The sequence below is a fragment of the Calliphora vicina genome, chromosome 3 (genome assembly GCF_958450345.1).
Source record: "Calliphora vicina chromosome 3, idCalVici1.1, whole genome shotgun sequence".
In the NCBI taxonomy this organism is placed as follows: domain Eukaryota; kingdom Metazoa; phylum Arthropoda; class Insecta; order Diptera; family Calliphoridae; genus Calliphora; species Calliphora vicina.
In genome coordinates, this window is record NC_088782.1 from 25,888,304 (window position 1) to 25,960,392 (window position 72,089).

Below are 72,089 nucleotides of genomic sequence, written 5' to 3' on the forward strand. Positions count from 1 at the left end.
TCAATATCCAGGATCTGGATTACTAAATCATTAATATAGACAATATGGATATCTAATGATAGATATTTCAAAGACCTGTGCAACGACGTATAAAAAACCATAGTAAGTTAGACCTACAATGGGTCAAAATCGGAAAAAATATTTTTTAACCCGAATTTTTTTTCACTAAATATTAAAAAAAATTTAAAAACTAAAAAATTTTTTTTTTTTTAAATTAAAAAAAAAAAATTTTAAAAAACAATTTCGAAAAAACAACTGGAAAAATTAAATTTTGTTTACCTAAAAATATTTTGGTGAAGGGTATATAAAATTCGGCACAGCCGAATATAGATCTTTTACTTGTTGCAATTAATTTTGTAAATGATTTGATTTAACAAAAATTTAATCATTCAAAGTTTGAATAAATTCTGTTATTATATTAATTAACTTTAAAATTAATTCAGTTTAAACAAAGGCTTTGAAATGAATCTAAAAAATTAAATATTAGGAATGGATTCTTTAATTACGGATTAAGATTTTAGTGAATTAAGCTTAAATTTTATTAATTTATTCGAAACTCTGATGTTTAATAATTATACCACTAAGTTTTTATATGAAATTTGGCTATATATTCCTAATTTACAGTATCATTATATATTTCGGGAATAGCCGGGTACCCGGGAATTTAGAAAAAAATTTCCCGATTCCCGAGAATCAAAAATGGTCGGGAAATTAAAAACCCTAGTCATAGCACTCATATAAAGAATACAAAAAATATTCATTATAAATGACAAATTGTGGACAGCATGTTTTCAATTCGATAATGCTTGATATCTCATAAACTATGCAAATTATCTAGAAATCGGGTTTGGCATATAAAATTTATAAAATCCACTCCTAACTCAACATAACATGTCAATAGCTGACTATATGTTAAAGAAAGAAAATGTCTAACATTTTTGTAATGACTATGGGTGCGTATGATTATTATTTTTTATTAAATTTCTATTTTGTCATAACTCATACGCCCGGATGTTTAATATTGTATAATTAAAACAACTGCTATTACATCATTATTTTGCACATTAAAACCAAATTCTAACCACAATTCTTTGTAAATGATTTAGAACATAAATGTGGCCAAGTTTTTGTGATGCAGATGTCATAATATTTTAATTGCTGAGGTTTTGGTTATGCGGGAATTTTTGGAGAAAAAACGTCATATACATACATACATTCATACTTAGTAAATATTTTATAAATGTTACATTTTCATCAAAAAAATTATTCTTATTTTATCTAATATTTGCACTTCAAACGAACAATATAAAAGAATTTTTAATTTAATGCTGTTCCTTTTTGTCAGGAAATATAATTACAACTGGTATTTGCGCAGTGATTTTGTGCTTCAATTACGCTACAAAGAGTTCTAAAATGTTAAGAATATTCTCGTTTATTTATTTTTTTTGTTTTAACAAATATTGATATAGCAACCCTTATATATGTATGTAGTATATAGTATAATGACGTAATAAATCTTAATTTGTCTGTTTTGTATTGATGTACTTCCTCTCTATGTTTTTCCCCCTTTTTCTTATCGCTTTTTGTGTTATTAATTTGAATTTCATTATAAATAATTGTATTCTGTATAACGTTTTTTATTTACACATTTTTTTCTACACAATTTCTGTGCTTGCAGAGTTCACTTAAAAAATACCACCAGTTTTTGCCGAACAGCAGTTAAATAAAATAAGAAGAGAAAAAATTAAACACCCACACCAAATTCACTTTAATATTTACGAATTGTGTGGCATACACACTCATACAGCTTGCTTACTTTTGACAATTCTGTATCAAAAGTATTGCCATCACTACCACCAACAACATCGTCATCACCATCATTTGCAACACCACCACCAACCAGCATTAGCATCAGCACCGTCGCCAAACTAGACGCCAACACCATCAGTTGCCACGACTACCAGCACTAGCCCCACAACATCCACTCTACCACACAAAGATTCACAACCCCCAATAGACTCCAGTGAACAAGGACAGTAGAGATATAAGAGAATAGAGAACAGCACAACATAGAAACAAAATGAAACATTACCGCCACCATAATCAACTTGCAACATCAGTATGTACATTTATAGTGGTGGCATTGGCCTCATTGTCAATGTTGCCACATTTAGCATACGGCACAACAGAAGTACAAGAGACACCATTAGCTCTGCCAGTTGGTGAACAAACACAGCCGACAACATCGTCACAGGGTGAAATCTGGGAAGAAGATGATCATGAGATTTTAATACGCAATGAACGTGGCACAAAGAATGATGGTAAGTAAAGCTCAAGTAACTAACGTTAGTACTACACTACTGTTTAGTGTTGTTGTTGTTGCACGAAGTAGCATCAACGTCAAGTTAAGTAAACGACTGAATAAATAATATCTGTAGGAGTCTGTATCTATTTGCAGCATCACCATATCAAATGTTCATTCCTAGTAAGTAGTCTTCTTATATTCCAAAAGACAGCAACAGTCAATGTCTGTGTAGGTTTTGCATTCTGTTTTTTTTTCGTGTGTATTTAAGTAGTAACTACAAAGTCTATTTGAGGATAAATGGAAATTTATATAAGTCTTGGCAAAACGTATAAAGTTTTTCTTTTCTTTTTGTTGCACAATAAAAGAATTGAATAAATATTTTATAAAGACATCAACTTAGAAATGTCAAATGGAATATAATACTTTTAACATTTTTGTTTTTTTTTTTTGTTTTTTGCACAAAAGAATATTTTATAATTGGAGAAAATAGTTAAATTTAAGTGCATTTTAATTATAAAATTTTAAGAAAAGTTGTACAATTTCATGACAGTTTGATGTATTCATTTAACACAACCATAGTATTACTCGAAGTATAATGTACAAAACATAAATTCAAATGATTTGATATTCGAATCGAAGGGCTTGTTATCGGGGAAATGCAATAAGCCACAAAATCAGAATACTTAAAAATAGAAAAACAAATTTTTACAGAAAATGTTATTTACTTTGCATATTATCAAAGAGTTCTTAACCAAAATATCTAGAGGCACTTACGAAAGCATTTATACTTCGGAAGACCATATTTTAAAGATCGTGAGCAGAGAGGCGACTCATCATCTAGAATCTCCAAACCGCTAGGGCCAGCCAATGGCAGAGAAAATGCAAAACAGTCTCCTTTCAACTTCTACATCATATGATATATTCAAAACTTTTCGAACAAGCAGTGACCAACGCTACTGAATACTCTTGAGCTCACAGACTGTTCGTTAGAAAAATCAATTAATGACAATTATATTCAGGATATACCACTCTTGCCCTCCTACATGTATAATATAATGCAATCGATATTGTGCAATCGATTTGTTTTTGGCATGAGGAAACAAAATTGCACTACGAAATATCAAAAAATCATATTCGAGGTGCCCAAATTTCAGAAAAAGTAGAAATAATTTACTTTTATTTTTAATAAAAAAAACCAGTTGATTTATTTTTTTTTTATTACATACCAAAACAAAACTTAAAAATAAAACTTGAGAAAAAGACATTATTTTTTGATATGTCGTAGTGGAAATTTTTTCCCTCATGCCAAAAGCTATCGAAAAATCGATGGCACAATATCGAAAAATTTTTGTCCATACAAATCGGTCCACCCTAATGTATAACATTGCGTTTGTGTGGAGTTGTATAGGTTATTTATCAGTGTACCAACGACAAGAATGATTACTTGGTTCATCATAATGACTTAGTATATATTAGATTGCAAGTTTTTAATGTGTCAGCATCTCATTAAGAGATACTCGGCATTAAAGGATGAAATAGGATGTAGTATAAACAATCCTGGTAGATATCAGCTCTATTTGGTTATCAGTTCAAATCAAAATATTAACCTCTTATAGGCGATATAACCTTAACCAATTCACGGTCGTCTTGATAGTAGAAAGCTCAAACTGTAACACACTCCGTTGGTCCTTAAGTCAGAAAGATACACCCTTCTTTGTTGTACATGCAACATTCCACAAACTACCAAATCATTGAGCCATCAGTGTAGACTTCTAATGGAATCTCATGGGGGATTGTCTCATTCCACTTTGCCCATTCGCAATCGAAGAGAGATATTTTAGTGAAGCAATAAATATTGTACCGATATCCACCTCCTCCCACCCATAGCAATGAGTTGAATGGCAGAGTTCAGATCAATTTCATTTTCCATGATATCAGCAGACAACCAGTCAATTGTGGCAAAAATTGATTGTATGACTTAAATATGCGCAATTTTTTGAACAAATTTAGTATGGATATGGATTTCTAGCCAAAGGAACTGCTTATTTTTTGATGCCAAGAACGAATCAAACCAATTGTGGATACTCTGTTATGAAGTGAAGCGTATCCCAGAGAGTGCGTTCTGCAACGATCAAAACAAATAGTAGTCGGAAGGGGCAAGTCTGGACTATAAAACGGGTGCGGTAAAACTTCCCATTCTAAATAGTTTTTAACAGGCCTAGCTTTGTCGTGATTCGTCAAATGCTCACATCAAACGAATCAGTTGCATTCGGTACAGGTTCTATGTGATAGTCTAGCGAGATTTCCGCAGACAATAATATTACCTTAACGCCATGGATATTTGGCTTTTGTGTCGATTCGGTTGATTGACCGGCCTGAACGTTGAAGGTAATGGGATGGCTTTTGATCACCCATATCCATGTCACTTAGCAAACGTTTTAATTGATGTTCCGCAGACTCAGCAAATGAATTAATGATACGATTTTTAAGTGCTTCGTATTTACCAGATGGGGAAATGATTATGTCTTTTACCAAAAATACGGCAACTTGTTTCAACTTGGAAGAACCAAACTTCTGGTTCATCTTTCCAAAAAGCTGGAAGCTGTGGTGTTTTTGCAGAAGACATTTCCGGAACATTTATAGGCTCTGCCGGCGGTGGAAATGGATTCGATTGTGGCACCTCTTGTGCCGTGCTTCTTGATGGAATATCTTCAAAAACAGGCATGTTGATTGTAGCAATTATTTTTATATTTGTTTTGCGGGGTCACTAATTATAAATGATGACACATTTATATTTATAAAAATTAAAATAATTTATTTAACAATGACACAAATGTAAATACTAGTTTGAAAATTTTAAATCGAATGAAAATTTATAAAATTGTTTTTACAACATTAAAAATGAAATATTGATTGAAAATGTTTTTAAAATACGTAGTATAAATTAGTAGAGTACCTACAAGTTATCGAAATGGATCCATTTCTCATCGCAAGTAATGATTCGGTGCAAAAATTTTCAGACATACAAAGTCTTTCAAGGTTTCTCAGTTTAGTGCTTTAGTGCTGCTTGCAAACGTTTTGAAATTGATGATTTTGCGAGGTGTAGTTGAGTTTGACAACAATATTCATGGAATAATGCCTCCAATTCTTGGTCTTCAAAGTTTTTGGCTGGCCTTGGCGATATTTGTCTTTCGTGTCCAAATCACAACTTCTGGACCACACAGACCATCTTTTGCGCATTGAAACTATAACCTTTGGGGTTTCAGCGGCACTTTTTTTAAAATTAAAGAAGTAAGCCAAAACTTCCCACATATGACGCACACAATTCGACAATTTCGACGAAAAAAAGCTTTGTTTACACTATAATATTCAATAACTAAGTGAAGATAAATGACATATATGTCTGTTCCCTTAAAAATGACATAAGTTATTAAAAGCAAAAACAACATTCAAAAGATACACCATCTATAGCAAATCCCACATTTTTAAGTCATACACCCAATAAAATAAATATGCAATAAATTAACAATAAACTAACAGGACGTATGATCTTATTAGTTAAGACTTGTCGCAAATGATTTAATTTTTATTAAGCTTTCTTTACGTTTTATAACACAATTTGTTGAAGTTAATATTACCGTTAACGTAACAATATCGTCATCACGAAAACAAAACGTTTTTAAACAGTTCCCTACCTTTAATATAATCAACAAAATCATAGACGTATGGTTATTACAAAAATAAATAACTCATACGCAACATATGTAAATATATATTTGTTCAGTAAGCGAAAAAGTGAAGAACATATGCTGCGAATGCGTGATAATAATTTTCATGATAACAAGTATACGTGTACTAATTTGTTTTAATAATTTTTGTATAGGGATTTTAATGATGGATTTCAATTGAACAATGAAAATATACCCCAGAAACTAATTTTAAGTTCTCTATTTAAAATAAGAGAATTCGAATTAAAGAATTCCGATTACTATTTTTATGCCCACCATCAAAAAAGATGTGGGGTACATGGATTTTTTCATTCCGTTTGTACAACATCGAAATATTCATCGCAGACCCACAAAACTATATATATATTCTAGGTCCTTATGATCTAGCCATTTCACAAATAATCTCCGTTGATTAGGTTTGTTTGGTATTAAAAATGGGCAATATCGGTCAATGAAAATGTCCCCCGGAATATTGTTTGAGCAGTTATAAATACGAGGATAGGTCCGCGACTTTTTGAATTTTCCAGTTTTTAACTGAAATGGAAACACTGCTCCTGTCACTATTTCTTGTTTCCAAATCTGAAGAAATGACTCGGCGGATAGAGATTTGACACCAACGTTGAAATCATCTCACAAATTATACCTATTTTGATGACCTCGACAAATCTTATTTTTTGGAAGGGATAAAAAGTACATAGAGCTCAATATAAACCTATATTTCATTCAAACAGTCGCGATGCTTTTGACCAATGTTGATTATGCGCGTAATTCTGATTGTGCACACTTTAGTCCTAAGTATTCTGAAAAGTATAGCGAAAATCAGGCAACATTTGTACTTAGCCCCTCAGAAACAAACATATTGAAGGTGGGTGTACAATATTCGGATATAACACTCTTGCTTGTTTTAATATCTATTTTAATATTAAATAATTATGTGGATGTAATAATTCCTTTTAAAATTTCCTATATTTTATGGACTTTTTAAAACAATATATAGTTAAATCCTACCTGGTTTTCTTTTTCATTTATGTACAAGTCTTTTGCATCAGAAACACAGAGCTGAAAAAAAAAACATAAAAAAACAAAAAGATTTATTTACTTTATTTATCTTCTTTCCATCTTCTAATTTATATTACACAAATAAAATCCCTGGCTAATCCTTCAACGAAATAAAAATCTAACTTTATCATTTTCTTGGACACTTTAAAAACACATCTATATAAAATTTGCCATTAAATGTGTTGCTTCTTAATAAATACAGACAAACATAGACATACATACATATATACAACACCATACCAACCAACCAACCAAGCACAGCCGCCGGACATGCCACTAAGCAACATACAATATAATGAATCACATATTCAAAGAGAAGATTTAAAAGAACAGAATAAAAATAAAGCTTAACTATAAAACTGCCACAATAAAAATAAAGCTAAAATAGTGACAGAAATGAAAAAAATCACAGACAACAATAAAATAAACAACAGCAGCAGCAGCAACAAAAAATGTCTAAAGCGGAAATAGGAAATGGCCAACACATAAAAATCTCTTAGCGTGCACAAAGTAGAAATAAGAGATAAATTGTATACAATAAACCTTAAAATCTAAAATTTATAGCTGCTGCAAGGCAATAAATTGAGAAATATAGTAGTTTAAACGAAAATCTAAACAATTTAAATGTAATTTAATACACAATATTTATTAACTTTAGTTTTGAAGATTATTTTGGGGGAGAAAATAAATGTGTATGTGGTTGCTTAAATTTCTATTAAGTGTGATTAAATTAAAATATTTATATTTGGTTTATTTTATATTTACAGGACTCTCATGTCGTTATGGCAAAAATCCATGGACTGAATGTGATACCAAAACTAATACTCGCTCAAGAACGTTGACCCTTAAGAAGGGTGATCCAGCCTGTGATCAAACACGAACCATTCAAAAGAAATGCAAGAAAGGTAAGTTTTTCTATGATGATATTTTGGTAGTTTTTTCGAATTCAAAATATAAAACTGCCATTGCCTAGATAAAAAAAAATATTTGTTTAGTTTTTGCATAATTCTACTTTAAGAAACAAATGAAACGGAAAATGGGAAATTCTCTGCGAATTGCTAAGTTTTCGCTATTTAATTTGCCACGTCAAAAATATAAGGTAGACATATTATCTATCATTGGATAGAGGATGTTGTCTATTTTTAAAAAAAAAATATACAGAATACTTCTCAAAACAAGTTTTAGAATCACATCTATTAATCAAAACATTTTCAGGATGTGCCTGGTATAATATCTAGCTCAGCCAAATTTAGCTTTTTACACATTATTTCTTTACATTTTATTTTCATATCCGTTTCTCTTTTGTAGGGAACACCAACTTGTCACATCCATTAAATTTTTCATTATTTATTATTTATTTTAACTATGCAGCAGTATACATTTAATTATGTTTTCTGTGCAGTTTATTATTTTTATAATTTTCCCCCATTTCTCATGCTGCATGCAGCTCTTGTGCAAAAGTCATAATTATGTAAAATGGCATTCAAGAAGATTGTTATAGGTCGTTTCCGGCATATTTTTCTGTTGCATTCATTGAGTGCAGCAGCAGTCTCATTTAGTTAGTTTTTCATTTTTATTTTAAATTATAATGTTTGTGCTTCTCGCATGTCAGGGTGGAGTGTTTTATTTTTTTTTTATAATTTTCTTGTTTTAATGGCATGCATTAATTTTGTATATGAGGACCAACAATAATAATAAATATTGCAGTTTAAAAATTCAGTACTTTTAACCCGCATTCTGTCATTTGTTTTCATATAAAATCATTAAAGAGAATTTTAAATAAAAAATTCTTTAAATTTTTATCAAAATTACTTTAAAAACTTAAGTCAGGTGGACAATAATTCCCTTTTGGAATTTTATTTATTTTCGTAATTCTTTCCTGAATTTGTGTTCTGTTGACGTGTTAAATTGCATTGCACCAAACTAAATAAAATTAAAACGTTTTTAAAATAAAATTAAAAGTATGGGAAATAATTAAGGTAGCGGAAATATATTTTTAGTATTTTAAAAGGAATAATACACGGTGCATTTAATGCGGCAATAAATACAACATATGTAATCAGTACGTGTAGTTGGGTTGCGTTAACAAACCATTGTTGACAAGTCTTCTTTATTGTTATAAAAAAAAACTAATAGGCTGTCCCAAAAACCAATGGAAAACACATATTTCAAACATATTTAGTGTAAGTTTAAATAAATTTTTTATTTAGAATAATGTAAAAATAAAAAACTGATTAAAAATAATTAAATTCAGCAACTTTTGGTCTCAGAAATCTTCTTGGCGAATTTCCTTCTATTTCTCTCGATTTTGGTTCGACAAATGTTTCATTCAAAATGTTTTAGTTTATTCTTTTTTAGCTATTTCATATTTGTTCGAAAATTTTTCTATTCGATTTTTGTTCGAAATGTTTTCTATAGAAAACTTTGTTCGAAATGTTTTCTATAGAAAACTTTGTTCGAAATGTTTTCTATAGAAAACTTTGTTCGAAATGTTTTCTATAGAAAACTTTGTTCGAAATGTTTTCTATAGAAAACTTTGTTCGAAATGTTTTCTATAGAAAACTTTGTTCGAAATGTTTTCTATAGAAAACTTTGTTCGAAATGTTTTCTATAGAAAACTTTGTTCGAAATCTTTTCTATAGAAAACTTTGTTCGAAATGTTTTCTATAGAAAACTTTGTTCGAAATGTTTTTATAGAAAACTTTGTTCGAAATGTTTTCTATAGAAAACTTTGTTCGAAATGTTTTCTATAGAAAACTTTGTTCGAAATGTTTTCTATAGAAAACTTTGTTCGAAATCTTTTCTATAGAAAACTTTGTTCGAAATGTTTTCTATAGAAAACTTTGTTCGAAATGTTTTCTATAGAAAACTTTGTTCGAAATCTTTTCTATAGAAAACTTTGTTCGAAATCTTTTCTATAGAAAACTTTGTTCGAAATCTTTTCTATAGAAAACTTTGTTCGAAATCTTTTCTATAGAAAACTTTGTTCGAAATCTTTTCTATAGAAAACTTTGTTCGAAATCTTTTCTATAGAAAACTTTGTTCGAAATCTTTTCTATAGAAAACTTTGTTCGAAATCTTTTCTATAGAAAACTTTGTTCGAAATCTTTTCTATAGAAAACTTTGTTCGAAATCTTTTCTATAGAAAACTTTGTTCGAAATCTTTTCTATAGAAAACTTTGTTCGAAATCTTTTCTATAGAAAACTTTGTTCGAAATCTTTTCTATAGAAAACTTTGTTCGAAATCTTTTCTATAGAAAACTTTGTTCGAAATCTTTTCTATAGAAAACTTTGTTCGAAATCTTTTTTATAGAAAACTTTGTTCAAAATCTTTTTTATAGAAAACTTTGTTCGAAATCTTTTTTTATAGAAAACTTTGTTCGAAATCATTTCTATAGAAAACTTTGCTCGAAATGTTTTTTATAGAAAACTTTCTTGAAATTGTGTTCTATAGAAAACTTTCTTCAAAATATTTACTATAGAAAACTTTGTTCGAGATCTATTGAAAATTTGTTTTCGAAATGTTTTTTCTATATAAACCTTTCTTAAAAGCTCGTCGAATCAAAAATCCATTTAGTGAATTTCGAAATCAAAAATTTAATGTAATGATTTTTTGGATTGAGAGATTGTCGAAATTGCCGATTTTGCCCATAAGTTATCTGACACCCTTGGCTAAGCTATCTATAAACACTTTCAGTTCTAACCCCGTAAAATTAGCTGGGGCGAATTTCGAGAGTGTACCTGTTTATCAGCTGATAGGGAATGTAGAGCAAAAAGGAATCTAGCAAACTTGAACAGCTTTGAATATGATGAGGTCTTTAATAGTTTACAGAAGGATAAATAAAAATAAATAAAACAAAGCGGAAAATTATTGAAAAAATTTAGCACTATAAATTACAAATATCGAATATATCTTGCTGCTTTCATTCTTTACTAAGCGTATGGAATTTAAAGTTATTGACGTTAAAGAAAAGCGAGAACAGGACACCGATCCGGTGATATTATAGTGATCATTAAACAATATTATAGAATACTGACATTCTATGGAAGTGGTATTGAATTAATACTGATGATATATGTTAAACTGAAAGGAGTCACCAGTTTATTCAGGTTAAATGTGTAGACATTTGTATAATGCTGGCATTTTTCTCTGGTTGCACTAAACTGAGTTTTTACAAACTAAAATTGTAGGGCTTTCCCTAATACTTATTCGAACTCCATATAAATTGCAGTTTGCAAAGAATTGTGTTTACAAAAACTGCATGTACATATGTATGACTAAAAACGTTTTAAAACGTGCTTTGATTTTAAAACATTCAAAAGTGTGTTCGAGCACTTTGTAAGGTTTTCATGAGTTCAAAAATAAAATATATTTCGTTGGAAATTATTAAATAAATAAATGTGACAAATTTAATTCTTTGGTATACATTTATATAAAATGTTAGTACATGAAATTCTAAAAGAATATGTTAAAAAATTGCACTACAAATTTTATTTTATTTATTTAAAATCTAACAAAAGCTGTCTAAATTTTAACAAAAATTAAATTGCAAAAAAAAAATAATTTCAAATCATATTTCACCACAGCATATTGTAGAAAGACCACAACTATTTAGTCAAATAAATATAAAAATACTTAAATACATATGGATTTGTATGTGCGATAACAAAATACTTTGTTTCAAAATGCATAAAATTCCACAACAAATAGATGACGGAATACCGCAAACACAATGTGGTTACACTGCGTGGAATTTAATTAAGGATGTTATTTCTTTTCGTTTGAAGTGTTAGATTCTCAAATGTGTTTGCTTGTGAAACTTTGTTCAAAATATTTTCTATAGAAAACTTTGTTCAAAATGTTTTCTGTAGAAAACTTTGTTCAAAATGTTTTTTATAGAAAACTTTGTTCAAAATATTTTCTATAGAAAACTTTGTTCAAAATGTTTTCTATAGAAAACTTTGTTCAAAATGTTTTCTAAAGAAAACTTTGTTCAAAATGTTTTCTATAGAAAACTTTGTTCAAAATGTTTTCTAAAGAAAACTTTGTTCAAAATGTTTTCTAAAGAAAACTTTGTTCAAAATGTTTTCTATAGAAAACTTTGTTCAAAATGTTTTCTATAGAAAACTTTGTTCGAAATGTTTTCTATAGAAAACTTTGTTCAAAATGTTTTCTATAGAAAACTTTGTTCAAAATGTTTTCTATAGAAAACTTTGTTCAAAATGTTTTCTATAGAAAACTTTGTTAAAAGTGTTTTCTATAGACAACTTTGTTCAAAATGTTTTCTATAGAAAACTTTGTTCAAAATGTTTTCTAAAGAAAACTTTGTTCAAAATATTTTCTATAGAAAACTTTGTTCAAAATGTTTTCTAAAGAAAACTTTGTTCAAAATGTTTTCTAAAGAAAACTTTGTTCAAAATGTTTTCTAAAGAAAACTTTGTTCAAAATGTTTTCTATAGAAAACTTTGTTCAAAATGTTTTCTATAGAAAACTTTGTTCAAAATGTTTTCTATAGAAAACTCTGTTCAAAATGTTTTCTATAGAAAACTTTGTTCAAAATGTTTTCTATAGAAAACTTTGTTCAAAATGTTTTCTATAGAAAACTTTGTTCAAAATGTTTTCTATAGAAAACTTTGTTCAAAATGTTTTCTATAGAAAACTTTGTTCAAAATGTTTTCTATAGAAAACTTTGTTCAAAATGTTTTCTATAGAAAACTTTGTTCAAAATGTTTTCTATAGAAAACTTTGTTCAAAATGTTTTCTATAGAAAACTTTGTTCAAAATGTTTTCTATAGAAAACTTTGTTCAAAATGTTTTCTATAGAAAACTTTGTTCAAAATGTTTTCTATAGAAAACTTTGTTCAAAATGTTTTCTATAGAAAACTTTGTTCAAAATGTTTTCTATAGAAAACTTTGTTCAAAATGTTTTCTATAGAAAACTTTGTTCAAAATGTTTTCTATAGAAAACTTTGTTCAAAATGTTTTCTATAGAAAACTTTGTTCAAAATGTTTTCTATAGAAAACTTTGTTCAAAATGTTTTCTATAGAAAACTTTGTTCAAAATGTTTTCTATAGAAAACTTTGTTCAAAATGTTTTCTATAGAAAACTTTGTTCAAAATGTTTTCTATAGAAAACTTTTTTCAAAATGTTTTCTATAGAAAACTTTGTTCAAAATGTTTTCTATAGAAAACTTTGTTCAAAATGTTTTCTATAGAAAACTTTGTTCAAAATGTTTTCTATAGAAAACTTTTTTCAAAATGTTTTCTATAGAAAACTTTGTTCAAAATGTTTTCTATAGAAAACTTTGTTCAAAATGTTTTCTATAGAAAACTTTGTTCAAAATGTTTTCTATAGAAAACTTTGTTCAAAATGTTTTCTATAGAAAACTTTGTTCAAAATGTTTTCTATAGAAAACTTTGTTCAAAATGTTTTCTATAGAAAACTTTGTTCAAAATGTTTTCTATAGAAAACTTTGTTCAAAATGTTTTCTATAGAAAACAATCTTGAATCTAATTATGGACAAAAATTTCAAGTTAGACTCATCATTGAATATTTATACGCTAAAATTTTCATTTTGCATTATTCAAATTTCGCACAAATACAAATGAAAACAGATTTATATAGATACATATTCATTAGGGTTTCCCGTTTGTATGCAGCAATTTTTTGGGAAGCTGAAACAAAGGAACATTTTAAAGTTTTTCTGATTTTTTTTATACTTTTCACAAAGAAAACATATGGAATTTTGAAATGAAAAATGCATTTTTGCCGTCACAAATTTTAGAATAATTTCAAAGATATTTCATGTTTTTTAATTTTTTACATAGAATTTTTTAATGTAATTCTGTTGAAACCTATCGTCTCCCAGATCTGATGTTAGCTACACGTTTCTTTTTATCCAACCCACCACAGAAGAAACATTTTGTAAAACGGTGTCGTGGAATAAATTAAACTTTTATTTTAGATGGCAACATTTACAATTTTTTTTGGGGGCAACCTAATGTACAAAGACCCTAAAAAACAACGATAAAGAATGAAACGAACTTTAAAAAAAAACTAACCAAACGATATTCAAATTGGAAAATATGTAACACAAAACTAATGGCAACATTCTAAAATTCAAATATGGGGGAACATTGTTTGCTATTTGCATAGAAAAACAAACAAGATAGAGAAAATGAGGAGAATAGAAGAACAGTTAAATTCTATGACTTTAAACAAAAATGGTGGTCGGTCAGATTACAAATAAAAACTCGCATACCGAACAAATGTAAAGGGATAAAACAAAAAATTTAAAGTTTTTTTATTTCCTTCTTCGTTTATGGGATTTTATTGGGAGCTGTTGTGGAGCTGGCTGTGGCTTATCGCGTCTGAATACATTAACATAACAATTTATACCAAAAACATTTAGTATGACTTTTTAAAAAGCAGATAGTTGACTGAGTTTTTCTCTCTTTTTTTATCTTTGCCTTTCTTCCGTATGGAATGTTACTGAATATGACATGACATGCAAGTAGGAAAATGTAATGCAAAAGAGTGAGCGAGAGCGGGGATGAGCAAAATCTGATAAAATTTATTCTCATGTGTCTGTTATGGCATTTAGTATAAATTCATGTGTTTTTTTGTTCTTCTTTTTTTTTTTTGTTTGTTTGTCTGTATATGCCTGACAGCCGTCTGGTTGGTTTGTTTTACGAACAAAAAAAATGAAACCATAAGGATAACTTTATCCTTTTCAATGTTTGCAGTCAGTCGTATTGAAATTTTGATAAGTTTTTAAAAAGCTGTTAAATGCAAATTGACTTAAACGAATTTATTTGCACAAATTCAACTGCCAAAATATTCAACTGTAAGAAAATTTTGTAAAAAATTTCCATGCTACATAATTTTAAGATGTTGTTATTATGAATGAATGTTATTAAAAATTTCAATTGATTTCAAGGTTTAAATAAAATTATAGTTTTTTGTCTCTTGATTATTTTTGTTGTTGTACAGAACTAGGAAATTGATGGATAGTAGTTATGTGGGGCATTCAATTTTTCATTAGAATTTAAATTGCATTCATCTTATCATTTACACACAAGCCAACATATACTTATTCAGTGTTTTTTCAACAGAAATATCTTAAAAGTACAATAATATACATGCTTCTACATATTAAACGCAGGATCATTGTTGAAAATTGGTTTGAAGTTTCCTCAGATTTTGGTTCATGAAATTTGTTCTGCTTAAGCAATATAGCTAGTTTTCATTAGCAAGCTGCTTAGGATAATAATTAGATTTATGTGTGAATCTCATTGTTCTCGGTTTTATATTTTGGATGTGAGAGAGTTTTACACAGACATACTAAGACTGGAAGACATGTGCATTAGTCAAGATGGTGTACATAGCACAATTGATTCAAATGGTCTGCTAATAAGTCATAATATATTATGATAGTTTAACCTTTATGTTAACGGCAACATACCTGGGTATGTTTTGCATTTTCAAAAATTTGATAATCGGATCTACTTGAAATTTTGTGATATCCTAGCCAAAACTATTTTACGCAACTGTTCCAAGTTTGGTTAGGATAGAATCATCCGTTTGGAAGATAAAGCCCATTTACAAAGATACACCCTTATGACAACAGCATACATACCTTGGTATGGCAACTTTGTAAATGGGTTTTATCTTACAAACGGATGATCCTATCATAACCAAACCAAACTTGGAACAATTGAGTAAAACTCTTTTGGCTAGGATATCACAAAAGTTCAAGTAGATCCGATTATCCAATTCAGAGCTACAGCGTCTTGAAAATGCTATAGTAAAATGCATGCAAATATAATGATATAATTGAAAAGTATATATTTTTACCCACAATACTCTACATTTTTGATAACAGCGGGTCCAAATTATTTACTATTTTCTTCATTTTTCTTTTGTTGGACTAACATCAAATGTATATGTGAAATGTGAGTGATCTATGAAATGAAGTGATCTATTTCTTTTGCAAGTTACAAATCTACATTCTAACTTTGTTTCGTTATTGTTATTTGGGCTTTTTACATTTATTAATAATGGCCCATAATCATAGTCAAACACTAAAGTCGGTTCTTTTTAAAAACAACTTTAAATTAAAAACCCGCTTTATATTATTTCCCAACTATAGTCAAAATTAAAGTATGTTTTAAACTGAACCGACTTTAACTGGGTGTCACCTCAAATGTAGAAAATGTTTTCATACAATATATAACGAAATACAGACAAGTGGCACCGCTGAACAGCTGACATAGAAAATTAAAACAAAAACCAAAAAAGGTAAACAATAAAAGTAACTGGGACAACTAAAGAAAAAAAGTTGTTTGTGGTGGAAAAATGGAAAGATAAGATTGATATCATATTTAGAATATTTTGGTACTAATTTTATTGATAACTGTTCAATAATTGCAAAATCTCTCCCAAATTCATGTAACTTAATTTTTTTTACTTTTTGCCGAACTTTTTTACATGGCGAAGAACAGCTGATGCTGTTGTTAAATGAGTTAATAACAGCTTCAGCTTGTTTTATATTTACAGTCGACTTTAACGTCAAAAATATACTTTAACTTGCCTATGGAAGACCTAAAGTCCACTTTTAAGTAAAGACGACTTTATTTCTATTAAAATATACTTTATTTCTGACTATGATTATGGGCCAATATCTTTTAGCCTTTGAGCAATCGAAATATTTTCATTTTGTTCGAGCTCCTCATCTGAGATAAAATCAATTTCGTTTGAAGAGGATTTAAATTGAGTTTTGTTAGATAACTTACAAAAAAATGTGAAGAATGTTTGCAAATAAAATATCTAAATTTGTACTGCATACTTTAGGGAGCTTTTTTATTACAGTTGACTGGACTCACAAAAAAAGAATTTTCGAGTTTTACCAGGAATTTTTGAATTTTTTTTCTTTACAAACCATCTCCTGAAAATTTCGAATCGAATACAAAAAAAAATCAGCCAAATCGCTCCTGCCGTTCTCACGTGATGACATTACATACATGGACCATTTCATTTTTATATACATATATAAAGAAGATAGATGTTGTAGCAGGAGTTGAGCTTAGCGACTATGCTGAACATCACTTTGCGATATTCGGACATGTAGAAATCAAAATGCGTAAAAAGGCACACAAAAATTACAATTTATTTATGAAAAACGGGATTAGGAAAATCCCGAAAATCCCGAAAATCCCGGGATTTAAAATTAAAAAATCCCGGGCTTCGGGGTTTAAGAAATCCCGAAAACCCCGGGATTTTCGGGAACGGGATTCCCCGTTTGGCATCTCTAATTTCAACACATTTTTGGGAATTGCGGGATTCATGATTACAAATTCAATTTTTCATTTTCAATAGAAATATATATATAACTGTAAAATTTCATTAAAAAATATTCATAAATAAAAAATTAATTTCAATTTGAAAAATTTGCAACTTTGCAAAAACTCAATAAAAAGCTTGTTTTATCATACCTATCAACAAAAAATTACTAAAATGTTAGACATTTTGTCTATTTCTAACAAAATAAAAAAAAAATACAGAAATTCCAACAAACGAATTACATATTAGCATTTTTATGCTAACGACATGCCATTCCCCATACAAAACGTGCGTAAAGCAGTTCTGCTGTTGACACAAAGTTGAAACAAATTGTTGTTGTGCTGTTAAACTCCAGCTTAAGTTAATTTCTTATAACTGATTTTACATTAACATTTTAAGTAACATAACAATATGAAAAAGACAATAACTTTTGAAATTCACTTAATATGGTACAACATTAATGCCTCACAAGACATTACATATTAAATATTTATTCAATTTTCCTTTTGCAGCATGCCGTTATGAAAAAGGCTCCTGGTCTGAATGTGCTACTGGTCAAATGACACGTTCTGATAAATTGAAGGCAACCAGCGATCCATCGTGTGAAGCAACACGTGTCATTAAGAAAAACTGCAAACCAGGCAAATCCAAGGACAAGACTGCCAAGGAACAACGTAAAAATAAAGATAAAGGTAAGCAAAGCAAAGCAAAGAAGAGCTGGTCGTAGGTAATTAAGTGAATTTCGTTAAAAGAACTTACAAATTACGAAAATGAAAAAAATATGTATATAAACTGGTAATGATAATGATGGTAGAGGTGGTCATGGTGATAGAGGTAGAGGTGGTGGTGTTTTCAGTTAATCTACACTGGCTTAAGGACAATCATTTAATTGTGTGCAAAGCAAAATAGTACAAAAAAAATACAGAAAAATTCCAAGAAAACTAAGGGTCTTTGTTCTCTTCCTGCCTCAACATCAGATTAGTTTGAATGTCGTTAGTTGCTTAAGGAAAATATTAATTTAAATTGTCTATTAAATAAGTAGATATAAATACATACCTAACAAAGTTGATAATTGTTTTTATGTTGCTGTCTTATGTAGTTCATAGCTGTAACTTTCCTTGTTGGAAGTTTTTATGTAGGGATAGATAATTCTAAAAGAAAAATTGTGAAATTTACTGGGAAACATTATAATGTTTTAAATAATTCTAATTAATTTAGATGTAATTGCTAAGAAAGCAAATTACAAAATGTTTATTTAATTTTCTTTCAAGAAATTGAAATTGACTAATAGCAAAAGATAAATAAGCAAATATGTATATTTCAATTTGGATGGGTCGAATAAATAAAATTATTCACTACAGTTCACTACAACATTTTCAATTCTATTTAAGAAGTTTATAATTGGCTGTGTTACTTAAAAATGCGGGATTCACAATGGATGGCGTATCTCTCATTTTGAAAGGTACATATCTGTTATTTATTCCCACTTAGTTATGTATACAGTTTAAACAACCAAGTTTTTTGGTTGCGAAAATGTCGAATTTTCTGCCAACAAAGCGCCATATGCGGGAAATTTTGCTTTACTGCATTAATTTGATAAAACAAACTACCGATGAAGCACACCGATTGCTCACCAAAGCTTATGGTGAATTTGTTCCATCGGTTTCAACGTGCGAGAGAGGTTTGTTCGATTCAGAAGCGGTGATTTTCACACGGAAGACAAGATCGATCAGGCCAGCCAAAAAGTTTTAAAGACCTAGAATTGGGGCACTACTCCATGAAAATTTTTATTATATTCAACAAGAGCTTGAAAAATCAAGCAGCAATTTCAAAACGTTTGACAGCATCAGGAATCATCCAAAAAGCAGGGAAATTGCGTACCATATGAATTGATGCAGAGAGACATTGAAAGACGATTTTGAATGTCTGAAATGCTGCTTGAATGGTATAATTACTTGCGATGAAAAATGAATTCATTGCAATAACCCGACATCGTATGTGAAGTCCGGCCAACCAGCTGAATCGACACTAACGCAAAATATCCATGGCGCTAAGACAATTCTCTGTATTTGGTGGGAGCAAAAGGGTCCTATCTATTATGAGCTGCTGCAATCTTACAGGAACATCACAGGGAACTTGTACCGAACACAACTGATTCGCTAGAAGTGAGCATTGGCCGAAAAACGCCCAGAATATCCGGCCAGACATGAAACCGTAATATTTCATCATGACAACGCTCGGCCACATGTTGTAATACCTGTCAAAAACTATTTAGAAACGTAGTGGTTGGAAAGTTTAGCCTGACCCGCCTTATATTCCAGAACTTGAACCGTCCAACTACTATTTGTGTCGATCGATACAGAACGCTCTATCTAGGATACGCTTCACTTTGGAACAGAGCATCCGATTTTAGCTTGATTCCTTCTTGGCCTCAAAATGAACCACCATTAATGGAAAGCTGCTGTCATTGAGTTTATTAGTCCCATAAATATCTAGCTTTTCGCCAGAACTGACTTGAAAAATGGACCGATTTTTATTAAAAAACCCCATTTTTTTACAAAACCAGGTACTTTTCTCCATCCAAGCTTTAAAACGATATCCACATTCGACAAGTTTAATTCAACATATAACGGGAATTTGTTCAAAATAGGAACAACCTAGTTTCCCTCTTTTTTTCACTAAAAGTCTCTCGTATTGCCTGCAACAAAAAAAATTCCTTTCTGGGAGATTTTGTTCTTCCTCAAAGAGAGCTCTTTAATTTAAAATGTATTGTAATGTTAGCATAAGTTTTTAGTGATTCAAATTATAAAGGAAAACTTTAATTAGTTTTTTTTTTGGCCAAGGTAAGGCATGTTTGTTTGCTTGTTTATTTATATCTTTTCTACAAACAAACAAAAAACAAAACTTTTAACAAAAGACGTCAAATGTAAAACTACAACATTGTAGATTTGTTGCTGCTGTCAACTGATTAAGTATTTCTTTCCTTATAAAGAACTATTGAGGACAAAAGAAAAACGAAACTGTCAGTACATGAGATGAAAAGTTTGAATCAGTTTTTGTTTCCTTTCCTTTTTTGGTAAATCTTCATTTGAAAAAAAAACTTTATTTAAAAAATTATCTCTAGACCTTGCCAAAAAGAAAGTATAAATAAGCACATACAAAAACCTTGATGGCGACCAAAAGTTTAAAATTCAAAAAAAGCAAAGTAATCGGCAAATTAGTCATGTTGTGTAAGAGGAAAAAAAACTATTATAAATTCCGATATGACAACAAAGGAGTAAATACAATAAATCTGATAAATTTAAAGAATAGTGGTTTGAATCAGTGTTCGGCACAAGGAGAATGTAACAAATTTATGAATATATTTGAGCGATTACTGTGAAAGTCGGATAGAAGGGTAATTTTGTTACATTTCCAACATTTGTTTTCGTTGTCAATCATTTACCATATCTCACAATTTGACAGTTTAATTTTACATATGATCGGACATAGATCATGTCTCTTAAATTTAAATTTACGCTAAAGTACATAAAATTATGTGAAAATGAGCGAATTTAGTTAATTGTGAATAAATTCGAAAAGAATCCATCGATATTTATGACCAATATCTCATTTTGTTCCTATTACATGTGGCTTTGCAATAAAGCAATAAATCTAAACAATTTCTGCAGTTTTCGATTTTTCATGATTTTTTTAAAACGAAAAATTTTGTAAAAATTAGCTAATTCACTTAATTGTGAATAAATTCGAAAACAATCAATCGATTTTTATGTTCGATATCTCATTTTGTTGCCATTGTATGTGGCTTTGCGATAAAACAATAAAACTGAACAATTTCTGCCGTTTTCGATTTTTCATGAGTTTTTTAAAACACAAAAATTAGCTATTTTCACGTAAAAAATATATTTTTTGCTTCGATTTGTTATTATAACTCCGAAACTACTGAGCCGATGAAAATTCAATATATAAACAGATTAAATCTTATGTAAATTTGAACTTTTCTAAGTTTACTTCAATAATATCGGACTAACCTCTTTTGAGTTATCATAAATTATATCAAACAAAAATGTAAAATTTTGTGAACGAATTCAAAAAGAATCAATCGATTTTAATGTTCGATGTCTCATTTTGTTGCTATTATATGCGTCTTTGCAATAAAGTAATAAACCTGAACCATTTCTGCCGTTTTAGATTTTTCATGAGTTTTTTAAAACACAAAAATTTGCTAATTTCACGTAAAAAAAATATTTTTTGCTTCAATTTGTTATTATAACTCCGAAACTAATGAGCCGAATAAAACGCAATATTTAAACAAATTAAAGGCTATGTAAATATGAACTTTTCTATGTTTACCATAATAATATCGGACTAACATCAATAACATCGGACTAACGAGTTATCATAAATTACACTATACAACACCAAAAAAAATTACCAGGTCCGACCAATAAATTTTGATAGAGGAGACAAAAAAAAAGACACGTGTATCGGCGTTTTGAAAGTTTACATCTGAATTTCATCCCTGTTTTAATGGTGGTTTTTGCACTTTTTAAAAGAAGGACAAAAAAGACCCATGCCTTGAGGATTTATAGGGTTAATATATTCTACAAAAATATTCTCCGTAACATTTTACATAACTTTGCTGAACACATTTTATACCTAAAATGTAAGGATCACATGCTTTCTTATGACGATTAACAATAAGAATGTGCCAGAGTTGGGAAATTTTAACCCGCCCTCAAAGGAAATTCAGATGTTAGCTTTCAAAACGCCGATACACGTGTCTTTTTTTTTGTCTCCTCTATCAAAATTTATTGGTCGGACCTTGCAATTTTGGAAAAAAAATTGATTTTGTTGTATAGTGTTATGTACAACACAATTTCAGAAAAAAAATCTTTCCATAGAATTACAAAATTTTACCATTTTTGTACTTAGGTAACCATGATGCATCAAATCTATATAGTGGTTGACCTGTGTTATTCTATATTATTTTTAAATTTTTAAATTACAATAATTTCTCATATTTTCCATTTTTTTTAATTGCAGGTGCCCGCAAAGGACGTGCCTAAATTTCTTATTAAGTCTTTACTACAAGACACCCAGCGACATATTTCTGTTTTAAAAAAATTCAAATTTTAAACAAAACAAAAGATCAACCATGAATAATAAATAAACCAACCTTAAAATTATAAGTTTAAACCAAAAAAAAAAATTATTGATAAAAAAACCAAACAAAAACATTTATTAAGTAAAATTAAGAAAAACCAAAAATACAACTTATACAAAAAAAGGAAAAAAAACTTATAAAATTTTAAAATAAACAAAAAATAAAAACAAAAGAAAACAATTAAATAGTTGATGTAATAATTATTACTCAAAATAAATAAATAAAGAATGAATGAAAACAAACCCCTTTTCAATAAAACAAAATAATAGTTTTTAAAATTATTTATATATAACCTAAAAAAATAAAAAAACAACAACAAATAGATACATACATATTTCTACTTATCCTTATTAAGGAAAAACTACTTAATAAATTTTCCTACTCTCACACCTACCACAAGATATTTCCCCGTCTATATCCTTTATTTCTCTGCAGACACCCGACCTATAACCTAAACAACAACCATAATTAATTAAAACCCTAGATGTTTTTGGTTTTTCTTTTTTTCTAGACAGGAGTTAAAACAAATTTAAAATAACAAAAAAAAAAAAAACAATACGATACTACTACTAATAAAACAAATAAATAAGAACAACAAAAACAACAACATGAAATATACATAAAAACTTAATTACATAAAATAAAATAAAAATAAAATAAAAAACAAAATTAAATATTATATACATTAAAAGTTGCTATAACAAGAGAATAAGAAAGAGAATTAAAGAAAATGCAGAAATATGAGAAGAACAAAATAAGAGAAAAAATTATTTATTAAACAAATTTAAATAAACATCCTTCATACTATCAGTGAAAAAATATAGTTGTACATGTTTACTGTAACCATTTCAAAATGTTTACAGGTTTTTTAACAATATTATGGTCACTGTAATTATTTATATGATTGCGTTAACCATAATATGGTAAAGTTACCATCCATATTATTATCTTAATTATATATATGATTGCTACAGTCATGTGAATTGTAACTTTAACATATTATGGTTACCGCAGGCATATAAATAATTACAGAGACCATAATATAGTTAAAAAAACTTGTAAATATGTTGAAATGGTTCCAAAAAACATGTACAACTATATTCTTTTTCTGTGTGAACGCATGAAAATGCTATAAAACTTAAATAAACAGCCCCATGCTTGAAAAAAATAATATTTCTCATTTATTTTCAATAAATAAATATCTAAAAAAAAATTTTAAAAATTCTAATAATGTAATGTTAATTTGCTATTTCATGACATGAGGCTGATTGTTTTATTTCTATACTTAAACATCTACATTTATTACATCTACATACATTCATGGTAATTAATGAATTACTCAACTTTACATACATTTACAAAACAAAAAATTTAAAAATCATCAAGATAAATCATTATAATTGACAAAGAAAAAAAATTAAGACATTATCGAAAATCATCTTAAAAAAATATTGATTTATTTAAAAATTCTCCAAGTAAATAAAATTAAATTTAAAACAACAGAAGATAAAACCAAACAAATGACAACATTTTCTTATAAATTTATATGTTTTAAGGTATTAACAAATAAAGTAAAAAACAAAAAATAACAGAAAAAAAAAACTTAAAATATGATTATTATTAGTTGTATCCTTAAACTGATCAATAAAAATTAAAAAGTTTAAAACAAAAATGTTGAACTAAAGCGTTTTCTTTCTTAAAATCATATTTTAATTTAAGCAGTAAGTAAAAAACTTGGTAAGCAATTACTGAACATCTCGCTTTTCAAGTTTTTGAGTTCGAAAAAAAAAATATTAAAAATTTATTTTTTTCAAATATTTTTTTTCGAAAGATTGAATATGTAGCTATATAAACTATTTGGGGCGCATTTTGCTAAGAACAATATGTAATAAGTTACATGGATGAGAAAAATCACATGTTTGGCCAAAATGTCAAATTTTTACCCCCTCTAACTCCGAGAGTACTTGACCGATCTTGTTGCAAAATGTCTGAATTACTATCCAATAGAACTAACCTCGGTCAGAAGGCATCGATTTTAAAAGTTAGTTTACTTGACATGAAATCCAAAATAAATATAAAAATTGAATGGTCCATGTATGTAATGGCATCACATGAGAACGGCTGGAGCGATTTGTCTGATTTTTTTTTTATTCGATTCGAAAAAATTCAAATATTCCGGGTAAAACAAAAACAAATTTTTAAAATTTTTGAAATTTTGTTGTTACTTTCAACATAAATATCACTTTGGTGACGTGATTTACAAAATTAAGGCCTGAATAATTTTAGAATTTATTTCGAAACAGAAATTTTAGCGTCTAAACATGAACATAAGCTTGGCAAAATATTAGCAGAATCGCAATTAATAATTAGAGTAAGTTCGGGTAATGTGGTATACCTATTTATACCCTACACCACCATAGTGGGGAGGGTATTATGCCTTTGTGCAGATGTTTGTAACGCCCAAAAATATTAGTCTAACACCCACCTTAAAGTATACCGATCGACTTAGAATCATTTTCTGAGTCGATTAAGCGATGTCCGTCCGTCCGTCCGTCTGGTTGGCTGGCTGTACATGTAAACCTTGTGCGCAGAATACAGGTCGCAATTTTGAAGATATCTCGATCAAATTTGGTACATATTATTTTTTCGGCTCAAGGACCAAGCCTATTGAAACTGGCTGAAATCGGTCCACTATTTCACCTAGCCCCCATACGAATGTCCTCCCGAAATTGGACTTTATCGGTCATAAATGTTTAATTTATATATGTATCTCCACAAATTCTGCTCCAAATAAGTTTTATATACACAAAATTCATGTCACCAAATTTTGTTACGATCGGTCCATAAATAGTCATAGCTCCCATATAGACCCGCTTCCGAAAATCACTTTAACGTGCATAAATCGCTTAAAAATGTTGGTAAACACACAAAATTCAACATAGTTAACTTTAATATAGACATAAATCACATGACCTAATTTCATGGTGATCGGTCCATAATTGGTCATAGCCCCCATATAACCCCACTTCCGAAAATCACTCAAAAATACAAATTATTGAAATTTTAAAAGAAAAATTTGTTTGCTCTTTTACTTAGTGTAGGGTATTATATGGTCGGGCTTGACCGACCATACTTTCTTACTTGTTTTTATTTGACTATAATCTTTAAAATCTTAATTCGATTGGAACAGTTCTCAGCTGGTGTTCTACTACAAGTGATTGGTTTACATCCATGAAAGTAAAAAAGTCTTTTAAGTTCAAGTTTTATAGAAATTTGGGAAAAAGAGAAAAAGCCTATAAACAGGCCATTGAAAAAATTGGCGGGTAATGTTGTATACCATGTTCTTTTAATATTGTATGCTAACCCACTTAACCGATGCATAGTATTTTAATTTGTAAATTAGTTGCGTTTTATTTAAAATCATCTTCAATGGATTCGGTTAAAGTTGGCGGCTGACCAAGCTTACCAGAAGCTCCTCAATACATTCTTCGCATCGTAGGAGACATTGAATGACTGATGCAAAAAAAAATGTACATTTGTTGTTTCTAGTAGCTCAGATAGCGTTCTTCAAATCTTCCGCTGCCCATTTTCATACTTCACAATTCTTTGGCATATTATTTGCTTGAAATTCTTTAGCTATACCACAGTAGCCGACCACGTGGTTTATTGAAATTATTATAAAATTAAACATATACACTAAATATGCTATATTGTTACATATATTCATCAATAGCAAAATATTCCCATTTGACTTTAAAATTTAATTAATGAAGTTTAAACATGTGATGTTAGAAAAAAATTAATTTCTAACAGATCACAAAAAAAAGTCTACCACAAGATAATGCTGATTTTTTACAACTGACTATTTCCATGACCTGCAAAAAAAAGTACACTCACCCAATGTTAATTTTGGTGCTACTCCTATGCTCTTAGTTTTAGAGATAAGCAGCTATACCACATTACCCGCCTATACCACATTACCCGAACTTACTCTAATATATTAAATTAGATTAAAATGGTGTTGAAAGTCATGGCGAATATGATATTATTGAGAATGACATTTATAATGGTTATGCTGAAACAGACGAAGAACGTTTTCTTAAAATATATACAGGTCATGTTATTAACCGCGGCAACGTTGATAGAGCTTGAGGGTAAAATACAATTGGGGTATTCACATGGTCTGCTATTAGTCGTATTGTCATAATGTCGTAATATATTATACTAGCTGACCCGATGCGCTTCGCCACCCCAATTAGAAGAATGAAATAGTACTATTAAGTCTCCCTTTGTGAATCTAATTGTAAATGTCTAATTTCATATTTCTGGGCCCATTATTATAGAAAATGCAAAAGAAAGTTACCACTAAAGTCACCTTTTGTGAATTCAAATTCATTCAGAATCGTGTGTGCCTAATTTCAAATTTTTAGGTATATTATTATAAAATATTCAAAAAGTACCATTGCAATAAACAAATAGTACCATTGATTATCACTTTTGAATTCGCATTCACTAAACCATAACCCGTCAAGTTTGAATTTTAAATTTGTATGGCTTTTCCTATATTATCAACTAATTTTGTTTCTATAACAATTAATATTTAAAAATTATCACAAAACCGAAAAAAACGAAACCGCGGTTTTGAAATTCTTCGGTTTTTTTGGAAACGATAGGTCGTCCATTATTATAGTAAATTCACAAAAATTCATATGAGAACAAAGAAAAAGTATCAAGAAGTATGGCCTTGAATTTTCACTCACTTGCGACCACAGACGCCTATTTTCATATTTCAATGTCCATTATTACAGAAAATTCAAAAATTACCATTAGAATATATAAAAAGTACCAAAAACCCCCACTTAAGCTCCCATATAAGCTTAATTTCATGGTTTTACGTTAATTGGTGAAGAAATTACAAAAAGTACCATTCGAATAAAGAAAAAGTACCAAAAAGTCTATCCCTAGAATTCTCACTCACTTAGGACCATATATGCTTAATATCATGTTTCTAAGTTCATTGTTATAGAATATTTAGAATAAAGAAAAAGTACCAAAAAGTCTCCCCCTAGAATTCTCACTCACTTTAGAACATATACGATTAATTTCATACTTTTATGTTCATTATTACAGAAAATTCAAAAAGTACCATTATAATATAGAAAAAGTACCAAAAAGCAGTCATTTGTAGATGCCCACCCACTCTGGCCCATGTAAGCTTTATTTCATGTTTCTAGGTGCATTGGTGAAAAAATTACAAAAAGTACCATTAGAATAAAGAAAAAGTACCAAAAAGTCTCCCCCTAGAATTCTCACTGACTTAGGACCAAATAACACATGTTCCAAATAACACCCTGTAAGTTAATTTCTGTATGAATCCAGGAACCAATGTTAAAAAAATTATCAAAATTGGCTTAAAAATTTCAAATAAAATGTATTTTCCCGATTTTATCCCCTTTTTGGTACCTTTTTTATCCCCATTGCTTTGGTAAAATTTAATTCAAATAAATTTCTGTATCGTGGTGGGAGCTCATAATAAAATATTCGTATGTCTATGTCAAATTATAGAAAAACATATTTTATGAAAAAGTACCAAAAATAAACACAATTTTTATCCCTTAAGGGTTCGAATTTCCAAAAAGTACCAAACTTAAATTTTTTATTTTTTGATTATTAAAGAAAACGATTTAAAATTTGTTTCTATGTTTTTTGGTTTAAAAGATACATAGGGTGCAAAAAAAAGTACCTAAATACAGTTTTTAAATGTTTCGAATTTCGAAAAAGTACGAAACAACGTCAGTTTATTTTTTAAATGGAATAACATGCAATTTTAAGTTTTTTTGTATCTTTATTAGTTTTGAAGATATAAGGTTACCGAATTTACCCGTTTTTACCCTTTTTTACCCCCTAAACGTTCGAATTTCCAAAAATCCCTTCTTATCGGATCGTTTTGGGGAGGGAGGAACTAACTAACTAAATTTTTTTAAAGCATAGCTACAAAACGGAAACTAAAGAGTTTTCTAGTCAATTGGTTTGTAGATTGTTCGGGAGGAAATCTGATCAGAATATTTCTGATGAAAATTTAATGATGGATTTTGTTTTCGAATGTATTGTTCTCTTTAACGTTACTTTTTGTTTTTCTTTAACAAAAAAAATATTAAAACGTATATCACAACTTTATTCATTATTTTTTTAAACAAATTTAAATTATTCGATTAATTTTAAGCGTGTGATCGAATTATTCCAACAAGTTAAAATCTCTTATTCGAATTATTCCTTTTATTCGAACAAGAGAAAAATCAAATAATTTGAATACCCTATTATTAAGATGTAAAATGGAAGCGTAAGAAATTGTACGTGAAGTCCGGCCAACCAGCCGAATCGACACCAAAGTCGATCCATAGCGCTAAGGTAATGCTCAGTATTTGGACCAAAATGGTCCTATTAGTTATGAACTACTAAAATCCAGACCCAGACCATCAAATGGAACCTGCACCGAACGCAACTGATTCGTTTGAAGCGAGCATTGGACGAAAAAACGCCCAGAATATACGACCAGACATGAAAGCGTAATATTCCATCATGACAACGCTCGGCCACATTATGAAATACCTGTTAAAAACTATTTCCAATGAACAATGGCCAATACTTTGAATCAATTCATGAGCGTAGACCCACTATTAATTTAATCTAATTAAACGTCTAAATTGAAGAAATTAAAATTGTTTTTCAAAATAAATTTCGATTATTTTTGGACTTACACGAAAATCTAGATACAGCATTGAAAGCGCCTTTCAGATGATACCAATATTTCATATATTTCCTTTGAGAGAAATATAAAAAAAAATTACATTCCTTATATCTTTATTGTAACAACTTTTAAACTCGTAGAATGCATAATAACCGAAAACGATTAGCTACATTTTACCTCCAATAAATGGATTAATAGACATATGATTTATGATGACTTTCAGCACTTTAATAGAACATAAAGACTAAGTTTTATGTCAATATTTATTTTACTGTAATTTTTTTAATTTTTATGTTTGACTTCACTGAAATCCACAGTTTTAAATTTTGCATTTCTTTGAATTTACGCTTAAAATATTTATCGTACTTTGTGGTAAAATAAGAAACAAACTTGCTTAATCAAAAAACCACAAAATTCCAATTTCAGTTTTGGATATGCTTCTCTGTATGCTAGAATTATTAGCTCACATTATTGCAAACTACACTGTGCTACGAAATAAAAACTGGTAAAGTATAATTAAATTTATCTGAAAAAAAAATGTTGCAGGTAGTTTGAATTAAAACAAAATAATTGTCTTGTACGGAAAACAATAAAAATGTTTTCTATAGGACAATAACTCTCTTTTTAAAAATGTTTCAGCTTACGAATGTTTATCACTAGAACCAAAATATTTTGGGAAACATCATAAAATATAACAAATCTTATTTCCAGGAGGGCAAAAAACAGTAGGGTGGCCTTTATTTTGCACTTTTTCAATTTTCGATATTCCCAAGGTCTTAAATTTTTCTTAATTTTAATTTTAACAGTGTAAATATTATGTTTCTCTGCAACATACGCTTCACTTTGGAACACAATATCCGAAATTGGCTTGATTCGTTCTTGGCCTCAAAAGAAGAGCAGTTCTTTTGGATACAAATCCATATGTAGCCAGAAGGACGAAAAAAGGTCATAGCTAACAGTGGCCAATACTTTGGATAAATTTATATCGCACAAATTTTTCAAAATAAAAATTTTTATAAAATCCCGCATTTTTAAGACACCCATTATTTTTATAATTTATGTATATGGAGTTTTACAAACAGTGAATGTTAATATTTTACTTAAAACCCTAAACAGTGGTTATACATTAATTAGATTAAAACATTACTTTAAACAAATTATGAAAACCTTGACTATTACAAATTTCTACAAAAGATAAGAACACTTAATTATCATATTTACCCCCACAAAACCCATATAAAAACCCCAAGTAATTTGAAAATTTCTACATTTAAAATAAACACCATGAAGTGTATAGTCTATATTTTCTTCCTAATAAATCTGGTGTATTGTATGCCAGAACAAAAATGGCGTGAAAGCGATGATGGCAGTAAATTTTACATAGAAACTGCCAAGAAGGTAATTAGAACAAATTTAAAAAAAAAAAAAAAATCCTTCAAAATTAGGTTCTCGAATTGTTTATTATTCTGTTTTTATTTCAGTACAATTGGTTTGAGGCCTGGAGCGATTGTGCACGTAAAAATATGTCATTGATTGCCATTGATAGCTATGCCAAACATCAACAGATTGACAATTTATTAAAAAGATTTTACAGTAAGTAAGTGTAGCCGCTTGTCCACCCATATGGATTTCTGGTCATGATAATGCCGTTCACTTGCGTTACGAATGGGCCACTACTGGAGAAACATTTACATTCACAAATTGGGGTTCTGGCCAACCGGCTGACACAACTAAGGATGAACACTGTATTCTAATGTGGACTGATTTTCAATGGCATGACTATCCCTGCACCAATAAGTTGGGTTATATATGCGAAGAAAATCATTTGGTTAAGAACTCGTACAAAAAGCCATGGATTTCAAATCCCAAAGATATGAATGAATTAAAAAATGTTTTATTTTATTTTAATAATGGTAAATAAATGATGGTGAAAGAAGCTCAGAGTATACGTTTATAGGAGAGAATACATGTGGTCAATTCACAAGGTCTCTTATCAGTCATATTGTCATAATGTTCTAATATATCTCGACTCAGCGGCTCGGCTTAACCGACTCTTAGGCATTCGGCGCAAGTCTCTGCTGGTTGGTTACGACAACACAATAAACATAGCATACAATAGTAGTATTATTTTAGGACATTTTTTGCTTGAAAAGCAATAAAAACTATCGCGAAATATTAGGACATTATGACAATATGATATGATAAGATACCTTGTGAATTGACCAATTATGTAGGTTAAATGATCAACCAATTCGTTGTTCTTTAGTTAAAATAAACTTTGAAGTCGATATTAACAAAAATCTGTCCTGTAGCACAATTTAAACATCTATGAACACAAACCTTTTTACCAATTCAATTAAATATAAAAATATTTGTTTTAATGGTAAACTACAGACGACTTGGTGGTTTTTAATTTATATAAACTTATATTTTGTAGATTGTGTAGTAAGTAACAAGAATAAATATGGGCAAACTCCACAAAAATCCCATAAATTAAGCAAATTTAAATGTGATGGTCTGGCCGGATTTCAACAACTCATAATAGATAGGACCCACCAAATAGTCATGGAAATATAACCACATACGGACACCTCTTCGTGAAAAAATACCAAAAAAAAAGACCAGTGTCTCCCAGTTTTACCCAAAGTCATGCACTTTTTTGTTTTTCTTGTCAATATCACCATGGGCCCCCAAAGATTTGGGGCCTCGGGAGCCTGAGAAAATTATCACTGTTTTCCAAAATGGCACCAAGGACCCAAATCTTTGGGGGCCCATAAAAAAAGTGCATGACTTTGGGCAAAACTGGGAGACACTGGTGTTTTTTTTGGTCTTTTATGTATTGGTATCCGAGCATTATAGAGCATTACCTTAGCGCTATGGATATTTATTTGGCTTTGGTGCCGATTCGAGTAATGATTCGGTGCAAAAATTATTTTCATTTATAGCATTTTGGATATCCAAAATTTTGTTTCAAGATCTCTCGGCTTCATTTCGTATGGTATCCAATTTCCATTTTGAAATTGCTGCGTGTGTAGCTCCTAATGATTTTGTGAAGATCTGGTTCAGTTTGACAAGAATCTTCATGGAGTAATGCTTTCAATTCTTGGTCTTCAAACTTTTTTGGCTGGCCTGGGCAATCTTTGTTTTCCGTATCAAAATCAGCACTTCTGAACCTAAAAAACTATCTGTAGCAAACTGAAACCGACGCACATTGGGTTGAATCATGGTCAAAGTGGCGCTTAATTGATTTTTTAGAATTAATATTTATTTATTAAATTTGGTACCGGGTAAAAGTAAACAAAATTCTACATCACTAATAGCTAAAATCGTTATTCTAGGTTGCATACTTTTTCTGCAGTATTCTGTCAAAGTGGAAAAATTTTTCGTATTTTTAGATAAAGTAATAAAAATGGAAATTAAACACAAGTAAAATATTTTTTTTTTTTTTTAAGACTTTTAAATGCTAACTTTTTATGATGGAACCATCAACTTCAGATATTTGTGTATATGAATAAGAATCTTTTATTTAGATTGTTTTTGGAAAAGTATTTTTATTTTTTTTCTTCTAAATGTTCCAAATTTATAGTCTTTTTAATTTTTGATGGATAATAACTAAATATGTTTGTAGTTGTTTGTTTTTAAACTATATAATAAAAAAACTACAACATTTAGGCTTTTATTTTAACAAAAAAAATGTTGCGCATTTTTGCGCGCCTTTCTTTAAATTAAGATTTTATTAAAAGACTCGAGCTGCACTGTGGCGGAAATGAAAAATTGGAAATAAATGAAAAAAAATGAAAATAAATCTGTAAATTCTAAACGTATTTTCCGATTTTAATAAAATTACCCATGGCTATAGAGGAGGTGTAGTTTAAGTTTTAAATTTGGAGTTATATCACTAATACGAGCCGAAGCCTCAATGCCTCAAAGTGAGGTGACTCGGGATAAGAAAAACACCTGGTTGGTCAAAGAGTCAAATTTGGAATCCCTCTAACTCAGAGAGTTCATGACCGATCTTGTTGAAAAATTGTGTCTAAATTACTATCCGATAGGACTATCTTTGGTGCAAATATCGTCCCGATCGGAAGACATCAGTTTTAATTTTTTTTTCAATGGACTTGAACATTTTTTCTTTTGTGAACATTTTTTTTATAAAATTTTTTATTTAAAAGTTTTTCTATTTTTTTTACTTAATAAGGCATAATCTTTAAAAAAAATATATATAGAAAAAATCTAACATTATTGCCTGAATTAAGCGTCACTTTGGATGCGATTCAACCCAATGTGCGACGGAGCACATTCACCATAAGTTTCGGTAAGCAATCGCTGTGCTTCAGCGACACTTTTTTTTCAAATTCAAGAAATAAAGCAAAACTTCTCTCATATGACGCTTTGTTGGCACAAAATTCAAAATTTTTAAAGCAAAAAAAAACATGATATGTCATGTAAATACCGCATTTTTATGTTAAAAAAAGTAACTTATTTACACAAAAAAAAATGTTTGTAATAAATGTGGTTTAAATTGTTCCTAATATTTGCAATCCTATTAAAATTTTTATACGAATTTTAGTTTTAGAAACACAATAAATATGTAATTTTCAACGTTTTTTTTTTTTTTTAATTTGTCATTCTAAATAACAAAGTTTAAATAGGTCAAACGGAATTCTAAAAATTCTCAAAAGTGGTATTTTTTAAAATTTTGCCCATATTTCCTTCGGGGCTGAGAAAATACTTTGGAGATAAAGAGGAAACACATCGTGGTTTCCAAAGCTGCTTTCCGTTTTCTGATCACAGCTTTGGTTTTTTAGAACATGTAGCCCAAATTTGAAATTTTGATAAAAAAAAATGGGTCTAATTCCGAATGGCGTAGAGGAGACATATTCCAAAAATAGGACATGTTTTTTATATCCAAATGTTTTTCGTAAAGATATCTTACAGATAAACATAAAACTGTTATATGTTCTTAAAGAAAGTTTTTTGTTTTAATAAAAAAAGAGTTAAGTCACCTTTTCGCCCCAAAAAAACAGCAAAAATCTATTATTTTTTTTTAAATTAAATTTAAATTGAAAATATTTAATTAATATTGCTCTGCAATCTTTTGTATATTATTGGTAATTTAGTTTTATAAATAACAAACAAACTTGAGGCCTTTTGATGCAAAAGTACGCCTTATATTTTTAAGAAATTTAAATTTTGAAAAGCCCATAACTTCAAAATTATAAATGGCAAACGCAAGCTTGATACCTCGCCGAGCGCTTTCCAAAAATATAAAAAACTTTGAAATCACATGCGAAACAAAAAAAGTGTTTACAAATTTTACATGTTGAAGGCACCCCATAGCGCCGCCCCTGGAGCATTTGTAGAACCTGTTTTTTTATTTTTTTTTTTATTTTATTTATTTATTTAATTCGCCAATGAAATTACAATTTGTTACAGGCTAGCATAATTCTTAAATCTTAATTAAAATCTATTTACTATAGTATAATTTTAAAAAATACAAAGTTTAAATGTCATCAGTTTAATAAATGAATACTCCGTTTGATGACACGATCAGTCGAATAGTCAATAAGATGATAGAAGTTGTTGAATTGAGCATTAACTCTACGCATTGGATCAAAGTTTGCATAATTTGAACGGAAATATTGGATCTTAAGTGGGATATAATCCTTGTTGGTCGATTTGGAACTATGAATTCGATTTTACGAAGTAGGAATTCCGAATTAGTTGTTCCATTTAGTAAATTAATCATGAATGAGATATTCATATATATTCGTCTACTTTTTAGAGTAGGGAGTTTTATGAGTGCTAATCGACTTTCATATGATGGTAGATTAATGTTTGAATTCCATGGAGTTTGCGAAGGCAAAATAAAAGAAATTGTTTTTGGACGGATTCAATTTTCCTTATGTAGGTATTGTATTGCGGATCCCAGACAACACTAGCATATTCTAAAATTGGTTTCACAAGTGACGTAAACAATTGCTTTGTGACATAAGGATCATCAAACTCTTTTCCCCAGCGTTTGATGAAACCTAATACCCCTTTGGCTTTGTTAATAGTTTGTGAAATGTGGGAATTAAAACATAATTTATTATCAAGTAATACGCCAAGATCAAGGAATATCTCAACTTTATCAAGTTGATGATCATTGATCGAGTATCTACAGATTACTGGACTTCGTCTGTAGAATTTCATTTGTTTACATTTTTTCAAATTCATATCCATTAAATTCTTATTACACCATTGGTTAAAATTATCCAGATCAGCTTGAAGTAAGGAACATTGGTTAGATTGATTTAAGCTAAGGAAGAGCTTAACGCCATCGGTATACATTAACATTTTGGAATTCTTAATACAGGATGGTAGATCATTAATGAATATTAGAAATAATACTGAACCCAAATGACTTAAACTCGAATACTCCTTGTCATAAATATTTGATTCTTCCCCACTGTGTGCTTGTGGTTATCAGTGCCGAATTCTTTTTTAGACTATTTTGGATTTTCGGTATTCCTAAAGTCCGTCATATAAAAAATTATTCTAGAAAATTTTGGCAAAATCGGATAAAGTTTAGAAGATGCATAGTAATTGAAAAAATCCATTTGTAATTATGTGTATTTTATTGAATATTAATTTTTTTTTTAAATTTTTTCGAAATTTCAAATAAAATGTGCAACCTCTAAACGTTATCCGGTTTTTCTCAAATTTCCAGTATATGGTTTTTAAATTATGAAAAAAAATTTACAGCTTCAGTGCATTGAAAATCTACAAAATCTAATATAAGGGCCACCCTAATATGCAAATGTCAATATTATGGAAACTGGTTCTTTATATCAAAACCTTGATTATTACAAATTTCTACAAAAGATAAGAACAATTAACAATTAATATGAACGACAACAAAATCATATAAAAGCTCCAATAAATTCAAATATTTCTACATTCAAAAGAAACACCATGAAGTGTATAGTTTATATTTTATTCCTAATTAATCTGGTGTATTGTGTGCCGGAACAAAAATGGCGTGAAAGCGATGATGGCAGTAAATTTTACATAGAACCTGCCATGAAGGTAGTTAGAATACATGTTTCCTAAAAACAAAACAATTCTTGTGGTGAAACAAAATATAAAATTGTTTATTATTCTGTTTTCATTTCAGTACAATTGGTTTGAGGCCTGGAGCGATTGTGCACGTAAAAATATGTCATTGATTGCCATTGATAGCTACGCCAAACATCAACAGATTGACAATTTATTAAAAAGATTATATAGTAAGTTTAATTAAATTTACATTTTCGTTTAAGAGAAAGTAATATAATTGAAAACTTATCTTGTTAAAGCCTCATGTCCACCCATATGGATTTCTGGTCATGATAATGCCGTTCATTTACGTTTTGAATGGGCAACAACTGGTGAAGCATTTACATTCACAAATTGGGGTCCCAGCCAACCGGCTGATACAACTAAGAATGAACATTGTATTCTAATGTGGACTGATTTTCAATGGCATGACTATCCCTGCACCAATAAGTTGGGTTATATATGCGAAGAACATCATTTGTTTAAGAACTCTTGCCACAAGCCGTGGATTACAAATCCCAAAGATATGAATGAATTAAAAAATGCAATATTTTATTTCAGTAATGGTAAATAAATGATATAAAAGATTGTTTTTAAAATTTTAGAAGCTGCGATTATTTATTTTTAAGAGAGATATGTAGGTTAAATAAAACAGGTCAACAGGAAAAACAAGGCTTCACTAAACACTATCTAGATTTGATGCATCACGGTTACCTAAGTACAAAAATGGTAAAATTTTCTAATTCTATGGATAGATTTTTTTAAACATTTTTTTTTTTTAAAATTGTGATTTTTTTTAGATGTTTCTCCACATAATTTATGGTAACTCAAAAAGGAAAAGTTCGAATTTATATAACCTTTAATCTGTTTATATATTGCGTTTTAATCGGCTCAGTAGTTTCGGAGTTTTTGTTTTAAAAAAATCATGAAAAATCGAAAGAGGCTGAAATTGTTCAACTTTATTTTTCTGCCGCAAAGCCGCATATATAGCAACAAAATGATATATCAAAAATAAAAATCGATTGATTCTTTTCGAATTTATTCACAATTAAGTGAATTCGCTAATTTTTACAAAATTTTACTGTTTTGTTTGATATACATAAAATTAAGTAGTTAATGTTCTTCTTAATTCTGAAAAAAAATTGCCCATGCTATATACAAGTTTTCATAAGTATTGCGTTTTAATCGGCTCAGTAGTTTCGGAGTTATAGTAACAAATTGAAGCAAAAAACATATTTTTTATGTGAAAATATAAAATTTTTTTGTTTTAAAAAAATCATAAAAAATCGAAAACGGCTGAAATTTTTTAGGTTTATTACTTTATCGTAAAGGAACAAAGTGAGATATCGTAATAGGAACAAAGTGAGATATCGATCATAAAAATTGATGATTATTATCGGCTGTGCCGAATCTTATATACCCTTCACCAAATTATACTTTAAAATAAATTTTTTTAAATATTTTTAGGTAAACAAAATTTAATTTTTTTAAAAAATTTTTTTAAAAAATTTTTTTTCCAAATTTTTTTAAAATTTTTTAGTTTTTAATTTTTTTTTTTGGAAAAAAATGTATGAAAAAAAAAATGTTTGATAAAAAAAAATTCGGGTTAAAAAATAGTTTTCCCGATTTTGACCCATTGTAGGTCCAACTTACTATAGCCTTATCTACATCGTTTCAGTGGACTTTGGAATATCTATCATTAGATATCCATATTGTCTATATTAATGACTAATAATCCAGATATAGATCAAAAATAGGTAAAAAATCGAGGTTGTCCCGGTTTTTGCTCATATCTCCGTTATTTATGAACCGATTTTGCTGATTTTAAATAGCAAACTTCTCGAAAGCATGTCTGACAGAATTATTGGAGATTTGGATCCCGAAGATATCTGGGGTCTTCAGAAAATTGATTTCAACAGACAGACAGACGGACAGACAGACAGACAGACAGACAGACGGACATGGCTTAATCGACTCCGCTATCTATAACGATCCAGAATATATATACTTTATAGGGTCGAAAATGAAAAAAATGTAGAAATTACAAACGGAATGACAAACTTATATATACCCTTCTCACGAAGGTGAAGGGTATACAAAATAATCTAAACAAACTCCAGAGAAATCCTTTAAATTTAGCAAATTTAAATGTGATGGTCTGGCCAGATTTCAGCGACTAGATAACACCCACCAATTACAGAGTATTACCTTAGCGCCATGGATAATTATTTTGCAAGACCTCATTGAGTTTTCCAACAATCTGCATGGAGTAATGCCTCCAACTCTTGGCTAACATTCGATACAATTAAGTTTCACATATACGAAAATCATGGCAAAAGCTCGATATATATTTGAATAAAGATCATTATTGATCATAGATCCCAAATATAGACTTTCAAATATATATTTAACTGAAATACTTACTGTCATAGAAAAATAGAAAACTGATTTTAATCATTGCAGGGTATTATATGGTTAGTTTTTCTATTTCGACTATACTTCTTTATTATACCCTACACCACCATAGTGGGGAGGGTATAATGCGTTTGTGCAGATGTTTGTAACGCCCAAAAATATTAGTCTAACACCCACCTTAAAGTATACCGATCGACTTAGAGTCACTTTCTGAGTCGATTAAACGATGTCCGTCCGTCTGGCTGGCTGTTCATGTAAACCTTGTGCGCAGTGTACAGGTCACACTTTTGCAGATATTTCGATCAAATTTGGTACATATTATTTTTTCGGCCTAATGACCAAGCTGGCTGAAATCGGTCCGTTATTTCACCTAGCCCCCATACAAATGTCCTTCCGAAATTGGACTTTATCGGTCATGAATGTTTAATTTACATATGTATCTCCACAAATTCCGCTCCAAATAAGTTTTATATATACAAAATTCATGTCACCAAATTTTGTTACGATCGGTCCATAATTAGTCATAGCTCCCATATAGACCCGCTTCCGAAAATCACTTTAACGTGCATAAATCGCAACATAGTTAACTTTTATATAGACACAAATCACACGACCTAATTTCATGGTGATCGGTCCATAATTGGTCATAGCCCCCATATAAGGCCCACAAAATATAAATTATTGAAATTTTAAAAGAAAAATGTTTTTGCTCGTTTACTTAGTGTATCGGTCAAGCCCGACCATACTTTCTTACTTGTTGCAAAAACATAAAAATATGCTGTTTTGAAGATGTTTTTTTTTTGTGATTGTCGACAAATGACGTCTGATGGTGTGGTTTTAAAAATGTCTATAAATATTTCTTGCTGCTTGCTGCTGATGTTAAAAATTGTGAAGTAACCTAGAAAAAATTGTATAAAAACCTCAGCAAACTTAAATATTTTAACATTTACATTATTAACAATGAGGAGAGTAGTTTATATATTAGTTTTAATTAATCTGGCGTTTAGTGTGCCACAACAAAAATGGCGTGAAAGTGAAGACGGCAGCAAATTTTATATTGAAGCTGAAAAAAAGTAAATTAATCTAAGTCTAAGACATGAGTTTTGTTGTTTAATATTTTTTTAAATTTTCGTTATTGTTTATATTCCCGGTAACTTATGATTATGCATCACATTTGCGTGAGGGTTTGGTATCCACAATTTTAGTGGTAGAAATTCTGTCTTGGAAAATAATCAAACACTAATCTTTTATTTCAGTACAATTGGTTTGAGGCCTGGAGCGATTGTGCCCGTAAAAATATGTCCTTGATTGCAATCGACACTTTTGCCAAACATCAACAAATCGATAATTTATTAAAAAGATTTTACAGTAAGCTGTTATTAACATACATATTTCATTTGTTAACTTATTTGTTTAAATATTTGCAATTTTATAGCGACATGTCCTTCTTTCTGGATAGGCGCTCATGATAATACCGTTAATTTACGTTTCGAATGGATATCAACCGGTGACCCACTTGCCTTCACAAATTGGGGACCTGGGCAACCGGCAACCGGGCAACATTGTTTAATAATGTGGACTGATTTCCAGTGGCATGACTATCCCTGTGACCATAAACTGGGCTATATTTGCGAAGAAAATCAATTGGTTAAGAACGTGTGTCACAGAGCGAAGTTTAATACAAATGGCATAAATATAGGGGAGGGGAAAAATATTTTCTTTTATTTTTATAATGGTAATTAAAAAAAGGTTCTTACGAGTAGTTTTAAGTAAATATGATTTTTTTAATTGTTCGCCTGTTCGCAGAATAAAACAAGTAAGAAAGTATGATCGGTCAAGCCCGACCATATAATACCCTACACTAAGTAAAAGAGCAAAAACATTTTTCTTTTAAAATTTCAATAATTTATATTTTGTGGGCCTTATATGGGGGCTATGACCAATTATGGACCGATCACCATGAAATTAGGTCGTGTGATTTGTGTCTATATGAAAGTTTAATATGTTGAATTTTGTGAGTATACCCACATTTTTAAGCGATTTATGCACGTTAAAGTGATTTTCGGAAGCGGGTCTATATGGGAGCTATGACTAATTATGGACCTATCGTAACAAAATTTGGTGACATTTTGTGTATATAAAACTTATTTAGAGTGGAACTTGTGGAGATACATATATAAATTAAACATTTATGACCGATAAAGTCCAATTTCGGGAGGACATTTGTATGAGAGCTAGGTGAAATAAAGGACCGATTTCAGCCATTTTCAATAGGCTTGGTCCTTGAGCCGAAAAAATAATATATACCAAATTTTACCTTCAAAATTGCGACCTGTACTCTGCGCACAAGGTTTAAATGAACAGCCAGCCAGCCGACCAGACGGACGGACGGACATCGTTTAATCGACTGATTCTAAGTCGATCGGTATACTTTAAGTTGGGTATTAGACAAATATTTTTGGGCGTCACAAACATCTGCACAAACGCCTAATACTCTCCCCACTATGGTGGTGTAGGGTATAAAAAAGCTAATGATGTTTCATAAAAATTGGAATTACATTTTTGAAATATGTAAATTTCTCTTATTTTACATTTCAAGTTCAATTATATTAATTTACGATGTATGGATTTGTACTTGTCTCTCTAGGCAACAGAAGAAGAGGTAGACCCGCTAACACTTGGCGAAGGCAACTAGAATCCGAAATTAGCGAAACAGGAAAAACTTGGTCTGAGATAACACTAATGTCACAGGACAGATCCCGATGGAAGAATTTCGTTAAGGCCCTTTGTTCCAACTTGGAACCATATTAATCAATATATATATATATTGGGGATTTCACGTCAAGTGAACCAACTTTTAAAATCGATGTCTTCCGATCGGGATGAAATTTGCACCAAGGTTATACCTATTGGATAGTAATTCAGACACAATTTTTCAACAAAATCGGTCAAGAACTCTAGGGGTTAGAGGGCCCTCCTTTTAAATTTTTTTTTTTACTGAAATGAAAGCTTAGGTCCATTCCTTTAAGATCTTTTTGGTCTCTTAGTGGGATGCGAGTGGGATAGTATCAAAATAAATGTTTTAACACAAAAATTGTATGTCTTGAGTTACAAAATATTTATTTTGATAGATAGGCCACTCGCATTCCACCAAAAGAGACCAAAAAGCTCTTAAAGGAATGGACCTAAGCTTTCATTTGAGTAAAAAAAAAATGTATAAAGAGGGCCCATTTTGTAAAAAGTTCGATTTTGCCAAAAATAATCCAAAATTGTATATCTTAAGTTACAAAACATTTATTTTGCTATATATCCCAATCGCATCCCACTAAGCAACCAAATAGGTCTTAAAGGAATAGACCCAAGCTTTCTTTTGAGCAAAAAAAAAATTTTAAAAAGGGCCCATTTTAAAAAAAGTTAGGTTTTGCCAAAAAAAAAGTCTAAAATTGCATATTTTGAGTTACAAAACAAATGTTTTGAGTTACAAAACAAATGTTTTGTAACTCAAAATATACATTTTTTGACTTTTTTTTTTTGCAAAATCTAACTTTTTTTTAAATTTTTTTTTGCTCAAAAGAAAGCTTGGGTCTATTCCTTTAAGACCTATTTGGTTCCTTTGATAAATATCCCACTCGCATCCCACTAAGCGACCAAATAGGTCCTCAAGGAAAATATCTAAGCTTTATTTTGAGAAAAAAAGGCCCTATTTTGAAAAAAAAAGACAAAAAAGTTTTTTCGCAAAAAAAAATATTTAATTTTTTTTTTTAATATTTTGTTTCACATTTTGCTAAGAACAATAGATAATAAGTTACATAGATGAGAAGAATCACAAGTTTGGCCAAAATGTTAAATTTTGACCCCCTCTAACTCCGAGAGTTCTTGACCGATCTTGTCTATCCAATAGGTCTAACCTTGCTTTCATCCCGATCGGAAGACATCGATTTTAAAAGTTGGTTCACTTGACGTGAAATCCCCCATATACATATATATTCATAATTGTTTCTGCGAGATAAGAAACATGAAACTACTATAAACAGTTTTCCCTTCTGAATTCAAATAAAATCGATCACTTCTTTTTTAGATTTAATATTGTTGTACTTATTTACATAAATGCAGTGGGAATGCAAAAATGTTGATAAAAATTTTATATTTTTAATACACAAATGGTACATTATACAATAGAAAATAAATAAATCTTGAGTCCAATGAATTTTAAAAATTATCAACAATTACATGAATTACTAATACAATTTTACTAAAACGATAAAATTAAAAACACTAAATTAAAGTAAAAAGAATCATACAAAAACCCCATTCCATTTAAATATATTTACATTTACAATAAAGACAATGAAGTGTACAGTCTGTATTTTATTCATAATTAATCTGGCTTTTGGTGTATCGGTAGAAAAATGGCAAGAAAGTGAAGACGGCAGCAGATTTTATATTGAGGCTGCGACAAAAGTAAATTAATCCAAATTCTTTAAAAAAATTATTGTGAGGAAATTATGTTTTAATTCAAAAAAGTAACATAAATATTTTCTAATTCTATTTTATTTACTTATATTGGTGATAATTTATTACTTTGTGTCAACTTTGTGTGAGTTCCTTTAAGTGAGAAAAAATGTTGTCAGAATTTTGTCTGATTAACAAGTAGACCAATATGCAAATATTAAAAAAAATAAGTTCAAAGTTGTTTGTATGACTCTACGAGCATTTTGTATTGCAAACATAATTTAAATTCGAGCTTGTTTAGATTATATAAAAAGTAGCCTATAAAAAAAACAGTAGCAGAATATATGTAAAGGGTTTTCCAATAGGGACTTCTGAACTTTGACAGTTGATTGCGGCCATATTATTTAAGCTATATCTGTCAAATTGTCTGTCACATATTCACCATGAAGGGATAAAGCGTCCTACAAAAAGTTCAGAGCATTCCCACGACAGCCGCTTCTACGCACCGGAATGACCCGAGTTCACTCGGCCAAGGCCTGTCAACTCAGCAATCACTGCATTCTACAACAACGTTCAGATGATAAAATTGAATGCAAATGGTAATTTTCATCAAAAATTCATCTTCAACGATGAGGCAAATTTCTGGACGTCAGCAAACAAAATTGTTGAATTTGAGAATCCAAGAGCGTTCAATCCATCACGAAAAAGTCATTGTTTGGTGTGGATTTTGGGCTGGCCGCGTCATCGACCCATATTTCTTTGAGAACGACGTTGGCCAGGTCATCACCGTCAACGGCGAGCTTCTTTTGGCCTGAATTGTATGATATGGACACCAACGACATGTGTTTTCAACATGATGGCGCTATGTGCCACACATCTCATGTCACATTGGATATTCTGCACAACCGATTTAAGGGCATGGTCATCTCAGGCGGTGATGATGTTCATGCGAATAAGCCATAAACCACAGCGACCCTCAAAGCCAACATAGCCCATGCCATCGGTCAAATTCAGCCCGATTTAACCTTCCGACGGTTGAGTAGTTTTTGCCCTTATACGAAGTACAAGGTCCACAGGGAATTTTATATGAAAACGCATTTTTTAAACATTTTTTTTGTTTTGATTTATTATTATTTCCTAATTACACATGTATAATGAATGTAAGAAAAAAATTTTCTTTTATATATAACATTATTTATTTTTTATGAGTTTTATATGAAAAAAGCCTAAAAAATTATTGTTGAAATACCAGTACAAGGTCCCTTTTCACACGTTCCCGCACTGAACACATTTAAATCTCAATAGAAACTAAACTATTGGTCGGATCGCTTTAGATTTTAAACGATTCTAGATAAAATTTTCTTGGAATACATGTGGAGGGCGAGTATACTTCCCATGGACCATCAAGGAGTAATTTCAGTTTGAAAATGAAAAAGGTCCCCTTCTCACCCGCCGGAGCGTCAGAGTCATGACAATTTCGATGCTGGATGGCGTCAACCAACCTAGCGGACGATGTTATATTCCACAAATAATGACATCGATAGGCCTTTAAAACGAATAAAAAATGTACATGATATCTTACTCAATCTTAATGTAAAACCCTCTACCTATTAAACACCTATTAAAAGATCTTAAATTATTTTTACAAAATTAAACCAAATTGTAAAATTAGATTCTCAGTCTTGCAAAATAATCAAACACTAATCTACAATTTCAGTACAATTGGTTTGAGGCCTTGAGCGAGTGTGCCCGAAAAAATATGTCCTTGATTGCCATTGACACTTCTGAGAAACATCAACAAATCGACAATTTATTAAAGAGATTATATAGTAAGCAACATATGTGCATATTTTATTTAATAACTTATTTATATAAATATGTATTTCAGCTTCGAGTCCTTCTTTCTGGATTGGCGGTCATGATAATGCCGTTCATTTACGTTTCGAATGGATCTCAACCGGTGAACCATTTGCGTTCACAAATTGGGGACCCAAGCAACCAGCTACCAAAGATAAAAATGAACATTGTTTGTTAATGTGGTCTGATTTCAAGTGGCATGACTATTACTGTCACTATAAAGTGGGCTACATTTGCGAAGAAAATCAATTGGTTAAGAACGTTTATCACGTACGGAAGTTTAATCAAAATGGCACATATATAGGGGGAGGCAAAAATTATTTCTTTTATTTTCATAATGGTAATTAAAAAAAGGCTCTTACGAGTAGTTGTAAGCAAATACAGTTTTTACTTTTAATTGTTCGCCTGTAAATAAAAAAGCTAATGAAATAAAAATTGCAATTATTACTTAGTCCATTATAACTACATATATGTATACTGAAGATTTTATTGAAATCGTAAAATATTAACCCTTTCATTATTAGAGTCAAACGTATGGTTTTTGAATATTTGGGTTTTTGCTTAGAAAGGTAAGTTTGTATATTTTATATTGTATTTATTGACAAATTTTGATAAAACTTCAACAAAACATGCCAAAACGTGGTGTTTAAGAATTTAATCGAAATCGTAAATAATACTTTCCTTCCCTTTTTAAAACGTATTGTTGTAGATTACAAGTATTTTAATACTGAAAATATTTTGCTACCAATCCTATTGAAATATTTTATCAAGTTCAAAGAATCCTAAATATTTGACATCATGAACTTTGAAGCTGATGAAAAATGTTTAACGTTTGCCGTTAAATACTAGGGTATTCAAATTATTAGATTTTTCTCTTTTTCGAATAAAACAAATAATTCGAATAAGAAATTTTAACTTGTCCGAATAAAATTAATCGAATTATTCGTAAAGTTCGTAAAGCAAAGTTTTGATGTAGGATTTTTATTGTTGAAGAAAAACAAAAAATTATCAGAAATATTCTGATCAGATTCCTTCCCGAAAAATCTACAAAACCATTGACTAGAAAACTCTTTTGCTTTTGTTTTGGAGCTATGCTTTAAAAAATTTAAGCTAGTTGGACATCCTGAATTCAAATACAATATAAACGAATTAAGAACTTTTATATTCATTCATTCGGGTTTTAAAATGAGTAACTAATTCTTTAGTAAATGAATTAATCACTTTTTCTAAATTACACTCTGCTACAAAATGACACTTTTTGTCAGAACTTGAAAAGCTGTGTTTTAAAGACAACTTTATATGGGAAAAAATGAGATAGAACTTGTTAAAATCGGTTTATATTTACAAAAGTTATTAAACTTTTTTGAAAAAAGTTCGAAAAAATTTACCTTGTAAATTCAAAAATTTTACAAATATTTTTTTTTTTTACAGTTTTTTGTTTATTTATATGCGCTGTGGGAGAAAATACTAAAAATGTTTTTAATTAAAAGCTGAATAACTTTTAGAATTTTCATACGATTTATATAATTAAAACCATGTTTTGTTAAGAACTAAATTGTCTATATATGTTGGTATAAAGTTTTCTAAACTTTCGTATAAAAATAAGCAATGAAAAGCGACTAAAATCAAAAAAGTTGATAAATTTTGTTTTTCTTTTAGATATTCTTAACAAAAACAATACTTATAACTTAAAAATGTATCAAACAATGCACGTCATTTTAAAGTGTGATCAGTTTTCTTTCCAAACCCGTTAAAAAATTTAAAGTCGGACAAAAACTGACTAAGCTACAGGTCGATAAGTCGACGAACATCATTGAAAACGGTTTTTTCAGAATAACTTCTGAATTTGAGGGTGTTTCTGAAATTTTTAGAGACAATTTGTAGTGTACTCAGCAAGACCTATAACCCACGCTAGGCCGTTTTCCAAGTTTTTTTCCATCGTAGCACCGTGTTATTTATAACAAACTGCATTATACCCTCAAGCTCTATCAACATTGCTGTATATTTGCTTAATTCAGTGGTCTTAGGGAATTATACAAATCTGTCCATTTGATATCATTTTCATTGAACGTGGCTAATTTGAAGACAGACAGTGCATGATTGACGCATTTATAAATAAGCAAAATTCCGTTTGTAATTTCCACAATATAATTTTCCGACCCTATAAAGTGTATATATTCTGGATCTTTATAGATAGCGGTGTCGATTAAGCCATGTCCGTCTGTCTGTCCGTCTGTCTGTTGAAATCAACTTTCCGAAGCCCTCAAATAACTTAGATACACGAGACATGAATATCTCCGGAAATCTTCGGGCTCGGTTGCTATTTAAAATCGAGAAAATTGGTCCACAAATGGCTGAGATATAAGGAAAAAACCAGGACAACCTTGATTTTTGACCTATTTTTGACCTATATCTGGATTACTAAGTCATTAATATAGACAATATGGATATCTAATGATAGATATTTCAAAGACCTTTGCAACGACGTGTATAAGACCATAGTAAGTTGGACCTACATTGGATCAAATCGAAAAAAAATATCTTTTAACACGATTTTTTTTTTAACCAAAAGGTTTTTTTTAATCGAAAAAAAATATCTTTTAACACGAATTTTTTTTTAACCAAAAGGTTTTTTTTAGAGTTTTTAAAAAAAAAATTTAAAAAAATCGAAAAAAAATTTTTTCCAAAAAATTAAAAAAAAAACTTTGGAAAAAAAAATAAATTTTGTTTACCTAAAAATATTTAAAATTTTTATTTTGAAGTATAATTTGTTGAAGTGTATATAAGATTCGGCACAGCCGAATACAGCATCTTACTTGTTTAAATTTGGAATGATGAAAAATTTTGAGAAACTTAATCAATTTAAATATACATACATATATGCCTATTTTTTCGTTTTATTCGATTATTCTACAAAAATTGTTCGAATTATTCGTTATTTGAAAATGGTCATTTTTAAATTGTTCGAAAAATTATTCGTAAGAAATTATTCGATTAATCGAACTATCATTACTCAAATGTATACTCTAATAAATACACAAATATAGCAGTGAGATTACAAAAATATCGATAACAATTTTATATTTTAAATAAAAAAAAACTGCATTTATAATAGAAAAAATAAATAAATCTTGAGTTCTAAGAATTTTAGAAATTATCAACAATTACATGAATTACTAATAAAATTTTACTAAAAAACGATAAGAAATAAAATACTAAATTAATTTCAAATAGAATCATACAGAAACCTCATGCAATTTAAATAATTTTACATTTACAATAAAGACAATGAAGTGTACAGTTTGTATTTTATTCATAATTAATCTGGCGTTTGCAGTGCCGGTAGAAAAATGGCAAGAAAGTGAAGACGGCAGCAAATTCTATATTGAAGCTGATACAAAAGTAAATTAATCGAAAGTAAAAACTCTTTTATTCTATAAAAAACGAGTGTATATGTTGAAAAAATTGTAGTGAGAAAATTTTGTTTGTTTTGAACGGATAAGGCATTCTACAATACGTTCAAATGATAAAAATGAATGCAAATGATAATTTTCATCTTCAGCGATGAGGTAAATTTCCGAATTAGCAAACAAAATTGTCGAATTTGGGACGATATAAATCCACGTGAGATCCAAAAGCGTTCAATGTATCCCGAAATTGTCAGTGTTTGGGCTGGCGGAGTCATCGACCCTTATTTACGTCGAGCTTCTTTCAGCCTGAATTGGATGATATGGACACGACATGTGCGACATGATGCCGCTACGAGGCACATTGGGTATTCTTCACGGTCGATTGAGATGACCATGCCTTAATAACCAGCAAACCATAGCCAACATAACCCATGTCATCGGTTAAGCCCGATTTAAGCGTCAGAGTCGTGAAAAATTGCACATTTTGGATGCTGGATGGTGTCAGCGAATCCTCGCGGACATCTGCACGATGTTATATTCCACACATAAGGGCATCGATAGGCCTTTAAAACGAATAATACAAGATACTATATAATACCTATTACAAATTCTTAAATTATTTTTACAAAATTAAACCAAATTGTAAAATTAGATTCTCAAAGTCTTGCAAAATAATCAAACACTAATCTTTTATTTCAGTACAATTGGTTTGAGGCCTTGAGCGAGTGTGCCCGAAAAAATATGTCCTTGATTGCCATTGACACGTCTGCCAAACATCAACAAATCGACAATTTATTAAAGAGATTTTATAGTAAGCTATTATTAACATACATATTTCCTTTCATAACTTATTTAAATATGTATTTCAGACTCGAGTCCTTCTTTCTGGATTGGCGGTCATGATAATGCCCTTCATTTACGTTACGAATGGATCTCAACTGGTCAACCATTATCGTTCACAAATTGGGGACCCGGACAACCGGCTGATAAACTAAAAGATGAACATTGTTTGTTAATATGGTCCGATTTTCAGTGGCATGACAATTCCTGTAACAATAAACACGGCTTCATTTGTGAAGAAAATCAATTGGTTAAGTACGTTTGTCACAGACCGTTGTTAGCAAATGCTATGCAATAGACAAAATTAAAAATATTTTCTATTCTTTGAATAATAGTAATGCTTATTAAAAAAAGTCCTGAAATTTGATTTTAAAAATGTTTTACTTTCAATTGAACGTCCGAAAATTAAAAGACAAAATTAGTAAACTGCAGAACTGCAGAATAACAACAATTAAGAATGAGAGTATAGTCGATCAAGTCCAACCATATGATACACTGAGTAAATTCACAATAACATTTTTCTAATATTTAAATATACTTCGTTTATTTAGCGTTTTTTGTGTATAAGTTTAAAATCAAAACAATTGAATTTTTACTTTAATCAAGGTCAGTTTATTATAAAAAGTATGAAAAAATTAATCAAAAGGTTTTTTATGGAGTGAATTGGTTAGTTTACTAACCACCGTTACGGTTGGCATTAAAAATAACTATGATACAAATTTTTGTAATTTTGTATAAATTTTTTTAAGTCGAATATTTTTGACAAAATTATCAGACCAAACAATCGAAATAACAAAGTAGCACTGAATTCGATGAACAATAAACACTCTGTGTTTATTGTCTTTTAAAAAATTGATTTTTACAATACATTGGGGTCGGGATAGAGTGAACTAATTAATCCAATAAATTCACTTTATCAAGACTGGAAAAATAATAAAAAAAATCATAAAATTTTATGTCAAAAATGTACATTTTATTATATTTTTATAAAATGATTTATAAAAAATTGTATAAATCATTAATGGTTGCTTGTTTTGTACATGTACTTTTGGCTTTTTGTACTGGTAAATCACGAAATTTGTAAAACTAAGATATTTTCATAATCTTTAGTATTGTTCTAAGCCCAGTCAATGGCTTTTTCAAAAATTCGAACAGCTTGAGTTGCTGCTTTATACCCTAGAAGCCAGCCTGCGCTTGCATTGAAACCTCCAGATCGTGTAACTGCTCGTGTATTTTTTTTTATTTTGCCTTAAGCATTTCTCCACTGACAGGTAAATTTTTACGTCGCTGCTTTAAAAGTCAATTATGGAGTATTTTTTCGACGCTGGGACATTTCGCTTTTTGCTAAGTTTTTTTATTTATAGCACTTTTATTGTGACATAGAATTGCACTTTGTATTTTTTTGAATGCCACATATTGTCAGTGTAGCCAGATGTGGGGATTTGTCCCCAATTTGGGGATTTCAAGATTTTTTTGGGGACAGAATTTCGTGGGGAGGGATTTGGGGATTTTAACAAAATTTGGGGATTTACATCCATTTTTGGGGATTTAACATTTTTAGACATTAACGGTATTCACAATGTAGAGTACTTGGCCTAGTAATAAAACAGAAGAGCTATTTATTGACAAACATTTAAATTTCTAATCTATTTGGTTTTATATTTTGTTTAAATAATCATATTTTATTTCTTTCATTTCTTCAGAATTTGATGAAAAAATTTTAGATTTTTCGTTTCCAGGACACTATTTTGATAATAAAAAAATTAAAAAAGGATTTCATCAAAAGTTGACAGATATTAAATTGTTTTAAATTCTTGCTAAACACAGAAAGCTGAATCATTCTCTAAGAGCCAATTTTTGACTTGGTATTTAAATATTAATTACACTGTGCGAAAGTGAAAAAAATGTAAAAAAAAATCAGAAACACCCTCAAATTCAGAAGTTATTCTAAAAAAACAGTTTTCAGTGATGTTCATCAACTTATCGTCGACCTGTAACTTAAGCTGGCCACACACGGTTGATTTGTGAGTATAATTTGTTCGTGTTCGCATCTTGTTACTTGTTAATGGGGCTGTGCGCGAACAAAATCACAAGTAATTGAAAATTTTCAATCACAAATCAGGCGAACAAATCATTCCGCTTTAGTCAGTTTTTTTCCGTCTTTATATTTTTCAACGGGTTTGGAAAGAAAACTGATTACGTTTTAAAACATTGTGTATCTTTTGATACGTTTGTAAGTTATAAGTATTGTTTTTGTTAAGAATATCTAAAAAAAGCAAAATTTGATTTTAGTAGCTTTTCAATACTTATTTTGAACATTTTTAAGAAATCTATGCTCATTTAAATGATTTTCGGAAGTGGGCATTATATGGTAAATTTGGTGAGGCAGGTTCGGCATATATAAAACATATTTTTGCTGAATTTGGTTTTTATATCTATATAACTAAGATATTTATGAGAGCTTAACTATTTTCAGATAGGGCAATCGTATGGGGGCTATGAGAAATGATTTACCAATTCAAATTCAATAGGCTTCGTCCTTGGGGCAATACAAGAGCTTGTACCAAATTATCTTTGAAATTGCGACCTGTAGTTTGATTACAAGGTTTACATGGACGGACGGACATCGCAAAATCGACTCAGAAAGTGATCCAGAACATATTGGTATACTTTAAGGTGGGTATTGGGACAATATTTTTGTACGTTGCAAACATCAGCTCTAACTCAATATACCCTTCTTTGGAACTTTTTTCGAAAAAGTTTAATAACCTTAGCAAATATAAACCGATTTCGACAAGTAATGTTTATTTCTATATATTCTTTAAAACACTGTTTAAAAAAATAGGTTTTCATAGAAAAAAAAATAAAATAACTTTGTTGAATTTGAAAAACGACGAAAAAAATATGCAAAATGTGTGAGTTAGAGGTACTAAAGTACTACTTAAAACTGTTTTTTCAAAATAACTTAAAATTTTGAGAAAGTTTCAAAATCTTTGAAAACGGTTTTAGTATTTCCTCACCTAGCCCTACAACCACCATTGCGTCGCTTTTCAAGTTCTGACAAAAAGTTTTATTTTGTAGCAGAGTGTTATCTCTAAGTTCTATTTTAATACGACAATGAGTTTTTCAGTGCTTTTTTTAAATTATACTTAAATGGATTCCACTTCCGATGCGGTGAAATTAGGGCTTATTTTGTCCATTTTTTACAAAATATACTTTCTTTTTCTGGAATAAAAAATCGCATATTATAAAGCTCTTGATTTCTCAAGGAGTTATAAAAAATAATCCATACAAAAATCGGATAAACATCAAGAATTCTTTGGCAGGTTTCAAAGTAAAATGACATCTTCTAATTTTTTTGTTTTGAATCATCCTAAGTAAAATAAGTTTTTCAAATAAATAAACGAATTCAAATGTTTTTTATTTAGTGGTTACGTCTTTTTCTTCAAATATTTGTCGTGTGTGACCCTACTTTTAGTTTAAGTAGTATAAAAATACTAATGAGAGTAAAACTGCATGTAGACAAAAAATAACAAATAAAAACTTTTGATTTTAAATTTTTTTTGCAAAAAAAAAAACAAAATTCACTCTATAGAGGTAGGCGATGTTCACTCTTTAGATTCTCCAACGTAAAAATTTGTGTGTTCGCACTATCCAGTAGTTCATATTATCAAAAGTTCACTCTAACCCGACTCCACTGTATTTTAAATAAACTGACGGCAAAGTTTTGCAAAAAATCATAAACGATGACTTCAAAAAATATAATTGTTTAGCAAAATGGCAATAGATGCCAATAAACTATTAAAGACTATAGAAAAGGTGGTTAGTAAAGTGACCATTCAACTGCAAAGAGTTAAGAAGTTATTTGTAGAGCATAACTTTAAATACATTAACGATTTAAGTACGTTAATTTAGTAATGATGACTACACGATTTCTATTATTAAACCAACAGATGGATAAAGTTTTAAAGCCCAGGTTTTTAGACCAGAGACCGACCGAACATTTAACAAAATTTAAATTTTAACGGGGAAAATGTGTTCAAAAAACTTGTTTTTTCAGAAAAGTGCCTACTATGACATTGTTTACCATGTGATAGTAAAACCACTTTGTAGGTATTCATTGCCTGTTTAGAATTTTTTATTCAAACCTAAAATTTTTTTTTTAAATTGGCCAAGTTTAGATAGGTCTTTCGCTTAAGTGTGCCAAATTTTACTTTACACGCTTTTTGATTATATTCTCCTTCTCGATCATATAAACATTTTATATAGTTATATAGTTTTTTTTACAAAATTTTGTTCTAAAAAAGAAAAAAACGTTAATCGTGAAGGTCAAAGGTCAAATTTGTCTATATTTGGAATTTCTAATGAATAGATAGCGAAATATTATATATTTTCAGGGCGATTTTAATGAGGATAATATACATTGGGGTCTAACATTTACAACAACAGTGCAAACATGGTTTTGGAACCTTTAAGAGCACTTGGGGTCAAAATGGCTGTGTTTTTCATGATTTAAAAGTTTAGGGTCATTTGGACCCCAAGTGCTGCTAAGGGTCAATTTTTGTGCTGTTATTTCAAATTCTGGACTTTATGTTCACCCCTATCGGCAATAACATGTGAAATTTTGTTCCCATGAAATATCCATTTCCCTCGAAGGGAAAATTACTATCGGGAATATCACGATTAACTTTACATTCACAATAGTTGATTTTGTTCGTAACAGCTGTTTATTGTTTACAAAATTCCATCTAAAAATTTCACAACAAGGGGAATTGTTTCACGTGAACAAAGTTGATGAACGAAAAAAGGAAAAGGGAAAATATTTCACGTGAAATATTGATTCGTGATAGGGGTGGTTATATATTCCTCAAGTTTCATTAAAATCAGCCCAAAATATATAACATTCGCTATCTTTTCATTAGAAATTCCAAATATAGAAAAATTTTACCTTTGATCTTCACGATTTAAAGATTAACGTTTTCCGATTTTAGTAAAACTTTCAGAATATATTTAAAATTACTAGGACTATAATATTATGAATAGGTTTTACTTAAAATTTATAACAGTAAGAAAATTGGGCTCATTCGCCAAAATATGTTCAAAAAATTAGTTTTTCTTGAAAATCGCAAAATTTAAATCGTAGGTACGGAAAAACTGTAAGAGGTTTTGACATCATTTTTACATATTTTTATTCCCTATTTTGATCTCAATAAACCCCAATCTTATGATCGAAAAAATCTGAAATTTGTTTAACAAAATTTTTAAAAATTTTAAAATGGAGTTTTGAAACAGCCGTTAAAAAAAATTATTTTTTTTGGCCATACCTGCGAATAGGTTAACGGTATCCTACGAAGACAAAAACTCATATACAAGTAAATATGGACATATTTTAAGTAAAAATGAGCTTTTATTTTAATTTTTCTCGAAATATCTTAATTTTTTTTTCAAAATTTTTTGTTCAAGTGGCCTGAAACACGTTAATGGTCTGGCGAATTTGTAATAACTTTAAAATTTTTTAATCAAATTTTGTCATTTATATCTCATTACAACGATAATTACGTACATATTTCGATTATTTTGCATTCAATTGCAAAAGTATTTATTTAGTAGCAACATTTTTTCAAAAACTGAAAAATTTGCATTTTTCTCTAATTTTGGCGATAATACAGTTTTTGGGTCATTTTGAACCAAAGGAGATACAGGGTTAATTTCCAAAACTTTTTTTTAATGTAAAATTCATTAATATAAATAAATCTACATATTTCTAGAAAACAATGCAGAAAGTTAACGAGTGTCACCTATTTATTCCATATTAACAGTAAAATTTTGCATATATCTGAACTTTGACCTCGATGCGCGTCCAGAAATCGTTGCCCGATTTGGCTCAAATTTTCTGCACTTAACATTTAGGCCTAGTGTCACAATATTCCACCCGGCACTCTTTGAAATCTAAAAAAAAAATCGGCTGTCACTCTACTGCACATGTTTGGAACGTTCGGCATCTTCCGCGCTGGTACGCCCTCAACGATATTCTGTAAACCGCTTTCTACCATTGAAATTGATGGTGCAGAGTTCTCATAGTATTTATCATATTTCATTCCGAAAAAATAATGTTTAATGAGCAATTGAAATTTAGGTTCTATAAAAGAGAAACCAACGCCAATTTTCAATTTTAGAGCAACTTCAAATTTTGTATGACGATAAAGAATCTTTGTACCAAGTTTGAACAAATTTGGAACGGACAAGGTCCGATGACATATCGAACATTTTTGTTTCCTCTCTATAGTTTTACTTTATTATTACTTTAAATAATTGTTGTTTTGGAGACCAAATGTCCATAAAGCTTGTTACTGGTAACTGTTTGCAGTTTTTGCCACATACTCTCCAGGAGGACAATGAAGTCAAATTTATACAGTTTTATACAGTTTTGAAGCAACTAAAACCGAATGACTTTTATTGTATTGTATAGAATGCATTGTAGGTATGTGTTGTTAATATTGCAATTGTTAATGTCGTTTTATGTTGTAACTTTATGCCTCAAAACCATAGTCCAGTTTTGTATTGTATAAACATTCATATTGTGGAACATGCATTCATACATACATAAATATATAAAACTTTATACAAAGGCTTTCTCACACTATCACCAGTCAACTCACATACAGTTAGAAATCGGTTAAAACTTCCACGAATCCTGCAATGCCTGTGGTCTATTTAAGTTGTTCGCTTTTATTTCCTTTTTATTCATACTTATTTGTTGTTGTTGTTGTTTCTGTTGTACGAATAGTTAGTTGTGTTGTTGCTTTAGCTGCTCCTGTAACGGCTCTTTCAAGCAACAATAGAAACTGTGAACTGAAAGTATGAAATATAAAAAAAATAAATAAAACAACATGGCTGTTTCCGTTTATACAACAGGAGTATTTTTTTATTTTGTTTTTTGTTCTGTTTTGCCATAAAATGAATTTTATTCCATTGAAAACTTTGTTGTTTGATTCGTTTTGGTTTTTCTGCTTTCTTTTTTTTTTGCAAAACAATAAAGTGTATGAATGGGGGGGGGGAAAGAGAAAAACTTTGTTTTTTTTCGCAAAATTTCAGAATTGGGTTCATCATTGTTAACGCCAATTTACATGTCTGGTTTATATTGCATAAAAGTGTATTGTGTTTGTAAACAAATGTCAATGTATGAGTGTTGGTGTAGAGAGAAAAGTCATTTCGAATGACTGCCAGATTAATTTAAATATTGGAGTTTTCTTTTGTTCAACAAAAAAATAAATGAATAATTCGAATAACCCCCAGTAACACGAAATCTGGTTATGTGTTAACTAATAGTTATACTGACAGTTTTCATACAAAAATAATTTTAACCGACAGTATAACTTTTATTAACGCATAACCAGGCTTCGTGTTAATGGGGGTTAGAGACTTTAATTTGTTTGAACAATTCGTTCACATGTTTAAAATGAATAAAGGTTTTTTAATATTTTTTGTTAGAGAAAAACAACTCTAAAGTAAACAACAGCTCGTCAAATGCTGGAAGTTTTGCTTTACGTCTTTAATTAGAAAAAAGTGCCGCTTAAGCTCAATGAAGCTTTCAAAGTGCCAGATATGGTTTGTTCGGTTCCGATGTGGTGCTTTTGACATGGAAGACAAAGATCAGAAATCTAGCCAGACCATCAGTTTACCCGCCTTACAGTCCAGACCTTGACCCGTCCGACTTCTATTTGTTTCGATCGATGTAGAACTCTCTCTCTCTCTCTCTGGGATTCGCTTTAAATCAGAACAGAGTATCTGAAATTGGCTCGATTAGATCTTGTCCTCCAAAAATTAATTGGATGCTACAAATGTTTCAAAATAAAATCTAAAAATTTAAAAAATTCTTCTCACATTATCGCATTATGGATGCCTCATCAAGAATGGACCATACAATGTCTGTTTTAAAATCAATTCCAAAATCATTCAATCTTTATTTATCCTAAGTTAGGATTCCTAACTAATATTTTTTGCCGTTCCATCTATATTTAATTTTTCAAATTCTAAACTAATTTTGAATTATCAATTCTTGCAGCTAAGTTTATAAATTTGAAGAAGGAGCTACTTACTTGTAGATTTTTGATCATAATAAACATTATAATTCCATATTTTAATTTCACTAAACGACATTTTAATACCAGAATTAATATATCCTGATTTAATTTTTGTCCTTGAACATTAAACTGTCATATGTTATTTACTGTCATATGAATTTAAAATGGGAATGTCATTGTATGTGGCCGATTGCCATACTCTGCATAACACTTCACTATTAAAATCAATAGTACTAATTCTACTGCATTTGAGAAAAAAGAAAAAATAATTCATCAGAGAGCGGAGTTGAACTCATTTTTCGTTTTGTAGTCAAATGCTCTATCCACTAAGCCACAGATCTCTTATTTGTACTGTTCTCTATTTGTTATTAAGAATTGCATGTGAGTTAGCTCTCAATTTTTGCATTTTCTGCATCATCAGTGAAAACTGGCACATTCTGCTTTACATGTGGTCATCGAAGTAGTAATTTTACACGGTTTTACTTTACTTTGTCACTTTTCCAACTGCTTGGAAATATTAATGTTTTCTCATGCTTTTTTTACAAATATATTCTCACCACTTAGGTTTTTGACAACTGAGTTAGGTGTTTCATAGGATAGTTTCGATCTATGTTTAATTATCTATGGATCTAGGTTTTACAGCCATATTTTCGTAGTGACAAACAATTTTGCTGGTAAACGTTACTCTGTTACTAATATATCCAATATATCAAATGGTAATTCAAATGATAATATTACAATAAAATTGTGTTTTCTAGCTAAACAACCGATTTTAAGGTGAACAAGGCGCAAACTACACACAGTGGATAAAGCAAAACAAAATAATAAATATGGTCCAGAACGCGACATTCGAACACCTTAGAAGTGAAAAATAAAGAAATCTTAGTAATTTGTTTCATGTTTTCATTTTTCGTCAGCACATTAATTTGTTGTTACAAATATATAAGAAATAAATATGGGATCAGGAACGCGACAAAAAAATTAAAATCGGTTTCAAGTGCTTCTAGAAAAATACCAAACAAAATCTACGAATTGGAAGATAATTTTTTAAGTATAATAATGCGGCCTTCTGTTGATAGTTGTAGGGTTTTTATCCCGGGAATTCCCGTTACAAATTTCCCGGGAATTTTGCCAATTTTTCACTAACCTATTTCCGGGATGAAAATTTAAAAAGTGAATTTATTATTTATATAATTTATTTCTTATTGAATAATTTTTAATTGAATCATTATTAAATGACTAAATTGAATTAAAATGACAATTTTTTCAATTAATTTTGTAAATGATTTGATTTAACAAAAATTTAATCATTCTAAGTTTTAATAAATTCTGTTATTAATTAGCTTTAAAATTAATTCAGTTTAAACAAAGGCTTTGGAATGAATCTAAAAAATTCAATATTAGGAATGGATTTATGGAATGAAAGGCTGACATTATTTTTCTGCCTCATACAATATTTTTCCAAGTTTTCTTTCAGCAGCTTGCTATTTGTGTTGCCAACTTCTACAGCTCTAACTTATTTTCTCAGCTGGCTTATCGCAACATTCTATATTGTTTTGTTGATCTCTTTTAATTTTAAGTTTTACCAATCTAAATATGCATGTTAAAATCATAAAAAAAACATTTGGTTTATGGAAAAAAAATACTATAGCGAACGAGACAAACTTTGAAAATCAAAACAAAATGTTTAGTGCTTTCATTACATTCCATAACTTGTTTTAGTTATAGCAACTAAATTTTTATTTGAATTAAAATTTTAAGCTACTTGATTAGCACGATCAAATGTTACTGATAATAAACGATAATTTAGGTATAAGAACGCGACATTAGAACAAAATCAAATGAAAAATTTGCCGTTAATCGAGCTTTAATTATTATTATTTCATTTTGTTTGAATTATTTCATAAGATCTGTGGAGAAATCATAATATATCAATATGTAAACAATAAATACTAAATCGAAAATGTAACTAAAAGTTAGCTAAGAGCAAGAAAAAATTTGATATAATGAATTGAATAATGAAAAAATTATTTGTTTATTAACGTTTTAACTTTCTGTGGAAATGCCCAAATGATTGATATATTTAATTTTGAAGGGTGCATATCTGTCACTTATTCTCAATCAGTTACTGAACATTATAGTGTAAACGCCAACGTTTTTTTTTGCTTCGAAAATATCGAATTTTGTGAATGTGCTCAATCGGTTTAAAGTACTAGAGATGGTTTGTGGGGTTCTGAAGTGGTGATTTTGGCACGGATCACGACAAAGATCGCCCAGGCCAGCAAAATAAAGGTTGAAGGCAAAGAATTGGAGACATTAAATATTTCAAAATAAAAACTAAAACTTGAAAAAATCACGCATTTTTAAGTCATACACTTAATAATTTTAGGTTTTTGTTTTTTCCATAACATAAGAATTATTTAAAAAAAAAAACTTTCAAAACTTTTTCCAATACATAAATTCAAATAATTGACAATATTTTGCAATGAATAATAATAAAAAAAGAAATTTCAAAATTTTTTTAAAAAAAATTCTATTTAAAATTTTTTTTATGTTACGATATTTACGATATTTAAAATAATACTCCACTGTATTTGGATTTTAGTATAAAAAAACTCAAATATCTGAAATCGTTAATAACTTTGTAAATACAGCGATTTTAAGGAAAACAAGCTCAACCTGTGATCACTCAAAAAAAAAATCGATTTCTAGTATAAAAAAACTCAAATATCTTAAATCGTTAATAACTTTGTAAATACTGTGATTTTAAGGAAAACAAGCTCAATTTGTGATCACTCACATTTTATATCAAAAATCGATTATTAGTATAAAAAAACTCAAATATCTTAAATCTTTAATAACTTTGTAAATACTGCGATTTTAGGGAAAACAAGTTCAATCTGTGATTACTCATATTTTATATCAAAAACCGATTTTTAGTATAAAAAACTCAAATATCTTAAATCTTTAATAACTTTGTAAATACAGCGATTTTAGGGAAAACAAGCTCAATCTGTGATCACTCAAAAAAAAAAACGATTTCTAATATAACAAAACTCAAACTCGATCACTCACATTTTATACCAAAAATCAATTTTTAGTATAAAAAAAACTCAAATATCTTAAATCGTTAATAACTTTGTAAATACAGCGATTTTAAGGAAAACAAGCTTAATCTGTGATCACTCTTATTTTATACCAAAAATCGATTTTTAGTATAAAAAAACTCAAATATCTTAAATCGTTAATAACTTTGTAAATACAGCGATTTTAGGGAAAACAAGCTCAATCTGTGATCACTCATATTTTATATCACTCATATTTAGTATAAAAAACTCAAAACTCAAATATCATAAATCGTTAATAACTTTGTAAATACTGCGATTTTAGGGAAAACAAGCTCAATCTGTGATCACTCATATTTTATACCAAAAATCGATTTTTAGTATAAAAAAACTCAAATATCTTAAATCGTTAATAACTTTGTAAATACAGCGATTTTAGGGAAAACAAGCTCAATCTGTGATCACTCATATTTTATATCAAAAATCGATTTTTAGTATACAAAAACTAAAATATCTTAAATCGTTAATAACTTTGTAAATACTGTGATTTTAGGGAAAACAAGCTCAATCTGTGATCACTCATATTTTATATCAAAAATCGATTTTTAGTATAAAAAACTGAAATATCTTAAATCGTTAATAACCTAGTAAATACTGCGATTTTAGGGAAACAAGTTCAATCCGTGATCAGTCGTATTTTATACCAAAAATCGATTTTTAACATAAAAAACTCAAATATGTTAAATCGTTAATAACTTTGTAAATACTGCGGTTTTAAGGAAAACAAGCTCAATCTGTGATCACTCATATTTGATATCTAAAATTAATACTTTTGTTTTTAACATGGCTAATGTAGAGACAGGATTTTCTCTATATTAAAGTATTTTTAAAAGTTGTAAACAGAATTATTTAAAATTTTTTATTAGAAAAAATAATTTTTAAGATACTGATTATTATCGTTATTTATTTGTTTATAAATGTTTATTAAAATTAACAACACATGCTTTAGTTAATTTAATAACTAAAAAAAATTTCAAATAGGATTTTTTTTTATGTTACGATATTTAAAATAATACTCCACTGTATGGATTTAAAATCAACATTACGACTTTTGTGGTTAGTCTGTACTTTTTTAGCCCACCCAATATGTTTTATGCCAGTACATATTTATTTGTAGTGCTGAGTGTGATGAAGTATTTTCCGTTGTTGATTTTTTTCTATACTTTTCTCGATTTTTTAATGTACTTCAAAGGCTTAAACAGAAAAAAGGTTTTGTTTATTTAATTAAGCATTTTAATGTTAATAATTGGTATAACTTCAAAACGCTTCAAATGCTGCTAGCACGAGTTAAAGGCATGTTTTTGTAATGTTTGCAACGACATTATAAAGAGGACAAGTATCTTGAAGTCTGAATAGAGGACAAGTATCTTAAAAGGTAATTAAAATCGAGTATAAAGAGTATATAAAAGGTAATTAAAAACGTTGAAACATTAGACCTTATCACGAATGACATTTACTTCAGTTTTATAAGTCGGAAAGACTCCAAATAAAATTCTAAACTAAACAAATGATGGTACATTTAAATCTAATTATCATTTTGCCCACATTAACCTCTTTTTTAATATTCTCTCTTTTTTATGACAAATGAGATTTAATTCATCACAATCCTTGTCCAAATGTTTGTATGTTTTTTTAAGTACTTTAAATATAAATAGTTAATTAATTATTTATAATCAATTTGTATGGCAATAATTCATGCAGTAATAATTTAATAATATGACATTGTCTACTTTTTTTTATTTTTGTTAAATTTATTTGTTTTTGATTAAAAATACACATTAATATCAATGTACGAAATTAATGTGAAAATAATTATTATGAATTTTTACTGTTTATCTTTTTTATTTTCAACTAAATTTAAATTAATATCAAAATGTGTATTTTTTTATATTTTTTTTTCAACAATAAATCTGTCTGTGTAAATAAATTATAATTATATTCGTTAAATATTTATTGTATTATTTTGAAATTGTAAATAATTTATTGTGACCAATATTTGCCTTGATAAAGAATTTAATTATTTAATTTTTTCTAATTAAATCTACATATTTTATTTGATTAATATTAATTGAAAGTGTGTGTTTTATATAAAATTATAATTTGAAATGGAAAAAATGATAAAAAAAGTAATTTAAGAGAAATAAATTAATTATTAAATTAACTAAAGCATGTGTTGTTAATTTTAATAAACATTTATAAACAAATAAATTTTTTCTAATAAAAAATTTTAAATAATTCTGTTTACAACTTTTAAAAATACTTTAATATAGAGGAAAACCTGTCTCTACATTAGCCAAGTTAAAAACAAAAGTATTAATTTTAGATCCATTTACCTAACAAGCTAGATTTTGTAGTGTTTTCAAAGTTATTAAGATTTTTTATTTTTATTTAAGAGTTTTTATACTAAAATTAAATTTTTGGTATAAAATACGACTGAGCTTGTTTTCCCTAAAATCGCAGTATTTACAAAGTTATTAACGATTTAAGATATTTGAGATTTTTATGATAAAAATCGATTTTTGATATAAAATATGAGTGATCACAGATTGAGCTTGTTTTCCTTAAAATCGCAGTATTTACAAAGTTATTAACGATTTAAGATATTTGAGTTTTTTTATACTAAAAATCGATTTTTGATATAAAATGTGAGTGATCACAGATTAAGCTTGTTTTTCCTAAAATCGCAGTATTTACAGTTATTGACGATTTAAGATATTTGTGTTTTTTTATACTAAAAATCGATTTTTGATATAAAATGTGAGTGATCACAGATTAAGCTTGTTTTTCCTAAAATCGCAGTATTTACAAAGTTATTGACGATTTAAGATATTTGAGAATTTTATGCTAAAAATCTACTTTTAGTATAAAATATGACTGATCACAGATTAAGCTATTTTTCCCTAAAATCTCAGCATTTACAAAGTTATTAACGATTTAAGATATTTGAGTTTTTTTATTCTAAAAATAGATTTTTGGTATAAAATATGAGTGATCACAGATTAAGCTTGTTTTCCCTAAAATCGCAGTATTTACAAAGTTATTAACGATTTAAGATATTTGAGTTTTTTTATACTAAAAATCGATTTTTGATATAAAATATGAGTGATCACAGATTGAGCTTATTTTCCTTAAAATCGCAGTATTTACAAAGTTATTGACGATTTAAGATATTTGAGAATTTTATGCTAAAAATCGATTTAAGATATTTGAGAATTTTATGCTAAAAATCGACTTTTATATAATATGAGTGATCACAGATTGAGCTTGTTTTCCTTAAAATCGCAGTATTTACAAAGTTATTGACGATATAAGATATTTCAGTTTTTTTATACTAAAAATCGATTTTTGGTATAAATTATGAGTGATCACAGATTGAGCTTGTTTTCCCTAAAATCGCAGTATTTACAAAGTTATTAACGATTTAAGATATTTGAGTTTTTTTATACTAAAAATCGATTTTTGATATAAAATATGAGTGATCACAGATTGAGCTTATTTTCCTTAAAATCGCAGTATTTACAAAGTTATTGACGATTTAAGATATTTGAGAATTTTATGCTAAAAATCGACTTTTATATAATATGAGTGATCACAGATTGAGCTTGTTTTCCTTAAAATCGCAGTATTTACAAAGTTATTGACGATATAAGATATTTCAGTTTTTTTATACTAAAAATCGATTTTTGTTATAAAATATGAGTGATCACAGATTGAGTTTGTTTTCTCTAAAATCTCAGTATTTATAAAGTTATTAACGATTTAAGATATTTGATTTTTTTATATTAAAAATCTATTTTTGATATAAAATATGAGTGATCACAGATTAAGCTTGTTTTCCCTAAAATCGCAGTATTTAAAAAGTTATTAGCAATTTAAGATATTTGAGAATTTTATGCTAAAAATCGACTTTTAGTATAAAATATGAGTGATCACAGATTGAGCTTGTTTTCCTTAAAGTCGCAGTATTTACAAAGTTATTGACGATTTAAGATATTTTAGTTTTTTTGTACTAAAAATCGATTTTTGGTATAAATTATGAGTGATCACAGATTAAACTTGTTTTCCCTAAAATCGCAGTATTTAAAAAGTTATTAGCAATTTAAGATATTTGAGTTTTTTATACTAAAAATCGATTTTTGGTATAAATTATGAGTGACCAGGGAAACCAAAATATGCAAATGCATGTTTTTTCTGGTGAGTCTAATGAGCACATGGATAAGATATTTACACGTTTCAGAACTATTTAAGAATTTTGGCATCGATTTGTTAGTGCATATTTTTGCATATTTGACCTTTAAATACATATTTTTGCATATATTTGTTTTAAGAGCATATTTATGTCATATTTTGCGTTTTTAGAGCATATTTTACTGTTTAATAGCATATTTTGAGTTTATCAAAAACAAATTTTGTCTTACTTATATTTCGCTGTTGTGTTACAGGTTTTTACTTCCTTTGTTTAAAATTCAAAATTGAGAAATAGATGGCTTTTCACCAAAAAAAATTTAACATTTCGAAAAATTTTTTTATCCAAAAAATTAAAAAACTGGAAAAAAATTTTTGTTCACCTAAAAATATTTAAATTTTTTATTTTGAAGTATAATTAGGTGAAGGGTATATAAGATTCGGCACAGCCGAATATAGCTCTCTTACTTGTTTTAATATAAAATAAGCACTATTTTAATAATAGCTCCATCTAAATATCAAATTTTAGTTCTAATTCAAACTTAACCGTTCTAAGTGTTAAAGAAATATTGTCTTTTAAATTTGCTCCTATAACATCAGTTGATGTCGAAAGAACATTTTCTATGTTTAAAAATGTTTTCAGATCCAATAGACAACGATTTTTATTTGAAAATGTAAGTAAATTTTTTTTGGTTAAAAATTATGTAAAAGTTTGTTTTTTTAAGAGCATATTTTTTAAATTTTAAGAGCATATTTTAAAGTTTTTACTGCATATTTAAAGCGCATAAAACGCTTTTTTTAGAGCATATTTCCGGTTTCCCTGGTGATCACAGATTGAGCTTGTTTTCCCTAAAATCGCTGTATTTACAAAGTTATTAAAAATCGATTTTTGATATAAAATATGAGTGATCACAGATTAAGCTTGTTTTCCTTAAAATCGCAGTATTTACAAAGTTATTAAGGATTTCAGATATTTGAGATTTTTATACTAAAAATCGATTTTTGATATAAAGTTATTAACGATTTAAGATATTTGAGTTTTTTTATACTGAAAATCGATTTTTGATATAAAATGTGAGTGATCACAGATTAAGCTTGTTTTTCCTAAAATCGCGGTATTTACAAAGTTATTAACGATTTAAGATATTTGAGTTTTTTATGCTAAAAATCGATTTTTGATATAAAATATGAGTGATCACAGATTGAGCTTGTTTTTCCTAAAATCGCAGTATTTACAAAGTTATTAACGATTTAAAATATTTTAGTTTTTTTATACTGAAAATCGATTTTTGATATAAAATATGAGTGATCACAGATTGAGCTTGTTTTTCCTAAAATCGTAGTATTTACAAAGTTATTAACGATTTAAGATATTTGAGTTTTCTTATGCAAAAAATCGATTTTTGATATAAAATATGAGTGGTCACAGATTAAGCTTGTTTTCCTTAAAATCGCAGTATTTACAAAGTTATTAACGATTTAAGATATTTGAGTTTTTTTATACTAAAAATCGATTTTTGATATAAATATGACTGATCACAGATTGAGCTTGTTTTCCCTAAAAACGCTGTATTTACAAAGTAATTAACGATTTAAGATATTTGAGTTTTTTATACTAAAAATCGATTTTTGATATAAATATGAGTGATCACAGATTCAGCTTGTTTTCCCTAAAATCGCAGTATTTACAAAGTTATTAACGATTTAAGATATTTGAGTTTTTTATACTAAAAATCGATTTTTGGTATAAAATATGAGTGATCACAGATTAAGCTTGTTTTTCCTAAAATCGCAGTATTTACAAAGTTATTAACGATTTAAGATATTTGAGTTTTTTTATACTAAAAATCGATTTTTGATATAAAATATGAGTGATCACAGATTGAACTTGTTTTCCCTAAAATCGCAGTATTTACAAAGTTATTAACGATTTAAGTTATTTGAGATTTTTATGATAAAAATCGATTTTTGATATAAATTTGAGTGATCACAGATTGAACTTGTTTTCCTTAAAATCGCTGTATTTATAAAGTTATTAACGATTTAAGATATTTGAGTTTTTTTATACTCGATTTTTGTTATAAAATATGAGTGATCACAGATTGAACTTGTTTCCCTAAAATCGCAGTATTTACTAGGTTATTAACGATTTAAGATATTTCAGTTTTTTATATTAAAAATCGATTTTTGATATAAAATATGAGTGATCACGGATTGAGCTTGTTTAAACTAAAATCGCAATATTTACAAAGTTATTAACGATTTAAGATATTTGAGTTTTTTTTATACTAAAAATCGATTTTTGGTATAAAATATGAATGATTAGAGATTGAGCTTGTTTTCCCTAAAATCGCTGTATTTACAAAGTTATTTACGATTTAAGATATTTGAGATTTTTATGATAAAAATCGATTTTTGATATAAAATATGAGTGATCACAGATTAAGCTTATTTTCCTTAAAATCGATAAATCGCAGTATTTACAAAGTTATTAACGATTTAAGATATTTGAGTTTTTTATACTAAAAATCGATTTTTGGTATAAAGTACGAGTGATCACAGGTCGATTTTTGCCTGGTGTAGTGGTTTTTTTACAAGAAGACACTTTAAACGACAAAAGTCATAAAATGCTTTCCAATTTTTTGAAAGTAAAATAGAAATAGCAGATTAATTTTCTATATATTTGGGTTAAATTGGTTTATGTATTTCAATAGAAAATAGTTTCAAGACAAATGCTGAATACATAATCTGTTTAATGAGAAACAAAATGGTTGGAAGTATTTTTCTTAGAAAATATTAAGTAAATATTTAGAAATCCAAAAACTTTAAGAGAGAAAGGCTAAAGTATTTTCAAATAGCAGTCTTAAGTAGCAACTTAAAGACTTTCTCACATATGCAGAGACCTGTGCAATTTTTCTTTAAATCTTAGCACCTTTGCTTAAACGTTTTTACATAAACTTTATTTAAATATTAACTATCTTTTAATAAATATCTCTCTATTCACACCTATGTCAAGTAAAAGAATAAAAACAGATTTTTTTTATACATATTGTAGTAGGAGCCTCTTATAGGTTTCTTCATAGAGGACAACTAAAACAAACAGTTTTAATTTTCGTTTCTTAATGACTTTTCATGAACTTAATCTGTTCAAGAACATTTTCAAATGTAAACATTCAGACAGCCAGCAACAACACCCAACAACAGCAGCAGCAGCAACAATAACAAAGCATACAGTAATTGAGAACGTGTTTTATCGTTGATCATAAAATACACTTGCTCGTAAAAACATACATATCTATACATATTTACCATATACGTACTCGAATTCACATTCACACTTTTACATGTATGTAATGTTTAATTATCATACAGCCTTTGGATGTAGTTCGTCGTATATGTTAGCTACAAAAAAACCACCATTGGTTACCCACCAATCTACTTGCAAGGCTTTTAACTGGCGAATTTAATATGCACATGTCATTGTGAGTGTTTAAATTGACACCCCCATTTGCTCTTTGATTCAGCTCACCAAAGGCAATGGATAATGCCATCATAAAATAAAGTAAATTTTAGTTTTAGTTGCAATCATTGACAACTTGGGGTCTCCCTAAAGTAGAAAAGTATAATACATTAATGGGTAACGCTACAGCTTATGTGGGTAATAAAACTTCCTTAACAGCTTATTTCTTAAACTGCTTAAACACTATTAAAAGAGCCCTAAGCAATAACAATTTTAAAGAAGAATAAAACTTTGAAGAATTTGAATAAAAAAACTTTAAAAAAAATTTTGTATTATCACACGGCCCATTAAACTATTCGCGTTAATAACAAAATATACAAAAGTGAACGTAAAAATACGCAGAGGTTTCGCATGTAGCAAGTCTGATTCGTTGAAGTTCATACGGAAATTCTTTACGACTTGATAACATTATAAATACTTTGTTTTTAAACTAATTTTAAAATTGCAAACATGAGTTTAGTCTTTTAAATGGAAAAATATTTGTAAAAATCGGTTGGAAAATGGCTGAGTTACGATCTATTCTTGACGAAGCGCATTCTGGACGTCCAATTCTGGGCCACTTTTTCGAGACACGAATGAGACGAGCAATTTTGGCTCCTGATGCATCAATTGTTACTTCAGCTTAAACCAGTGAATTCACGTGATCCCACAGAAAATAATCGACAGGTGTCAAATTCAACGACTTTGGAGGCCAATTTACAGGTCCATTTATCGAAATCAAGTTATCGTCAAATTTTGATTTCAATAAATCGAAGGTTGCGGTCGGATTAATTTCATAGATATTTTCAAACAAAACCACTGGTCATCACTGACAGTAACGCGATCTCCGGCATAATTTTTGAAGAAATAAGGCCCGATAATGCCACCAGCCACCAGAAAACCGCAGCAAACGGTGCATTTTTCTGGATGTAATGGAGTCTGTAGGCTCTGTTGTGGATTAGTCTCACCATATGCGGCAATTTAATGAGCCTTATCGCTAAACACAAAATAAATTCAAGGTAAAAATATTGGGTGTATGACTTAAAAATGTGGGATTTACAATAGACAGCGTTTCTTTCGAACGCGATTTTTGATAACTTATAATGTCATATTGAAGGATAAATTAATGGCTTTTATTCTCACTTAGTTACTGAACATTACAAAGTAAAAAACAAAGATTTTTTGCTTCGAAAATGTCGAATTTTTTGAGGGAAGTTTTGCTTCACTTCTTTGATTTGACATAAAAAGTGCCGCTGAAGAACACTAATTGCTCACCAAAGCTAATGGTGAATGACTTCCATCGGTGAGATGGTTTGTGCGATTCAGAAGTGGTGATTTTCACCCAGAAGACAAATACCGCCCAGGCCAGCCAAATATGTTTAAATACCAAAAATTGAAGGCATGACTCCATAAAGATTGTTGTTAAACTCAATAAGAGCTTTCACAATCATTGGGAGCTACTCAAGTAGCATTTTTAAAACTTTTTCAAGCAGAAGGATTCATCCAAAAGCAGGAAAATTGGATACCAAACGAATTGAAACCGAGAGTCCTTGAAAGACGATTTTGTATGTCCGAAATTCTGCTTCAACGGTGTAAAAAAGAGTCATTGCTTGCGATGAAAAAAAAATATCCATTACGACAATCCGAAGCATATGAGATCGTATGTGAAGCCGGACATCAAAGCCATGTATTTGGTGGGCGCTGCTATTATGAGCTGCTGAAATCTGACCAGACCATCACAAGCAACATGAACCGAACACAACTGATTCGTTTGAAGCGAGAATTGACCGAAAAATGTCCATCATATCAACTCTCGGTCACATGGTACCTGTACCTGTTAAAAAGTATTTAGAATGAAGCGGTTGGGAAGTTTTGCCTCACTAGCTTTATAGTCCAGACTTTGCCCCATCCGACTACTATTTGTTTTAATAGATGCTACGCTTCACTTTGGAACAGAGTATCCGATATTGACTTGATTCCATATGTTGCCAGAAAGATAGGAAAAGGTCATAGCTAACAATGACCAATACTTGGAATAAATAACATTTAAATATAATTGTAGAAATGTCTCGAAATTAAAGCTAAACATTTGAATATCCCGCATTTTAAGTCATACACACAATATATTAATTTGATACTCTTTTTCCGAATATGTCTATGTATTCCTTACTGAGGGTATAAAAAAAACAACATTTTAAATGACCAACGAGTGGTATGATTAATATCATTAATATTAAATAATAATAATATTACTCATACAACATGTAGACCATTTAGAACATTATTTTTTACACACAAAGAAAGGAATATATTCTAAACGGTTGGATATTTAGAAAATATTTTCTAACTACACAGAAAAAATTATATTTCAATTCAATCATTTATCACATATTGAACTGGTTTCAATTATTTCATAATTAAATCAAGTATTCATGTGCTCAAAAACAAAATTTTCTGATATTTTCTATTGAATTTGATAATTTTGACAATTGAATATACAATTTTTGTTATTGGTTGAACTTTAAATACAAAAATTATTGAATAGATAATTTTCGTAATTGAAAACCCATTTTTGTTATTTTTTGTGTTTTCAATTACGAAAATTATCTATTCAATAATTTTTGTATTTAAAGTTCAACCAATAACGAAAATTGTATATTCAATTGTCAAAATTATCAAATTCAAAACTAAAAATTCAATAGAAAATATCAGAAAATTTTGTTTTTGAGCACATGAATATTTGACTCAATTATAAAATAATTGAAAGCAATTCAATATGTGATATATATTTGAATTGAAACGGTTTAAAAAATAATTTTTTCTGTGTATACTATTTATGGATATCTAAATTTTTTCAAGTTTTGATATTAAACCAGCTTTATGAATCTTAATGAATTTAAATGTAGCGTACAACAATTCAAATACACTGACTATCTTGTTGCAAGTGTTACTTAAATCCACAACAACAACAACTACGAAAATTATACTACTGTCTCCTTAAAACACAAAAGTGTTGTTATAAAAGATTTATACACCAAATAATAAGAATGATATGGAAAGACAGACAGAAGAAAAAAAAAACGTATGCATAAATTTCGAATTGTATTAAGAAGACAAAAACTACAAATAAATAAAAATCACATGAGAAAATTGTTAAGGAAATAGAAACGTACACAAATGTGAAACCAAGAATACAAAAAAAAAATACCGGAGAAAAAAAGTAAAATAAAATAAATATACAATAATAATATGAAAACTATTCCCTAACTGAAAATGAAATATTTATTTTTCACACACATGGTCGACACAAAAACTAAAAAAAAAAATAATGGAAATAGAAATAAGATGAATACACACAAGGCTTAAATATATATTTATTACGTTAAAGTCATTCCGAATAAGGAAGGAGATGAGTTAAGTGGAAGCAAAAATAACAACCTTTGTCTGTTTCATATCTTATTCAAGAACGAAAATCGTAAACCCTCTAACAAATTTGTTTGTCGGTTAGAATAAACTTTCCGAAGGCCATATCCTCAAAATCAATATCAATATATCGAGCCCTTAGCGCCAAATTATCGTAAGCGACAAAACACAAATTATACAGGAGAAGGTTTTTTTGATTATTTTGAAACTTATACATAGAATTAAAAATGTTATGATGCGATATAATATAGTTTCGTTTAAGCTATTTGTCTATTTTTCAAAAATATTTATAACTTTTGACAATTAAAAATTCATGGAATACTTTATAGAAAAATATGACAAAAAATGTTTTATATTGAATTTTTGCAT

At 29.1% G+C, this 72,089-nt stretch overlaps 4 protein-coding genes and 1 pseudogene across 4 annotated transcripts; all 5 read left to right on the forward strand.

Annotated features, from left to right (window-relative positions):
• Window positions 1-2,012: 2,012 nt before the first annotated feature.
• Window positions 2,013-22,666, forward strand: miple1 (midkine and pleiotrophin 1). The gene is made up of 4 exons (XM_065503806.1): window positions 2,013-2,321; window positions 7,860-7,997; window positions 17,948-18,127; window positions 22,482-22,666. Exons 1-4 carry the CDS (start codon window positions 2,081-2,083, stop codon window positions 22,502-22,504), a joined length of 582 nt encoding a protein of 193 aa, XP_065359878.1. The 5' UTR covers window positions 2,013-2,080; the 3' UTR covers window positions 22,505-22,666.
• Window positions 22,667-30,634: 7,968 nt separating this feature from the next.
• On the forward strand, window positions 30,635-31,286 carry LOC135955142 (lectin subunit alpha-like; annotated as a pseudogene).
• A 5,016-nt stretch (window positions 31,287-36,302) lies between these two features.
• Window positions 36,303-37,037, forward strand: LOC135954993 (lectin subunit alpha-like). The gene is made up of 3 exons (XM_065505261.1): window positions 36,303-36,421; window positions 36,510-36,621; window positions 36,691-37,037. The coding sequence occupies exons 1-3, from the start codon at window positions 36,308-36,310 to the stop codon at window positions 37,002-37,004; spliced, it is 540 nt and encodes a 179-aa protein (XP_065361333.1). The 5' UTR covers window positions 36,303-36,307; the 3' UTR covers window positions 37,005-37,037.
• A 6,153-nt stretch (window positions 37,038-43,190) lies between these two features.
• On the forward strand, window positions 43,191-45,600 carry LOC135955092 (lectin subunit alpha-like). Its single transcript, XM_065505389.1, has 3 exons — window positions 43,191-43,306; window positions 45,015-45,126; window positions 45,186-45,600. Exons 1-3 carry the CDS (start codon window positions 43,193-43,195, stop codon window positions 45,500-45,502), a joined length of 543 nt encoding a protein of 180 aa, XP_065361461.1. The 5' UTR covers window positions 43,191-43,192; the 3' UTR covers window positions 45,503-45,600.
• A 2,811-nt stretch (window positions 45,601-48,411) lies between these two features.
• Window positions 48,412-49,771, forward strand: LOC135955093 (lectin subunit alpha-like). Its single transcript, XM_065505390.1, has 3 exons — window positions 48,412-48,556; window positions 49,264-49,375; window positions 49,434-49,771. The coding sequence occupies exons 1-3, from the start codon at window positions 48,443-48,445 to the stop codon at window positions 49,700-49,702; spliced, it is 495 nt and encodes a 164-aa protein (XP_065361462.1). The 5' UTR covers window positions 48,412-48,442; the 3' UTR covers window positions 49,703-49,771.
• Window positions 49,772-72,089: the final 22,318 nt, after the last annotated feature.

Coding starts and splice junctions, on each gene's coding strand:
- miple1 (XM_065503806.1), top strand. CDS start 2,081: ATGAAACATTACCGCCACCATAATCAACTTGCAACATCAGTATGTACA. Junction 7,998..17,947: donor TCAAAAGAAATGCAAGAAAG/GTAAGTTTTTCT, acceptor TTCCTTTTGCAG/CATGCCGTTATGAAAAAGGC. Junction 18,128..22,481: donor ACGTAAAAATAAAGATAAAG/GTAAGCAAAGCA, acceptor TTTTAATTGCAG/GTGCCCGCAAAGGACGTGCC.
- LOC135954993 (XM_065505261.1), top strand. CDS start 36,308: ATGAAGTGTATAGTTTATATTTTATTCCTAATTAATCTGGTGTATTGT. Junction 36,422..36,509: donor ACATAGAACCTGCCATGAAG/GTAGTTAGAATA, acceptor TTTTCATTTCAG/TACAATTGGTTTGAGGCCTG. Junction 36,622..36,690: donor TTTATTAAAAAGATTATATA/GTAAGTTTAATT, acceptor ATCTTGTTAAAG/CCTCATGTCCACCCATATGG.
- LOC135955093 (XM_065505390.1), top strand. CDS start 48,443: ATGAAGTGTACAGTTTGTATTTTATTCATAATTAATCTGGCGTTTGCA. Junction 48,557..49,263: donor ATATTGAAGCTGATACAAAA/GTAAATTAATCG, acceptor CTTTTATTTCAG/TACAATTGGTTTGAGGCCTT. Junction 49,376..49,433: donor TTTATTAAAGAGATTTTATA/GTAAGCTATTAT, acceptor TATGTATTTCAG/ACTCGAGTCCTTCTTTCTGG.
- LOC135955092 (XM_065505389.1), top strand. CDS start 43,193: ATGAAGTGTACAGTCTGTATTTTATTCATAATTAATCTGGCTTTTGGT. Junction 43,307..45,014: donor ATATTGAGGCTGCGACAAAA/GTAAATTAATCC, acceptor CTACAATTTCAG/TACAATTGGTTTGAGGCCTT. Junction 45,127..45,185: donor TTTATTAAAGAGATTATATA/GTAAGCAACATA, acceptor TATGTATTTCAG/CTTCGAGTCCTTCTTTCTGG.